Here is a 72,089-nt window from a genome sequence, read left to right as displayed (position 1 = left end):
ATCATTAACCAATGTTATTAATTTCATGAATTTAATAATTAATTTGATATGAAAACTAAATAACCTAAGCTATGTTAATAATTAAGCATTTTAAATAATTCATTAAATTCCTAATTTCAATATAATTAAATAAATATAATTCAAATATCCATGATAAATTCAATTAAAATAAAATAAAATTAGAGATTATTAACTTTAGTTTAAATAATAATTTTTAATATGTTTTAATAAAATTTATTTATAATTAATTAATAATTTATTTAAATTCTTTAAGAAATATTAATTAATTAAAAATCTTAAATAATCCAAAAAATAGATAATTATAATTAAATTTAAAATCTTTTAAACCAAATTAATTTGATTTTTTTTGTTAAAATTCATTTTAATCAAATGAATATGATAACAAATATTGATTAAATAAATAAATGCATTTATGCTTCATTCTTGACTCCATTTGGAAGGTATTTTAGCATTTGATTTGAAGGCCTCTAATGTATTTTAAATAACCAAAAGAACCCTATAAGGTATGTTCAAATCCTTTTGGTAAGACACAAATACATTGGATTGGGGGAGAATCTTCAAACCATTAATAAATTATTGACCTTATACATCATGTTTGACTCCACTTGGAGGCATGTGCATTCGATTAAAAGGTCCCTTCTTTTATCCCTCAATAAATGATCAACCAATCTTTAAAGGTTATATGTAATCTTTTATCCTAAATGTGGGATAATTGCATTGTGACTATAAATGATAGAAATTATAAGGAGCCCACAACACCATGGTGTTCGATGAAACAACGACGCAACGCCACAGTGAATACCATTGAGGTGACACAAATTGGACATTGCGACACTGTATTCTCTGTTTGCAAGCACTACGATGGTAACAAATCCAACACCACAGCATTACATGCATTACAACATTAATAATACACCTTAGTAGTTCCAGATTCACTATTGTAAAATGTTTTGGTGACATAATTTCTTGCACCTTGGCATCATTTTTTCTACTTTTGCATCGCAGCACTCGAATGTTAACATCATCACCGAATTACAGTTATGACTTTGAAGGCAATAGTCACTCAGTGAAAAATGCAACTATTTACTAAATCACTTATTCATGTCAACGAGCACTGTAATAGTGTAAATGCTTTAGGGCCAATGTGCTAGTTTACTTTAAAGTCAGCGCAGCATCATTATTTCAAGTGCCATAGTGCCAGATGCCTTTTTATGTTTTTCTATAAATAGTAGTGATGCAATATTTATAGGTTAGTTTAGTCACTTATGTAAAATTTAATATTTTTAGAGTACTTCTCTAGTTGCCTCTTAGAATAAAATCTAACAGAGGCTATGAAAATATAAGAAAAAATCATTTGGAGTTTTTTAGCCAATTTTTTTTAAAGAAACTCTATAAGATAAGGGAAAAGGTGTGTAAAGGAGAATTTGATCCTAATTGGTAATATCACTCTCTTGTATTATCATTCTTCCATGAGATTAATGAAAATGATTTTGCTTGTTATTCAGCTTATGTCTGGCAATTTTATTTTGGATTGATGATATAAAATGAATGTTGAAAACTAATGAAGTCTCTTTTTTTATAAAAGTTAAAAGATGTTTTTAATATTATCTTCCTCTTTATTTAAGACACATAGTAGCCATATTTCTAGTTAAAATTTAGTGTGATGTATAGCTTCGATGGAAGAATGCAAGAACAACTAGGAGTGTTGAGATAGGATGTTTGCATGCCTTAACATAAAATGTAAAATGTTATACTTAAGGAGATAGTATAACTATAGGAGGTCATTAGATAACATTTTTATTCCAATAAACTTTATAGAGATCTAGGGATGCATCTTTTTAAATTACATTACTATAAAGAGTCTCATTAAAAAAATATGCAATTTAAATTCATCAATCGAAAACACTTTAATTAAATATTGTATCTAGTATTTTTACTATTTTATTCAGTGATAAAATCTCCAAAAAGTACCATTTTTATTTTAGTAGGATAATTATTGTAATTAAAATAAAAAGTAGTTGTTTGTTACAAGCAAGAATATTTCATCATGGATTTTACACTTTACTATGTCACTTTATTACTTGATTTGGCATGTTTAATTATGTATATTAAGTGGGGTTTAGTTATTTTTATATAAAAAAAAACCTAAAAAATGACTTAGGGATAATAGAGCCCTAGATTTTTTATACAATTCAAAGGTTGACTCCACAGCCTCCATCAAGTTTTTGGCGCCATTACCGGAGAAGTATTTTTGTTTTGTGATTTAACTATATTATTGAATTAATTGCATAGTTAGATAAACTTATATCATTTCTTTTTATTTTAATTTATTTGTTGATTGTATATTGTCGCATGCTTTATAGACATAGAAATTAACCTTTATTATTTGATACTAAAATAGAAATAACCCTTTCAAAAAATAAAAAATAAAAAAGATTATAAAAAGGAAGTATTTCACACCTTTAAAAATTGCTAAGCTTAGAAATAATATCAATTCTTCATCAAGTTTGAAGGAGAATCAATTTATAAGAGTTGGGAGAAATTTAAGGAATTGCCCTCACCATGCTTTACTATTATGGCTGAAAAAGGAGCTTTGCTTTGCATTGGAAAAAAAAAATACAAAAACAAAGTTTGAATTAAATTTCATTGGGAAAAATTAAAATTGACTTTTGAATTTTAATTTTGAAATCAAACATACCATCAAAAATGATATACAACCTTAAGAGATTGAAATAAGATTTCTTAATCAGGATCAAATTTAAAATTACAAATTTTATCCTAAATATTATAGTCAAATTCATGGATGAACTACATATGACCCTGAAGGGTGGTCAAAATGATGTTCAAATAAGTATTTATCATTAATTTCATATTTGATGTCATAACAACAAATGATATATCTTCCCAAAGGAAGAAAATATCATTCCTCATTAATTATTCGAATATGATAATAATGGTTGTCATTGATTTTGATTTTTCCAAAGAGAGTTAATTGAGTTTTAAAAAATTAATCTAGGTTCTTTAAATCTCCTACGAGCACAAGCCTTTAAAGTTAATTACATCATACAAAACCTAAGTTTCCTACAAAAACTCTGTATTAAAATAACAGTAGAAATTTTATTTAGAGTTCTCAAGGATTGATATCATAGGAGTGAGACTTGAATCTCAACAGGGACTGGATCAAATTTTGAACAGCTATTTTTGGAGCTAGTGGAGGAGAAGTAGGATATATTTTGGGATTCTGAAAAAATTCAAAAATGCCTCTGTCTATCATATGTGTTAGTCTTTAAATTTTAGATTTGAGAGATTTTAAGTTGAGTTTAAGTATTAATAATTTAATGATAATTTTAAAATATGTTTTAAGTGTTAAGTGATTACTATCTTTATTTACACTAAGGTCGTGAAGTTTATTTTACCTTCCTTGAAGCTAAGTTAATAGCCTTGTTGGCCTAGGTTACCTATCAGTAGCCAATATGAATTAATTGATTAGATTGGTTAGAGCTTAAGGGTTGATGATTTTTAATTAAATTGTTTGATTACTAGTTTTAAGGATTATGTTTAATGTTTTCAAGAATTTAAAATTAAATATCAAATTTGGAATTTTTGTGAATAATTTAATGCATTAAATTAAAGGGGTCAAAATTTGACATTTTAAATTATATTAAATTATAGACTTTTAGTATTTTTCTTAAATATTAGACCTTAAGATGAGTAATTAGACACTAGGTTTGTTGGAATTGGATTTTTCTAGATTAAGTTATAATTTTTTTTATTTTTGACCTATTTTTGAACTATAATTGACCAAAATGTTGACTTTTTTTATTTATTTATGGTGATTTGACAATTTTAATAAATACTAGATCCTAATCTGAGTTTAATTCCTTTGAGTTTACTTAAATTTGAATTTTTGGGAATTAGTTATGTTTTTTTAAAGTTTGAGTATTTAATTAAATTTTTAAATTATTAATTAAAAGGGGTTTTATTAATTTTGATCCAAATTGATTCCAAACTTCTTAAGATCACTCCCAAAGGTCATGAATGACCCATGAAAGTGTTCTCAAGTGTTTGAGAATTATTTAAATTTTAAAATATTTTTAATTAATTAAATATTAATTTTTCAAATTAAATTAAGCTTAAATTAATGGTATAGTCAAGATGCTTTTAATTTTCTCAAGATAAGGGTTTAATTCTGGTTAATTTTCTATATTTTTTAGATTAAATTTGTCATTATTATGATTTTTTGAATTTTTAGGCTTAATTAAATAATTAATATTGTGTTTATTAAATTTCTAACATAATGACATTTAAAATCAGTGAGGATTCACCCTAAGGTAAAAGATGTCACTAAGTTCAAGTGCCTTGAATTTCTCCCCTTTTGAATGCTATCTTAATTTTCTATGATTTTCCTACATTTCTAAGACATGTCCTTAATTATTTTCCTTGGGTGTCACTAAGTCATGTCAGATCAGAATTAATGTTCTCTAACCCTTAAAATAAGCATAGTAAGCCACACCATATCAATCAATAGACCTAGAACTAGGTGCATGTGCATTCCTAAACATTAAGATTAAAGAGCAACTCAAATAATTGGAAAACATAATTAATGAGCAATTAGAGTATAATTGCTCATTGATCACTCCCCATTGAATCAATTCAACCATGATATATCTTGGTTTAAAATTCAAATCCTATGTAAGTACAATGCAAAAGGATTAAAAAAAAAAAAGAGAAATCAACATAAAATTAAAAGAAAATTAAAGGTTAAATTATAAATTTAAAATTTAAAATTTCAAAATAATATTAAAATAAAAGTTAAATAATTTTATAAAATTTATTGGAAGATAAGAATAGATTAAAAATAATTTTTCTCAAAATTTTTTAATGTTTTAGATTTATATTTAATTAAATATTAATTAAATATCAAGCAATTAATATTAAAAATGATTTAAAATTTTTTCTTGATTTTTATATAAATTAAAGTACTTAAAATTCTAAGCAAAATGGTATATAATACTTAATTTTTGGAAAAATTTTGATTTTATACATTTTTTTTTAAATATGCTAATGAAAAGGTTTAACATTAATTAAATTAACTAAATTTTAAATCGATAGTGACGGCGAGACACATGCCAGTGTCGGATTGGCGGATTCAAATTATAGCGGCTATGACAATCATTGGCATGATTATATAATCATTCCCAACGATTGGGTGGCAACGCGTCTTTGAACCACATGGCTACTTATCCACATCAACTGCATATCTCGGCCATTGATTCACGTATGATCATGATAGACGGTATTGAATTAGTTTAACAGGAAGAATAACTATGAGATCTGATCCATGAATTGAAGACTTAACTAGAGCGGTGAGATTTGAACCGTTGATTCAAAGATCAATGTCTCGAATAACACAATGCATGTAAAATTTTACTTAAACCTCAGTGATGAAAAAATGCTCAAAAATGAAAATAACTGAATCATTATATTCCTACTGATAACAATTTGAGGTAAAAAGGCTTTTTTATTACTTCTGAGTGCCAATGTTACTTTCATGTGAAATACATGCATCATGTTTTTTTAAGCTTTTCTTAGGTCTGATTGCTGTCAAAATTGGGTATTATTTTTATGACATTTTAAGTTAAATATTTTTAATACTAATATGTTTATCAATACTTTGTTGGACTCTTAGTTCATCAATTCTAAAGGGCATATCCGAAATGTTATTCCTTCTTTAATTGTGTGGTATTTGTGGATTACTAGAAATAATTTTATTTTTAATAATATTCATATGGATGCTAATTATATTATTCAAAATATCAGGGATAAAGTTTTTAAGCTTTTCACTACCAATCTTCTGACATCTAAGAATTTTAGGAATTATTCTTTTGTTGGCCATAATTTTGCCATTTTACTACAGACTAGTTGCTTTTTGGAGGATCCTAATCTAGTGAATTGGATCAAGCCTCCTATTCATACTTTTAAACTTAATGTGGATGGTTCTGTTAACAATGATGCTTTTGGGTGTGGTGGTATTATGAGGGATGATAATGGTAACATGATTATACCTTTTGCTAGCCCATTGGAAAAGTATTTTGTGGTTAGGGCTTAGCTTTCTGCTATTCTTAACTAGATGAAATTTTGTGTCTCGTTTGGTATTACCAATATTTATATTGAGGTAGATGCCAACTATACTATTCACTACCTTATGAATATAGCAAATAGAGTTTGCAATTCATATCTTTTTTACTTTCTTAGAGAAATCAATTAACTATTGATGTTTGTTAACTTTCTTATTTCTCTTGTTCATAAAGAAAGTAATGCTTGATGGTTAGCTAATTTGGGTTGTATATTGGACGGTCTTATTGATTTTTCTAATTCTAATTTACCTATATTACTTAAAGGCATTATTAGGTTGGATAAAATGGTGCTCCAGTATATCAGCATTTAGCCTTCTGTGAGCTTTGCATTTGGTCTGCCTTCTTTGTTGGATGGGTTGGTTTTCTTACTATGGTGTTTGCTTTTTTATTTCATTTGCTGTTGCTAGTTGGTTTTGGGTTATGTTTTTTTTTTCCTTTTATTTCCAATTGTTGGTTTCTCTGCTGTTGTCCACCATTTTCTTTAGTTCTTTGTTTCCTTATAACACTTTTGAGGGTATTGTGCTGGTGGGCTTGAGCTGTGATTTCATTATATGGAATACTGATGTTTTTCCTATTTGCATCTCTTCTTTTCATAGGGCATGTAGTGTTTCTTGCTACTGTCTGGGGGCTACATCTGTTGGCCTATTTGGGAGGAGTGATGGGAGTTTTATATGTGATCACTATTACGGTTTTGTTGTTATGCTATGTCTATCCTATCTTTGGGAATTTTGGTTTATAGAGTTCCTCACTTGCTTGAATTTAGTGTTTAGAACGTTTGGTATATGTATGTTCTGGAGATGGTTATTAATAAGGCCTTTTAGGGTTTATAGGGGGTCTACTAGTTGCCTTGGTTGCTAATGTAGGCTGCATTTGCATCCTTTTGCTGGGGTGATGTTGGTGCCTAGAAGTCTCCTTCCAGAGGCTTTGTGGATATGTGGCTCTATTCTCTGAATTTCTTTTTTTTAGTCATGTTATTGGCATTTTATTGGGTTTGAGAGTTTTTGGGTGTAGGATTGAGCGGCATTGGGGTTATCAATTAGATGACTGCTATGGTTGCCTCTTCCTGAGCTCTATTAGCCAGTATTTTATCCTGGTTTGTTCACTGCAGATTTTCTCATGTTTTCTCCATGGGCTGGATGTGGTCTTTCGTTGGTTGGTCTGTTTGCTTAATTTGCAATGCCGTGATTATCAACTACTTTATGGTTGTTTGATTGCTGAGTACTCTTCTAATAAATGTGGTTTTTGGGTAGTTTTTATTGCTATCTCAAACCTATGGAACCTATTTTTGCTGTTGTTATTAGTTATCTGGCATGACCTGTTATGGATTGTTTTCAATAATGGATGCTATATTTACCACATTTTATAGAATTTTGGGTTTAGTAATTCGTGGTTGGAGACTATCTTTTGCTACTTATGGGTTGCATCATTATTCTTCAATAGTGACTTCTTTATCTGCTATCTTAACTTTTTATTTATCCTGGATTCTATTTTGTAGTGCTATCCCGTTGATGTTGTTGATGATATCAAGAAGTTAACTGTAGCAATGGTGTTCTAATCTTTGATATTCCTTTATCCTTGATGCTACTATTGTTCAGTTTCTATTTTGATAAATGCAGAGCTTTGCTTAATATCATTTTATTTTGTTTTATTACTAATTTCCATAACCTTTTATTATGTTGCATATTGTATTATCTACTTATTATTTTTACTTCTTTTGCTCTCTCTTTCTTGTTACTTTTAATCATTTTAATCAGTGTCATTATGGGACTTGTTTACATATATTTGGAGACTTTTTTTTTATTTTTTATGTAGGGTCCCTTTTTTGTGGGAATGGCTAAGCTGAATGGATATTTTTTCTCACTTCACTTTTGGTGTTTTAGAATGTTACTAGGCTTCCTTGTATTTGTGCTTAGTGGGGAATTTCGGCTCTTAGGTTTTCTTTTTCTTTTGATTTAAACAATATTTTGAGCCATTTAACGGAAGGTTGAGCTTGTACATTATCCACGCTCAATCTTCCTAAAGAATTTGTGGTTTGAAATGCACTCTAATGCGAGCTTTATTCCTTGGACGAAGTTGAGGCTTGGGTGGCAGAGGTTTACCGCCAGTGAGATTTGACATGTTGGATTCGAGTTGGGAAATGTGAAGGGGACTGTTTGGAGCTCAAACAAAATTCAAATGGTTTTGACAAGCTGAGAGTACTGACAGAGTCTTGGTTGCATAAATGAGGCTCATTTTGTCTCACTTTCTCAATTCAAATTCCTTGAAGGTTTCAAACGGCCCTGATTATTTTGGCATCTTGCTAAGATGTTTGACACTTGTCCCCATGTGGTTAGAAAGTCAGGGAATAGAAAAAAGCAAGGAAAATGACCTGAAAAGTGTCATTTGTCCTCACATGAGAATTTGGGGTTATTAGACTTTGCTTAAACCTAATCCAAGGGTTAGAGCTAGTTTAAGAGGCTTTTAGAGAGTGTTTAGGCTACTGGAATCAAATGGATTTGGAATATAGTTGTTTAAATTTAATAATTTAACAATTTAATGGTCTCTTGACCATTTGTTGACTAGTATGACCAACCAACTGGTTAAACCAACTAAGGTGGTGTGAGAGTGTGTTTGCTTGTTGGTTGAAGTGGCTTGGAGGATGTTTAAGGATAGAAGATTTGAGTTTGAGTGCATATGGATGTATGAATGTAGGTATGACCAAGTCATTATGAGTGAAATTGGTCAAACTGACTATGACTTGGCTCAAGATGAGCTTAGACACATTTAAACTATGATATGAGGTTGGATTAAAAGCTTGATAGAAAATTGATTGGATAAATGCAATGATTTGACCAAAAATAGGAGAGTTTGACCAAGTTTGGTAAGTTGACTATGTCAAACCTCTTGGATTTGGATCATGAAACAGTTTACATATGTAAACCATGCAAGGGAAGGTTCTTTAGTATTTGAAGAGCTTAACTGGATTGTTGATGGTGATTTGACCTGAATAGGTAAAGTTTGATCAAACATGGACCCAGTTGACCAAGTCAACTACTAATTTGGTCAGGGTGATCAGTCAGGTCCATTTCACTAGGAAAAATGATCATAAGGTTTAAATGAAGTTCAAGTTTTTTTTTTAAACCCACCAGAGGGGCTTATGCGATAATAATTAAGAAAGTTTACAAGTCCTTAAGGGGATTACTAGCTTGCTATTGATCAGAAGAGCTACGAAAAAAGAAGGAAAAAAACCTGAGAACTGGTGATCCCCACTAAGTATGATTACATGAAAGCCTAATTATGGATATACAGCAATCTCATTTTATCCAACCTAACCATGCCTTTAAGTAACAATGGTAAATTAACATTAGAGAAATCAGTAAGGAAATCCAACGTGCAACACAAATTAGCTAACCAGTCGATGCATACATTGCCTACCCTATGAACATGAGAAATAAAAAAGTTATCAAACATCAACAACTGATTGATTTTTTAATAATATAGAAAAGATCAAGAGTGTAAACTTTATTTGACTAATTCATAAGGAAATGAATAGTAGAGGTGGCATCCACTTCAATCAAAATATTGATAATACCTAGCGATAAACATAATTTAATTCAATTGAGACTAATAGATAGGTCAGCACAAACCATCGAGCATTTCTCTAACAGGCTAGCAAACGCCATAATCATATTACCCTTATCATCCATGATAATACCACCACACCCAAAAGCATTCATTTTAATCTAACCATCCACATTAAGCTTGAATGAATTATGCTAAAAAATTTAAAAATTTTGTCCTTGATATTCTTAATAATATGATAGGAATCCATGAAAGTATTATTAAACATTGAATTATTTCTAGCAATCCACAAGTACCACAAATTCAAAGAAGAAATGACATTTCTATATACCCTTTAGAATTGTGAACCAAGACTCATGCAGAGTATTAATAGAATTGTTAACATTGAAAATATTTAAATTAAAAATGTCATTAAAATAACACCAAATTTTAACATCAATCGGACCAGAGATAAACACATGGTGCATGCTTTCCACATTATAATAGCATTGGCACTTAGAAGTAATAATAAATCCTTTTTTACTAAAATTGTCATGAGTGGGGATATTATCATGCAAAATTATCCACATAAAAATAGAAATGGTCTTAAAGATACTTTTGTGCCAAATCATAAAGAACAACTTCTTAACACATTTTTTTCCTAAACATGTGTCAAGAATCCATGTGAGGACTTAGTGGGGATTGCTGGTCTATTTTAATCTATTTTTTTTAATGTTCAATTGAAACCTCTCCTTCAATTTCACTAACAAAACTTCCATCTGCAAACTCTGAACTTGATAACTCAGCATCAAGTTTCTTATTAATACTTGGCAATCCATTAAAACTCAAAGTATGAGATAATTTGCACTCATTATCTTTTCAGTCACTGTGAAATATATCATTCCAAGGAGATTAAAGCCACCAAGAAGAGAGAACTTGGGAGAGACGCTGCTTCAGGTCTTCATGGATTCTAGCAGATTCCCTTGTTAGGGCAATCTTAATTAATTATGTAGGCTTGTTAATCTCAACATGTGAAGTACAAGATGTTCTTAAAACATCTACTTGTGAAGGAACTGTTGTAAAATGGCAATAATTGAAGTTTTAGTACTAAAGAATTTGAATATAAAAGTACGATTAGGCAAAATAGATCATAATTATGATCTTTTCTCACCATCAACTTTTGAGATTCTTGTAGGAACTGATTTGGTTACTATTTGAGATGATGTTGGCAGAATTGGTCTTCCTTCAAGATGGATCATGCTAATTTCCTTCAAGCCATGATTGGATTCAACATTGGATTCAACAAATGATTTATCACAAGAACCATCCTCATTATGTTGAATCAAAATAAAGAGAGAAAATATCACTTATTATCAAACATTCTCTCCTATCAAAGATTTGATAGGAGATAATTACATATGACTCCAAAGAATCAAAATAATAGTCAATCATATCTTTGTCTATGATAGTTAAAATGCACTATCATCAATTATTGTAATCAGATTGTCATAGGGAACTATATATGATCACAAAGGGTCAATATGACATTTGAATACTTTTCTAAATAAATATTTTATTAATTTCATATTCAACCATCTCGATAGTAAATGATATATTTTTCTAAAGAGAGAAAATATCACTTATTATTAGACATTTGAATATGACTATAATGATTGTCATTGATTTTAATTTTCTCAAAGAGAATGATTTTTTCCCATTCTATTTATGAGCTAAATAGAGTGGGGTTTGATTTATCTAGAGTCTTTGAATTTCCTACCAAAGCATACCTTCATATTTAATTACATTATAGAAAGTTAAAGCTTCCTTTGAATACTCTCGATTAAAATAATGGTAGAAATTGTATTTTGGATTTTAAAGGAGTGATATGAAGGGAATAAGGTTAGAATTTTCAAATGAAATTTGATTAATTTTTTAACATAAATTTTGGAGGCCAAAGGATGAGAATTAAGAGGTATTTTAAGATTCTGAAATAACTCAGAAACACCCCAATCTATCCTATATTAGGCTTTAAATTTTGGATGAGAGAAAGCTTTAGTTTAAGTTGGCATTTTATTAGAAGGTTGGGATTAAATTCCTGATGTTGGGGACCTATGAATTTGCATCCACCATGTATCCTAAATGTAATTTGGGCACCAAATAATTGTGAACCAAACCTAACTAATGAGATGAAAATTTGGGCTTACATTGGCCTGGATTGAAAAGCCAGCTAAACGACCTAGGCACTTCAAAACCATGAGTTCAATCTTATGTTAGATAAGTAGGGTTTATTATTTGAGTTTTTTTTTTAGGGAAATTAGGGATGACATCTATAAGGTCTTAAGGGACCCCTTTACTTATGTATGGTGGGATTATGCTCAATATAAATAAATTAGTCTTTTAGTTGGATGCTAATGTAATGTATACTAATCAACCTTGTATGCAAAAAAAATATATGATGAACTTTAAAAATTAGGCATAAAAGATAGGGTTTTCCTTAGAGAAGCACAATATCCCCTAGATAGAGCTGCACCCTAATAAGTTAGATGGTCTGTCATGACCCATATGCGCGACGATGCCTTACAAGGAGAGAAGGTAAATACGAGTTCATAAAAACCCCCAACAAGTCTGGCTTACTTCTTACTCACACTTATCTTTCTACGTCTGCCTAATGATTTTATTTAATAACAAGTAAAAAAAATTTCCTTAAAGAACCTAATCATATTTTAGGCTAAAGCAAAACATCATATGCAGGTAATAAACTTAAAAAATCAAGTAATTTATAAAGCATAAAATTTCAATAAAATCATCAAATATCAACATGTCAAATCAATTTGAATGGCCATGTGATAAATGCCACTTAATTACAAACTAGGGTCTATTGGAATTAAAAGTGGCTAGGCATCACTAACAACATCCTGGATTCTAATCCTATAAAATGATGTATGTTTTAAAGAAGGGTATTCTTTTGTTTTCATTTTTTCAACTTATTCCTTCAAGCTCGTCAAATCCACTATGTATGAATATCCAAATGAAAAAGAACTCCTCCCTGAGGGGGTGTTTCTTTTCTTTCTGGATATCTGACTTACCTAATTTTAAATCTTCAAGTGGAAAGAACTCTCCCTTAAGTGATGTTTCCTTTCTCCTTGAATCCCAAATTGGGTATCAAACAACCAACTTTAGATGACTTTCACAACTCTTTTGAATTTACTTTTAAAGAAAATCAAATGACTCTATATAACATGTATGTTATCCTAAGTATTTATATATCATTACTTGCATTTGAGCTAACAAATTTGCATGGCCATGCTTTTAAATTTTAGGGGGCTTAGCACTTTTAATACCTATAGAATTTTTTTTAATTAAATATTAACTTGCCTCCTTTAATAGCCCTACATAAGCATGGCCACTTGTAGAAAACTCTATGAGCATCTAGATTGTTCCTAACCTAAGAGAAAGCTAGTGCCCATCACATCATATAGCAAGTAATGCAGTAAAATCATCACATAACAAGCAATAAAAATCACATCATCCATGATAACCAGGATATAATGAAATTCGTGTCAAGACCATGTCACACAAAAGAACACATGTAAGAAAGAACAACAATATATCTATGGTATGTGTGTGGGGTTGGGTGGTTTGGATATTTCCTAGGCTTATTATTGTTTAGAATTTTTTAATGTTATACTGAAAGTTTGAGGAGGTTGTAAAACATCAATGAACTATCACTAAGGCACACTAAGACGAAATCAATACTATCACATTATACATAAGCTAATACACTTATCAAAAGTTACAAAGATGGTGATAATAGTCTAATTAATATAACATAATATCAATCTCATATTTTTAACTAAGTAGTTATAACAAAAAATAAAATGCAAGAAAATAAAGTGCATAAAGTAAAAATTAGAATAAGCACACCAAATTTACACTGGTTCGGTCAAACCATGACCTACATCTACTCCCCAGAGTCCTCCTCTCTGGGTATTACACTATCACTATAATGTCTCTCATTTAGCCCCTACAGCTAGGTAGAGAAGCCCTTACAAAATCTCTTCCATCGATCCGGTGCGGTAGAGGACCGTAATAATTTCACAGGTACAGAACCATGAATCATTTTTATTCCTCATAGAGATGGTAGAGAATTGAATCCTTTCACAGGAAGAGAACCTCAAATCCTTTTTCTCCATCTTGGAAGATAACCAGAATCCTTTTATAGGTAGAGAGCCTCAAATCCCTTTCACCCTTTTCAGTGCGGTGGAGTAACTGAGTCCTTTGACACCAAAGAGATCTTCCCAAAACTTCCCTCAAGAAAAACCTTGACATATGGAGCAACTCCGGTGCAAGTTCGTTGGAGAAACTGTTTGGAACTCTCTCACACACTCCCTTCAAACCCATAATGATCTTTTCTCTTTCTCACAAATCTCATCATTTCTCTCCCAAGCTCAAGGCTCCCTTTTCAAGCTTTCTCTATAAGATATTAACTCAATGAATGTCAAAATGACTCTTACAAAGTCTTATGAGAAATCTTAAATAAATCGGTTAAAAAATCCTAAAAATTTAATTCAACCATAAAAAATCAAACAATATGATCGCAAGATCATCTAATATGATATGCAGAATTTGACCTGTTAGTAATGTATGATCATTAGTAAGAATGACCAGTCATATAGTATGAACATTTTGATTTTGTTTGTTAGTAATATATGATAACAAGTATGAATGAACAGTTGTACATTGTGATTAGTTCAACAAAATTGTAATTCATTCAGGATGGATCCTAGGATGACTAAATATCATCTCTGTTGATTTTATAGTATGATCAAGTTTGTGCAGTATGATCAAAATAATAAAATTAAGTAGTTTTAATTGATTAATCACAGGATTAAATTAGGCAATATTTAAAATTTGTATATTATGATTAGGTTCATACAACTTGAATAGAATAATATTTCAAATTCAAATTTTTGCCTAATTTAATAAACGTTGGGGCTTCTAACAATAAAAGATCATCTAGTACGATGTGGTGTTTGTACTATATAAATAGGTATATTTAAAAAAAAAATTATAGTAAAAAATATTTAATTAATTTATGTAACACTAGATCGTTCAGTATGATCCATATTATATAATATGATATATATAAAAGTTAAAATATTTAAAACTAATATTTCTTCCCATATTGGTGTATACATGATCACCAGGCTAGCATACACCCTTTTAAGACTTGACTTAAGAAATTAAAAATAAATAACTGAAAATTATAGACTCTTTGAACATAACTTAGTCTAACGCATCTTGAGCCCTAAATCTTCAAATAACTGTGCATGTTATACCTAAAATGTTAGTTAAAACACAAACAAATATGAACTATAAATAATATGAGAAATAAAGAGGCAATCAATAAAATTTATTATTATCAAAATCTTAAGCTCGAGAGCCCGAGTTACAACATATACTTGGTTTGTTTTTAGGCTAAGGGAAATTTATATTTAGTGCAAACCTTATTATTTTAATTTTTATTTTAAGATGGTTCTTAATTATTAAAGTTTATTACACATTCAATTTTAAAATCATAAGTTTTAATTTGGTGTTTTTATCTTTAAGCCATAAAATTTAATACACTTATATTTTCCAAAAGAAATCTTACAAAAGGTACAAAGCCTCTGAGTTATTAATGATTTTTTTTAATTATTTGTGTTGAATAATAACTACCTTAATTTACAACAGGGCCGTGAGATTTATTTCACTCTTCTTAGGGCTAACTTAATAGCCTTGAAAGCCCGGGTTACCAGCAGTTATCTTTGAGTTTAGATTTGAATTTATTTAATGATTAAATTACCTTCTTATAATTATCTTATTAATGATTTATTAAGTTTGTAATTTATGATTTACATTATATCAAATTCATTGACGGTGTTATCACAATGAGGATGATGACCTAAGACCTCCTTTGGACACTAAGCCATGCAGCCAAAGGTAATCCATCCTAAAAACTTCATTAATGGAATGTTAGACATACATTTTAATATTATATTCTAGTTTTATTAATTAGACTAATGATTTATTAAAACTTTGGTTTTTAAATAGATTTTTGGATTTTATTAAATATTTTAATATATTTAATAAATGTTCATTTTTTTTACTTTTTTATTTACATTAGGCTTAAAGTTTAAAGTTTTTCATAAAAAATAGATCCTAAGATGAGTAAAGTGCCAAAGAGTTTGCTAGATTTGGATTTTTTTACAATTAGTTATGAATTTTAAAATTTTATGCATTTAATTATAATTTTAATTACATAATTAAAGGGATTTTCTTAATTTTCCACCAAACGGATTCCAAATCACTTGAAATCTTCCCCAAATGTCAAAAATGACTTATGTGGATGATTTCAAGTGTCTAAAATTTATTTTGTATTTTTATAATATTTAATTATATATTTTAATTAATTATTGAATTTCCTTAATTATTCAATTTTGATTAACTTTGAGGGTAGGTGATAAAGCTTTTATTTTTTCTCTGATTGGGTGTTTAGTAATGAGTAATTAGCATTTTAATTTACATTTTTGTAGTTTTAAATTTTGATTAATTTTTATTTAATTATAGTCTTGAGTCACTTATGTTGGCTAGTTTTGGGTTACATATGTAGTGGACAAAATGATGTCCAATTATAGTGAAATTTAAACCATAGGTTCTTCAAACCTCAAGGCACAAGCCCATTAAATTTGGTTCTATGGTGAACCCTCTAAAGTGATTTAATTAATTAGCTAAGGCAAATATCCATGAGTGCTTAGGGAATTAGTTTTGGCCATATAGTCTTAGGTGCAATGGAATCAATTGTTCTCTAAACTCTAAAATAAGCATAGGTAGCACACAAAATCACAAACCCTAATCCTCATTGGATAAGTAGTTAGGCTAATTTAAACTTAAGGGTCAATTAAGGACCTTAAAGACTAAATCACCCCAATTATGACCTTATACACATAAAAAAAAGGATGATTAATTTTGGACATATTAAAGGCAAGCCTGAGATTAGTCTCCCATAGTCTCATGCTATGGTGATATAATTTGAAGCCAACAACGCCAAAAATATCCCTTGGCAAAAACTTTAAATAACTTTAATTACATAAATGATCAAGGCCAAAAACTATAAGCATTTTATAGGTCTCCTCAAGACGTTTCCAATGAACATAAGAGCACCCTAATTAGATAATTTTGTGAGAAGTTGTGACTTTTTTGAATTTTCCTATTTTTTGTGAATTTTAATCCAAATTTATATAGTTAGCCATGCTTTGACACACGGTGCTATCTGATTGGCTAGCTAACTATTGGCGCTAAAAATATTAATGAAATTTAGTCGTATCCATCGAATCAGTGATGAAACGACTATAATTGGGGTGCTTTGGGATAACGGGATTTACTAAGAGTTGTTGATCAAAAGCAATAGCTCTATTTTTTTCTCCTACCTCCTACTTGAGTTCTCAATCATAAAACTCCTTTAGCTATAATTGAGAGATACCACTGATGAAGCTTCACCAAAATTCATAGTTAGAATTAGGAAGAGTTGCTCCATCAATACAATGGTCATATTTTGATGGGTTGATGGTTTGTTTCACACTTGACCACAACTTGAATCTAAATGCTTAGGATTAGCTTATTACCTCATAAAGAGCTCCAAATTTTGTACCTAAGTCTAGGAACATTCATCCAATGGTGGGGAAGCTTTCTTCTTTAGGGACCACGACCAGAGTAGCACTAAAGGTGAGACTTAGAGTGGAGGTAGAGGGATTTCACCAGAGTTTGCTTGAAATCACATCTAGATATGATTGGAGAGCTAGGGAATCTAAGGAGAGCTTTGTGTGGATGTTGGGAAATGATTTCAAAAAGTTAGGATAAAAAATGGGGTAGTATGAGTGAGGGTGCCCTATTTAAGAGATCTCCCATGGTTTGGATGGTCGGGATGGCTCAAGAGAGGCTATGGATGATCGCTAGTTAGAGGGGATAACTAGGGAAAGCTGATTGAGCAAAATGGAAGTGATCTTAGGCTATTGGGAGGCTTTATTCAGTTCATTTGATGAGGGTACAAAAGACATCGATTTAATGTGCTCTAGCCACCCCTTGGTTTCGGCTAAGGTGGAAAGATGTATGGAAGGTTGTTGAACTCAAAGGTGATCTTAATTAGGTCTAATTGAGCCTTGTTTTGGAAGGTGGCCCAGGTAGACCATTCATGGGCACTTTGGACTCGCCTTGGTCTTGACCCAAGTTAAGTTGAGGGGGTATGCTGACTATAAAAGGTGTATGAAACCTACATCAACCTAATGCAAGTGTTGTTCTGGCTTTGTGGTCCTGGGTTTGAAGATGATTTAGCCCAAAGTGACTTTGGGCACTTTAGGCTAGCCTAATTCCTAGCCTAAATGCACCCATGGGATGGGCTACCTAGGATAGGTGCAGTGGGTCATATGGACCCAACGTAGGCATTGGTTTGGTCTGATTTGAGTTAGGTTTGGTTTTGGCTCATGGAAAGCTCCTTTTGGGTTTGGGTTAGGCCATATGGCTAAACAAAGTGGGCCCAAGGGTTGGGTCGCATATGGGAAGTTCATAGGGACCCAAGGGGACACCCTAAGGTCTCAAAATGATTTGGTGATGCTCAAAGGATTAGGTTTAGGTTTATTGTTGATTTGGTCAACCATTGTCGACATGGTCAACCAAGTTTAACCAAAGGTTGGGTTTATGTCTATCAAGTTTGAATTAATGTTTTAAGACCAACGATGTTGATCCCATGCCTTGGGATGAATATCTGGATCAAAAAGCATGCTTGAAACCTTAAGGGGGGATTTGGTAAACTGTAATTTACTTGTTCAACCAAGCAATACCAAGGCTTGGATTTGAGTTCAACACATCCCATATAATATTTAGAGTGCATTGGAGGAGTTTTCAAGGATTGATGGGAATGAGTCATGTTGAGGTTTAAGGAAAAACTTAATCTCCCCATAAGAGATTTTGGGGTTTAATGGGCCTATGGTCAACCATGGTCAACCAAGGTCAACCAAAGTTTAGTTTTGTGCTTAACATGTCATAGAAAAAAAACATAGACATGTTAAAGGGTTTTGGGGAAGGTCGCAAGGTCAATTTCCATAAGATGCATAGGCTAATGTCATGGATTGTAAATATTTGAAGGTTTTGCAGTTTTTGAAATTCAATTTCATTTTTGGGGTTACAGAGCTTGGATTGCTTTAAAATTCGAACGATTTACCATAGGGACATACTTAATCAATATTCAACTGAAAAATCATGAATTCAAGGTCATTTGGTTTGGTTTTGAAGTGATTGAAAAATCACTCAAGAAGGGTTATAGGACATAGGCTTTTGGCCTTAACTTTTGATTTGAGAGTTTGGATTTGGTCTTAATTTTGAAATTTGTTGATGGAATTTGGTTCATCCGTATAAATGATAACCATTTAAGTGATTGTTAGTGATAGGTAGAAGGGGTCAAGTGGTATCCACTATATGATCACAAATTGAAAAGATTTGGATTTTATTTGAACTTGAGTGAATTTGAGTTTAGATTGAGACAATTTTGAGTTAAAATTGAGTTTTAATTTGGTTTTGATTTAGTTAATCTCATATAAAAATGAGATCAACAAATGTATGTTCATTTAAACTCTTATGCCCAACTTGGGCAAGGTAGAAGGGTCCTCATTGCGCTCAAAGGATGCTACATTGTTCTTATTAGTATAGTGTCATTATGCTTGCAAAATTACTTAAAAATTTAGGTTATTAGAAAATTTAGTTAGGATAATTGAATAAGATAAAATATAGAGTTTTTAGCGAGTCGTCTCACTACTGTCATTTAAACGTAAATTTAAAATTACTTATCTTGAGTCATTGATTCAGAGTCTAATTTATTCCTTTGATCTCTTATGATGGAGTTGACCTTATTATATACTACATCCAGATGATTTCTTATATATTAGTTTATTAGTTAGCAATTCATTCCAAGTAAGCATAATCCTAGAGGAATTTGTGTTGTGAATCTGTTTTCATGGATTATGATTTTGATGATAGCAAACACTCTTGTTTCTCTATGACTGCCTTACCTGCTAACATTTCTGGTCCACAAGATCAGACGACAATTGGAACCAGCTCAAGATTGGGTAGATTAGGTCTGAGTCACTTTGTACACTTTTCCTTTCCTTGAGTCTATTGTAAAAGATGTGGCTCCTAATGCTATGTAACCTTGCACACACACACACACCTTGAGAGAATTTCTGACTATTTCTTAGAGTTTAATGTTTTTGGTAACATCATCCGAGATGATATTTATATCAGCCTGGATGATCGGTTCAAAAATAGAAATCCTAGTCAGGGCATCATGGTTAAGGCAACTGTCATTAAGCCGATCGGCCTAGACGATATTGCATCGGCCAGGACGATAGGCTTAAATCAGAAAGAATCAGCCGCCAGATCTATTTAGGCATTAGTTATTTTTTGACATCATCCAAGATATTGGCCTAGATGATGCAGCACAATTATGCCTAAATTGATCAGGTGATTAAGGAAAGCAATTAAGGTTGATTGCACGATCTCATCGATCGGGCCGATCGTAGGATCGGCCAGGAAGATGTCTTGGATGATTGATATCGACCAGCTTCTATTCAAGGTGATGTTTAGGATGACGTTCCTCATATATGAACTTATCATCTATGACGATATCCTATCGTCCTGGATGATATGACCAAAAATTCTCTAATCATTCCAAATCGACTAGACTGATTGAACAAAATTTACACTGATCGGCCAGGCCGATACCCTATCGGCTTGGATGATAAAGTTGATTTATATAAAATAAGAGCTATTCCAAAGCTCTTCTATTTAAGATCTATTGCTCTACCTTAGAGGTAATCTTTTACTGCTATCTTGACCTGAGAAAGCCTAGAGGAGAGGAAGAGAGAGAGGGAGAGAGAGAGAGAGAGAGAGGATTTTGTGAGGGGGAGCTTGTGAGGGAGTTTCACAAGGGTTTCTCTAAGCATTATTCCACTTCTTCTTCTTCCACTATAGTCTCTTATCCTTTGAGGTTAAGAGAGGTCTTCTTTGATAATCGATCAAGGTTGTCTGCCTGCTTCAGGATGAAGCAAAAAGAGTTGGGTTATCTGCCTCGCCGACGTCGGTGGAAAGGAGTGTTGTGAGGGCTTCTCCTCCTTGTTGTGGGAGCAAAAGGAGAGTCACGGTGTTTAGTGCAATACTTGGAGGGCACCTCAGGGGAGTGGACGTAGGTCGAGTTGACCGAACCACTATAAATTTTTGCATCCTTTTACTACTGCTTTCCGCATTTATTTTTTCTCACTTTGATTTTTATTGTGGTGATTTTGGTTTAAGTTTTGTGATTGTGTTTTGATCAAAATAATTTTTAAAATACCAATTCACCCCTCCCTCCCCCTCTTGGTTAGCCTTGGGCTAGTTCATTAGGTCTTAACATTCCTAACGAACTTTTAAGTGGTATTAGAGCGGGATTCATAAAAACAAAGTTTGAAAACTTTTTAAATTTTGATCCATAGCTAACTCCGGTAATCGTAATACTATGGAAGGGTATTCCATTACCCGACCACCTTTGTTTGATAATATTCCAATTAATTTTTGGAAAACTCACATGTCTATATTTTTAAAATCGATTGACTATCGCATATGGATGCTTGTTAAGGATGGTTATACACCTAAAACTGGTAAACTAATGGCATTCTTGTTCCACTTCCTTTTACTGAATGGACTCTCGATGATAGGGATTTAGCACAACTTAATGCAAAATATTTGAATTATTTTTTCTGTGCTTTAAAGTCTGAATATTGTGTTTTAACTTGAACAACTGGTAAAGAAATTTGGGATAAATTGTGTATTACTTATGAAGAAACTAATGAAGTTAAGCAATCACATTTGAATATTCTTTTGTATAATTACAAACTTTTTCGTATGAAACCATATGAATCAATTTTTAAAATGTATACAAGGTTTACTCAAATTATAACTTCTTTGCATGCCTTAGGAAGAGAACTCACTAACTATGAAAAAATGAATAAAATTTTGAGATGCTTGCCTTCCTCTTTTGATGCTAAAATCACTACAATTACTAAATCCAAAGATTTGAATACTTATTCGATTGATAACTTACTTGGCTCACTTATTGCTTACGAGTAAGGGGTGAATCAAAGAAATCTTAACGCAGGTGAGAAAAAGAAAGAGAAAACTGTGGCATTGAAGGCCAATAACACGGACACTGAATCTTCTAGGTCTGAAGCGATGATGTTGCCTTAATCACTAGGCAATTTAAAAGCTTTCTAAGGAAGAAGCAAAAAATCCATCAAAAGTGGAATAAAGGTAAGGAAAACAAAAATTTTAAGAGTTTTAATGATATAATTTGTTTTAAATGCAGGAAGCCAAGACATGTTAAAGCTGATTACCCTACACTTAAGTCTCACCCAAGCAAAGAAAAGGGTGAGGAGAAACCCAAGTTCAAGAAGGACAAAAAGAGATTCCAAAAGGCGTTCTGGGCAGATTATGCATCAGACTCCTCTGAGACTGAACCTAAAGAGGAGACAACAAACTTGTGCTTAATGGCAGACGATAATCTTGGTCATGGTGACCAAGAAGAGGTATGTGAACTAACTTAAGAGCTACTACTTGAAGTTTCAGAACAAATTCATGCATCATACAGGAAACTTAAGAAAATATATGCCAACTTGAATTTGGAAAATTTCAATTTATAAAAAGAGCATGAAATTCTTCTTAAAGATCATTCTACAATTGATAGCAATCGCATGTCTTTACTTGATGAGTTTGATGCATTAAACAAAGCATACTAAATTATCTGATGCACGTGATTCTTTAAACTCATCTCATGTTGAGTTAAAAAAGAGTTTAAAAAGTTTGAAAATCTAAAAACTTTTGAAAATAAAAAACTATCATTGCATGCATCACATAAAAAGAAGCATCACCACATGAGAATATTAGTGTATCCTTTTCCTGGAGTTAGATATTTTTTATGTGGCATGCTAGGACACATAGTACACACTTACACCATTCACCATAGTTCTGGAGACCCAAGTTACATGATTCACAGTATGGATTGCATTCTACTTTCCATAATAAGGAACCCAAACATTTTTGTGTTCTTAAATCTGGCATTTGATAATTTTGTAGGCGAGCTCTTACAAAAGGCCTCGTGAGAGCATGTGGTACCTAGACAGCGGATGCTCTCGACATATGACTAGCGATGCAAATTAATTCATTTTACTGGAGACCAGGATAAGAGGCAAGGTTACTCTTGGAGACAACACCACCATGAAGGTGGTAGGCTCAAGTATAATTGGAAATTTCAAGAACCTTCTAATTGAAAAAGTTTTGCTTGTAGATGGACTGAAACACAACTTGCTCAGCATCAGTCAGCTTTACGATAAGGGCTTCATCATAAAATTTTTGGCAAATTCATGCATTATCAACTTAAATAATAGCACTATTTTGCAGGGAAAGCGGATCAATGTTCTTTATATGCTTGATTTAAATAATATTGAATGTGCTGCTTCATTTTTCTTAAAAGCTATTGTTGATGATTCATGCTTGTGGCACAGGAGATTATGTCATGCAAGTATGAAAACCCTTAGGAAAGTGACCCAGAAAGACCTAGTTAGAGGTGTCCCCAAACTGAAGTTTTCAAAAGACCACCTTTGTGATGCCTGCAAATTAAGAAAGCAAGTCCACTCCACTTTTCACTCCATTAAGGACATTATCACCTCAAGACCTTTAGAAGTTCTTCACTTGGATTTGTTTAGACCCATTAGCACTGCCAGGTTAGGAGGGAAAGTTTATGGTTTTGTGATTGTCGACGATTAATCGAGGTTCACTTGGATTAGATTTCTGTCACACAAGAATGAGTTTTTTTATTAGTTTAGAGCCTTCTTCAGTTGGATTCAAAAACATCTAGGATGTGAGATTTTAACTATCCATAGTGACCATGGGGGAGAGTTTGAAAATGAGAGATTTGAAGGCTTTTGTGAGGATATGGGGATTTGCCACAACTTCTCAGCTCCTAGGACCCCTCAGTTGAACAGGGTAGCTGAAAGGAAGAACCAGACCATAGTGGAAGCCGCTAGAGCCATGCTTGCTGAGTAGTCACTTCCAAAATACTTTTGAGCTAAAGAAGTTAACACAGCTTGTTATGTGTTGAATAGGATGAATGTTAGAGCCAAATTAGATAACACCCTATGAGATCCTTAAGGATAGAATACCAAATCTTTCCCTCCTTCATGTCTTTGTTTGTAAGGTTTTCATTCACAATAATGGGAATTCTCACTTAGGAAAATTTGATCAAAAATCTGATGAATGAGTGTTCTTAGGATATTCTAGTGTTGAGAAGTCTTTTAGGGTGTTTAATAAGAGGACATTGGTGGTGGAGGAGACTACTCATGTAGTGTTTGATGAATATGATCCTAGGAATCCTACAGTTGAGGATGATGATGTTGGAGAGATTACCCAAGGAGTAGAAAATGAAGATCTGGAGGAAAGGGTTGAACCTACACACACTTTACCTAGAGATTGGAGATACTCTTCAAGTCACACCAAAGAACTGATATTAGGAGACCCTTCTGAAAGAGTTAGGACTATGCATGGACTTAGGAAGGAAGTGAACCACTCTGCCTTTATCTTAATTTTTGAACCCACCAACATCAATCAAGCCCTTTCTGATGAGTTTTGGATCTAAGCCATGCAAGAGGAGTTGAACCAACTTGTTATGAATGATATTTGGGAGCTTGTAGAAAGACCAAAGGGAAAAAATATAGTTGGAACCAAATGGGTCTTTAAGAATAACATGAATTATTCTAAGGTGGTGGTTAGAAATAAGGCAAGATTATTGGCTAAGGGGTATAACCAAATAGAAGGGATAAATTTTGAGGAAACCTTAGCCCCTGTAGCTAGATTGGAAGCCATTTGAGTGCTATTAGCCTTTGCTTATAATAATTGATTTAAGCTTTTCCAAATGGACGTTAAGAGTGCCTTTTTAAATGGGATAATAAAAGAGGATGTGTTTGTGGAACAACCCCGAGGTTTTGATTGTTCCCAATTTCCAAATCATATTTTAAAATTTAAAAAAAAGCCTTATATGGATTAAAGCAGGCACCCAGAGCTTGGTATGAGAGGCTTAGCATATTTTTACTAGAGAGTGAGTTTGTTAAGGGGAGCATAGATACCACCCTTTTCTTAAGGAAAGTAGGAAATGATTTACGCATTGTTCAGATCTATTTTGATGATATACTTTTTGGATCTTCTGATAAAAGGCTATGTTATGAGTTTTCTAAAATAATGAGTAAGGAGTTTGAAATGAGTATGATGGGAGAGTTGTCCTACTTTTTGGGGTTTAGTATAAGAAAATTTGATAATGGAATCTTTCTGAATCAATCAAAGTACACAAAGGGCATCTTAATGAAATATGAAATGGACAAAGCCAAGCAAATTAATTCTCCCAAGACCTTAGGTGTTCAGTTGGATATGGACCCTAATGGAAAATCAATTAATCAAAATAAGTATAGAGGGATGATTGGATCTTTACTTTACCTGACTGCTAGTAAGCCTGATATTATGTTTAGCATTTTTCTTTGTGCTAGATTTCAAGCTGATCCTAAAGAATCTCACCTGACTGCAGTTAAGAGAATTCTTAGATATCTTTTAGGGACCCAAAACTTAAGAATCTGATACCCTAGGCACAACACTTCTTTTGAGATTATTTGATATTCTGATTCTGATTTTGGAAGATATTAGGTGGATAGAAAAAGCACTTCGGGGACTTGCCAATTTACAGGATAGTCTTTAGTCTCCTGGTCTAATAGAAAGCAAAACTCTGTTGCACTTTTCACTGTTGAAGCTGAGTACATTTCTTTAGGACATTGTGTGGCCCAGTCCTTTGGTTAAAATAGCAAGTTCTGGATTTAAGATTACCTGTAGGCACAATTCCAATTCTTTGTGACAACACTAATGTCATCTGCATTTCTAAGAATCCTGTCTAACATTCAAGGACCAAGCACATAGACATTAGATATCACTTGATTAGAGACTATGTAACCAAGTGAAATATTGAGTTACACCATATGGCAACTGAAAATCAACTAGCTGACATCTTTACTAAACCACTAGCATACGACACTTTTAGTACTTTAAGGACCAGATTGGGTGTGATTGACATAAATGCATGAACTTGATTCCTACTGATTTCTAATCTATTTTTTGTTGTTTATTTTTTGTTATTTTAACTTTTTTCTTGCTAATTTTACTACTTTTTCCTTGTTCTTGATTTAAAAATCATCGTTGAAAGTGATATTTTATGCCTTATTTTTTATTTTGAAATTTTGTGAGTCAATATTTTTACATCTCTTAATCTGTTAAAGGGTGAAAATATTGTTGATTGTGTCTCTTTCTCTAACCTCTTTTAGTGGTGTAATCTTCGTCTCTAAATAAAAATCTATTTCAAATTAACAGATGGTTTTTGAAACTGAGATCTTTTCAATCTTGCTACAGTAATCTATTTTATAAATATAATGTTCAAAGTATTTATTTTACTTTCAGATTTTTGTAATCTTATCATTGAAATTATCATATGATTTTTTATTCTGCTTTGTGATTCATTCTTCTCTATATTAGAGAATGAGTTTTTCTTCTCTAATATCTAGAAGATAAAATCACAACTAAGAATATTTAAGAATTTTTAAAAGGGATCTAGCTTGCATAAATGTTAATGAGAAAAAAAAGTGGTCAATGCTCCCAAAAACAAAATATGCGCAATGATGCCAAAATTGAAATATATATATATATATACACATAGTGTATCAAAAATTAAAAGATATGCAAAGCGCCAATCAAATTGGCAAGAGGCATAAAATGAGCCCACCAAAAGCAAGCTTCTTCTCATTTTAAAATTTTTTAAATATTAGAAGACTTCATGTGTCACTTAATATTTTTCAAAGACTTGATTTCAAATTTCTAATTGTAACTAATTACTTTGATATATTATTCTATAAAATATTTTTTTGGAAATAAGTTTTTGAATGAATCTCCTTTTCTAAACCAATTGGCTTTTCATATTTTGATTTTTTATTTTCAAAAGACGGTTTATCCTGAAGAAGACTGAGTTAGGGTTAATAGGATCAGTTGTTCTAACTATTTTTCAGATTTTGGTGATGTTAACTCAATGATCCTTACAAAATTTTAAAATCAATCACATGAAGACCATGTCATATTCATGCATTAAAAAAAAATCCTTGTTTTATTTGTGTTTATGTCTTTTTTGTATCATATTTTTTTCACTTTCACTTGATTTTGATGCTTTTGGTCCTTCTCTGATCATCTACATCTATCCTCTGATTATCAATTTTTTTTCACATCGCCCTGGCCGATACCCCTATCGGCTAGGACGATCCAATCAATTAACTCTGAAAACTCCCCGCTGCCGACTGATTTGATTTTCTGCTTCTGATCGTCCTAGACGATCCATTATCTGTTAGACAATCTGGTCGTTTTCTGCTTCAATCATTTTTTATCATCCTAGCCAATCCATTTTTTGGTCTGCATGATGTTATCCTCTCTTTTCCAAATTTATGGATAATCGGCCTGACCGATCTACGTGTTCATCCTGGACGATACACGTGGATATATGTTTAAAATCTTAAAAATTGGTTGGGAAGATCCATTTTTAGACAATCATCCTGGATGATCCACCTGTTTGGCCTGGATGATACACGTGGCACATGATTTAAACTTTTTAAATTCACCCGGTATGATCCCTTATTGGAAATCGTCCTAGACGATCCACGAAATCGGCCTTGACGATCTGCTTTTTCAACGGTCGTCCAGCTTGACTCCTCGGGATGATCGCCTTTGTCTAATCATCCCGGCCGATATCTGATTGGACCGAATGATTAGACCAACTTTTTGACAAATCGGCTAGTACACAATTATTGAACCAAATTGTCCGGGATGATATTAAGATCGGCCTAGCCGATCTAGTTGATTATTTATAAACTGAGCCCTTCCAACCATTTTCTTCACACCAACTTATTCTCTTTGCTTCATGTTCTCTATTTCCTTACTATTTCGTGCAAATGATTAGAGGAAAGCACTCTTGTCACCCATCTGGAAGTTCCTCAAGGGCCACTCTGGACCCTCATTTCTTGGAGGCGGATGATCAAGCTGCCTACCAGCGCTACAAGGAGGCCGGAATCACAGTCTTCCGGACTGTCAATCCAATTTTTCTCTCTTATATGGTACTAGACTTATTTGCCCATACCTCCTTGTGCTTTCTTCTAACTCTTGTTGTCCCATTCAATTCTAAATTTCTCTATAAGTTCTTTGCAAGTCTCCGCATTAGTTTTGCCTTTACCTCTATTGCCTCATATGTGAATCGACGTGTCGTCGAGATCACATATCAGGATTGTGTAGAGATTTTATAGCTTTCCACCACAGGGGATAAACTTCACACCCTGTGTTTTGATCCTGATTTTGATTGGGCTCTGACCAATCATTTTCTTCACAACTCTAATGCTCATTTTCATATGGGCGAGACTAGCACCTTACTCAAGGATGCTAGGACCGTCTAGCATGTCCTTCGCACTTTGATAATTCCTAAGGCTGGTGATCATGTTCACATCACTCCCCTTCTTTCACTCACCACCTTTTACATTTTAGCACATCGTGAATTCAATGCATCGACCTGATCATTTGCTACATCGACCATCGTACTACCATTCGGGATCCAGGTCATAGGAGGAAACAAAATCTAGCCCTAGGACATATCATTTCTTATGTCTTAAAATCAAAGTATAACATCCAATAACCTGCTCCAACCAAACCTCCAACCTGCTTTCTACTCTAACATTTCCTTTCAAACTCTTTATAGTACTTATCTCCACCTAGGGGATGGGGAAGCTAAGGCGGGGGAAGAGGAGGCTCCTACATCTGCTCCTGCACCTATTCTGCTCTACAAGCACTCAAAATTGGACTAGTTGGTGGATCTCTTTTACCAGTGGGAGGCCTGATTCGACACTTATGTTACTGCATAGGAGCAGCAACATGCTGAGGACATAGCCCATTATAGGCAGCACCGCGTGGAGTACTTAGCCTATTTTGATGCCTATGTTGTACACCAGCACAACAACATGACCAGGACATAGTCTGGTTTGGTGCACAGTTTGCTACACTGACTAGCTACTTTCAACAGCCTCCTCCACCACATCCTCCTTCAGATGATAAGGGCCCATCGTGTTACTAGTTTTCTTTTAGTTTGTTTCTATTTTCTGTTGATTAGTTTCTATTTTTTCTTCTGTTGTTTAGTGTATGCATTATTTTTGTTTGTCTCCTCCTCTTTGAGATATAAAAAGGGGGAGTAGTATATTTATACTTGTACTATTCTGTTCTGATATTTGATGTTATCTATGTTTGCATTATTTCCAGTATACTATTGTCTTAACTACTTAGAATTATTTGTTGTGTGTTTGCTACATCAAAAGGGGAGAAATTGTTATGAATCTGCTTTTATGGATTATGATTTTGATGATAGCAAACACTCTTATTTTTCTACGACTGCCTTGCCTACTAACATTTCAGGTCCATAAGATCAGACAACAATTGGAACTAGCTCAAGATTGGGTAGACTAGGTCTGAGTCACTTTGTACACTTTTTTTTTTAAGTCTATTGTAAAATATGTGGCTTTTAATGCTAAATAACCTTGCACACACATACCTTGGTAGACTTTCTGACTGTTTCTTAGAGTTTATTATTTTTTGTAACATCATCCGGAATGATATTTATATCGGCTAAGACTATCGGTTCAAAAATAAAAACCCTAATCAGGGCATCATAGTTAAGGCAGCCATCATTAAGCCGATTGGCTTGGACGATATTACATCAACCGAGACGATAGGTTTAAATCAGAAAGAATCAGCTACTAAATCTTTTTAGGCATTAGTTATTTTGGACATCGTCCAAGATATCGACCTGGATAATGCAGTACAATTATGCCTAAACTGATCAGGTGATTAAAGAAAGTAATTAAGGCTGATTGCACGATCACATCAATCGGTCCGATCGCATGATCAGCAGAAATGATGTCGTGGATGATTGACATCGGCCAGCTTCTATTCAGGGTGATGTTCAGGATGATTTTTTTAGGATTTGAACTAATCATCTAGGATGATATCCTATCGGCCTGAATAATATGACCAGAAATGATCTAATTATCCCAAACTAACCAGGCTGATTAAGTAAAATTTATGCTGATAGGCCAGGCCGATACCCCTATCGGTCTGGATGATAAAGTCAGTTTGTATAAAATAAGAGCTATTCCGAAGCCCTTCTATTTAATATTTCTTGCTCTACCTTAGAGGTAATCTTTTGTTGTTGTCTTGACTTGAGAAAGCCTAGAGGAGAGGGGGAGAGAGAGAGGATTTTGTGAGGGGGAGCTTGTGAGGGAGTTTTACAAGGGTTGCTCCAAGCATTGTTCCACTTCTTCTTCTTCCACTATAGTCTCTTGTCCTTGGAGGGTTGAGAGATGTCTTCTTCAGCAATCGATCAAGGTTCTCTGCCTGCTTCAGGAGGAAGCAAAAGGAGTTGGGTTCTCTGCCTCGCCGGGGTCAACGGAAAGGAGTTTCTGTGATGGCTTCTCTGCCTTACTGTTGGAGCAAATGGAGAGTCACGGTGTTTAGTGCAATACCCGAAGGTCGCCTCCGGGGAGTGGACATAGGTCGAGTTGACCGAACCATTATAAATTTCCATGTCCTTTTACCACTTCTTTCCGCATTTATTTTTTCACACTTTGATTTTCATTGTGGTGATTTTGGTTTGAGTTTTGTGATTGTGTTTTGACCAAAATAATTTTTAAAATACCCCCCCCCCCCCCCTTCCCCCCCCCCCCCCCTCTTAGTTAGCCTTGAGCTAGTTCATAAGGGCTTAACATCCCTAACAAACTTTCAATTTATACACCTCAAACTCTTTTTCATAAAAAGTATAAAAAATTCAAGGATATTTAATAAAATTTAAAGATATTTTTGAGGGAGTGACTCATATTTTCAAAATATGAAAGGCAACTAACTTATATTTTAAATCCAAAATGAGTGTAATCTCCACATTAATTGTAAGTTTTCTCTTTTTAGATTTAATTGATTATAGGGGCTTTCCTCTATAAAAAACCAATATCCCAGTATAAAATAAACCCTATCTTAATTTGTTAAGATAGAGGAAAAATCTTCATAACGTATACTAAAGCTAATCTTTGGTTGGTTTCATATTTGAAATGATAGGTGTATGTGAATATTATCCTTCAGGAAGAATTTCATATCCCCTATGCCAAATTTGAATACAAAAATAAATTGTTTCTTTTCTCAAGTTGATAATACGGTGTTCATTTATCTTTTGGGGTAATTAAAACTAAGTATGCAAATTTGATTATAGAAACACTAAATTCTAAATATTTGGTCTCCATAATTTAATTTGTTTACAACTTTTACATTCATGTCTTCTACATAAGTTTATGAGTGTTCTACATACATGATCTTGTCTAAATATATTCTAAAGCAGGTCCCTGGGGTTGGTTACATGGATGTAAAATTTGGAATTTTCCTCCTGGGAGCGACATGAAACTGGGTCGGTGGCACTATAACATTTATCTATCTAGTAGATTTTTGGAAAATGAATTAATGTTGTGGCTTTTGGGTTGTGTGCTACAATAATGTGTTCTTCAGTGAAGAGTACTACTACACTACAGGTTCAAGCACTATGTTGCTAGGTAAAAATTTTATAAAAATATTCAAATCTATTTTATTTCATTTTATCAAAATAATAAACTCATTTTCACAGGATATATAAGGAAAGTTAGGTTTTTTTTTTTAATTCTAGTCATTTTTTTACTATCTGTCAAATTCAGGAATTTATTCGGATCGAGACATATACATTTTACCTATCTTGAATTTCAAAATGCCAAAAATTTGGGATTTTATTAATTTAATTTATAATTTCATAGAGTAAAAATGAGAATAATTTTGTAGCCATAAAACTTTGATCATGTAACATTTTGTATGTCATAGAGGTAATTATTCTAGATATTATGTTTTTTTTAGAAATTTACACTGAGTAGTTTGCAAAATGTGTTATTTTATTTAGCTAAAAAATAATTCTGATTCCATAAAAATGTTCTAGAATAATAAAAATTTTAAAATAATGTTTTGAACAATCCCTAATAATCTGATAATATTTGAAATCTATAAAATTCTACGATGTAGTTAAGTTTGTTTCCTACCAATAAAGTATTATGTAAAATTCAAATTTTAGTTTATTTATATTTCTTTTACTATAATGTACTGATATATATACTTATCTTCTTGAAATATGTGATTCTAAGGAGATATGACATGTGATGGAAGTTCTAGCACTAAATGCATAGGGGTCATAAGGGCCTTAATTTTTAAATATTTGATATGTGCTAAGGATTGAGATGCATAGGAGCGTGTTTTTTGATATGGTAGCAATGTAAGCCATAAAGGCCTATTTTTTGTGTGAGGCACAAGGGCAAGAGAAAATCTATTATTTTAATTCTGATATATGAAATACTTATTTATTTATTTTCACGATATTATTATTTAAGTTTTTTATAAATACAAGCATTTGTGGTTAAGTATAGTAAATTATTATTAACTACTTTTAAAATCAAATTGAATGCATAATAAGTGAAATATTTGAACATTTAGATTGGTAGGTGTGCCATGCTGAGTTGTAATGGCTCAAACATATTCTATATTTTTAATTTTAGGTTAGAGAAAGGGGAAAGAGCCCTTTGAGTAGCTTTAGACCTAGGTTCTCATCTATCTGGGTTTCTTTATATAATGTTTATTTTTTTTACAATCATAACTAGATATTTAACTATTTTTTTTATCTATAGTCTGTAGTGTAAATAATGTATATATATATATATATATATATATATTAATGATGAATAAAAAAATAGATATTTGTGGATGAATTTTTTTTTCTACTTACTATATCTTAATTAGAAGCTATAAGGTCTTTTGAATGAAGGAAAATCTTAAAGGCCCCTGAAACTTTGATCTTGGTTTGGCATGTCTCAATTCAACACGATCTGACTTGTCCTATCTATGGGTTATTTAGGTTGGGTAATGATAGAGTTGGTACGAACCTCAAATTGATTATGTGAAGAAGAGGGTTATATTATTTTTGGGTAGCAAAAAGCTACTTATTTCAAGGAGTTATAAAAATTATTTTATGTCTGTTATCTACTATACATGTGTATATATTGAGGAAGGTTGTGTGTTATTTTTAGCATTTATTTGAGATAGAAGTGTTGCAAATTTAATCAAAGAACTATGATTTTGATGATAAGAAATATTATTGTATTTGTTATGATTTACTCCTATTTCTATGTTATTTTGTTTTATTGTGTGTGCTAATGTTTCAGAAATTCAATCCATCATTCACTTGTAATTCTAATCAGCTCAAGACTAGGTAAACTAGGTTTTAGACTATAATTTTCAATTTGTTATGTACTTTCTCCTTTCTTGAGTCCTATAACTTAATTAGGTGGATATATTTGCTAAACAACCTTATAGATACAAGCGTAGAGATGCAAAATGTTTTTAAAAGAGTTACTTATTTCAAGTACATCATACTGTATGATTATGTCTTCATACTATACGATCTTATTTCATAATGTATGATCTATTGAGCACTGTCAAAACCCTAGGTACCAGAGATTAAGGAAGATTCTTAATATATGCTATTGTACCGTATGATTTAGTTTGTGTTGTACGATCTAATTAAATTCTTTCTTAATTAATCCCTTAAAATTAGGTAATAAAATCATAGATAATTATTATGATTAATCATAAGGTACAATCTAGGTTGCACTATACGATTAGCCATATACAAAATTCATCATATCAAATGAAATCCATGATTTTTATACTGATCATACCGTATGAAGTCCAGAGTGCTAGATGATCACCTATGTATGAAATTGTCTATCCCAAGGATCGTCCCAAATGAACAAAAGGAATTTCCATAGTTCATACCGTACGATGTTTATATCGTACTGTATGATATGTTATAAAAGTTGAACATTTCATCTGAACAATCTTACTGGACGAGGCTAAATTACACTTATCGTACCATATGATATGAGTATTATATTGTATGAATAGAAGATGGCTTATTAAAAATTAGGCTTTAAGGCTCACTATTTAAGCAATTATATTTGTCCATGGGAAAATCTTTTGTTGCTAGTTTAACCCAAGAGAGCTTAGAGAAGGAGGAGAGTTTAGGAGAGAGAGAGAGATCCTTATGAGAGGGAGTTATGAGGGGATTAAGAAAGGTTGCTTCAAGCAAGGTTTCCATGAAAGTTTGAATAGGTTGTTAGACCTAATAGATTCATCCCAAGGCTAACCAAGAGGGGGGTGAATTGGTAATTTAGAAACTGATTTATGATTTTTAGCACAACCAATAAGTTTTCTTAAAGTAAATTTTCAACCACTATAAGTAAATGTAAAAAAATAAAAATGCAATAAAAATAAAGGAATAGAAGAACAAAAAAATTTATAGTGGTTGGGTCAAACTAGACCTAAATTCACTCCCTAAAGACTCCTTTTTCAAGTATTACACTATATCAAAGTGACTCTCTTTTTGCTTCCACATCAAGGCAGAGAAGCCCATACAACTTCCCTTCCACCAACCCTAGTGGTTGGGTACCATTATGCATTCTCACCCTCCTGATGATAGTAGAATACTAACATCCTTCCTTACCCTCCTGGTGATGGAAAAGTATCAATGTCCTTTCTCACCTTCCTAGTGATGGTAGAGTACCAACATCCTTTCTCACCCTCTTAGTGACGGTGGAGTACCAACATCCTTTCTCACCTTTCTAGAGATAGTAGAGTTCCAGATATCCTCCAAAGATCTTCTCTCAAGAGATTTTTTAGAAGTTGGGTAGAGATTTGAAGAACATACAAAAAGATCCTCACCTTTGGGCAACATTGTGAACCCTTCACAATTTCCACTTGAATGTTCTCTCAACCCTCAATCCCAAACACCCTCCCAAAACACTCTCTCTATCCCTCCCAAGAGAAAATTCATAGAAGAAGTAGGTTAGTCAGTTATTAGGACTCTTATATATGAAAATACTAGAAAATTCAACCAAAAATTGAAAAATTCACGTTGAACATACTTGGATCGTAAGTACGATCATACTTCATATATATGAATAGTTCAAAAAATCCATATACAATCCTATATGAACTGATTTTGTACTCTATCAGTCGTATCTACGAACTGACATTATACTGTATGAACAGTTCAAAACTGAATAGGTTTGTCCGATATGATTATGTGTGAACATATTTCATACTCTGGTCATCATCTGTACGAACCCTATATCGTACAATACAAACTTGTTAAATAAAATCATGCTTCATATAGTACAAATATGGACAAACCAATTTCATACTCTTGATGTTGTCGTACGAATCTAACTTTATAAAGTACAAATAGTTTAGAAAATTTACATGTTCATATGGGATGAACTGGTACGCACCCATTTCGTACTCTGGACACCGTCTATACAAACTCCACTTCATGTAATATGATCAATTCAAAAAATGGTGAGTTCATTCAGGACAAACTGGTATGTATTCATTTTATACTCTTGATGTCGTCTGTATAAATCCAACTTCATATAGTACGAACAGTTCAAAAGAAAAATTCCAAGGCATGATTCGATTAACTTTGTTCTGGAGGAACTTTCATGTAAAATCATCCAGTATGATTCAAGAATCATATAGTACGATTAGTTTCAAAAATAAAAGTTTTGACTCACTCTCCTAGTATGTGTATGCACGGTTATCTAATTACAATCACACTATCTCAAACTCAATAAAAATAGAAAAAGTATAGACTTAAATTATAAGAAACCCTAATCTAATCTGTTTTGAAGTCTTCGATAATCTAGAGTATGATTTTCCTGAAATGATAATACACATAAATAACACAAATAAAATATATCCAATATATATATTTGGAGAAATAGTAATCAACACAATAATATTTTGATATCATCAAAAACTTACATGATATAAAAACTAAGTTTTGAAATCTAAGATACAACAATCTCCCCCATTTTGATGATGGAAAAATAGTTATTATTTGAGTTAACAGTTAAGGAAATTTTTCTCTTAAGTGCCCCCTCAATGAGTGAACAATTTAAAACAAGGGGTTCCAATGAAAATCAAAACCACAAGAACAAATTAAAAAAAAAAAAAAACCTAAACAAAAACAACAGAACAAACATACATTAAACAAAAATAACACAAATAAACATACAATAACACAATACACACATCATAAAAATTACACAACAAATAATCATACATACATCAAACAACAAACCCAACATCCAATACAACCAATGCATCAAATAAATAAAACATTAAATAATAACTAATGACTCCCCCTTTTGACAACAAAAAAAAGGGAAGTACATCTTGAAAAGATAAGTTTCTATAAATATATCAAAATAGATGATGAAGAAGAAGATTTTAAACTAATTACAAATACAACATTAATGTCCTAATGCTAAAAAGAAATAGTCAAACTTTAAATCAAAGAACCACTAAGATAAGAAAAGTCAACCCAATTCATTATTCATTCTAGATATATCAAATAAAAATGATTATTATAAAAATGATGAAATAAAGATTAATTAGTTTCTAATTAAATAATGAATATTATTTATTATTTCCAATTATATGGATTTGTATAAGAGATAGAATGATAAAGGAAAGAACAATATGAATTTTTCAATTGACGACTTTGCTCATCTTTTCATTTATTTGTGACACACTTTGTACATCATTTTAGTTTGGGCTAATTTTATTCCTCTTTTCACTTTGGCAGACATTGCACATCTTTTCAAGTTTGGCACGCTTTGTGCATCTTTTTACATTTTTGGTCTTTTCTAATATCAATTAATCTCAAAACAAATTCCAATAATTAATAAAATAAAAACATTGAAAAAGAAATAAAATAAAATTAAGACACCATTTTACAACAATTATTGCTAAGTAATATTTTTCTATAAGAACATGAAATTGACCTTCTAATCTATATCCAGTCATAATTTAATTTAAAATTTTGAGAGATTAAGTTTTGCAAGGAAATTAATTTGTAGAGCAAAGTAATTCAAAATTCCATTCCAGAGATCAACTACAAATAATTTGTCTCTAAAACCTTAAATAATTCAAGAAGAGAGAATTCAACACAAGTCAAAATATCCAAGTTAAAACATCATTTCATTAACATTATAATACATACAACTAATACAATATACATGAAAAGAAAGAAACACAATATAAAGAAGCCAAACACATGAAATCATAAGAAAACTCTCAACAACAAGTACAACAACTCAATAACAACTACAGCACAAAAGTAACAACTAAAATTCTAAGGGGCCTTGGTCTAGAGCTGGTTAAGGGTTGAACTTCATAAAATATCTATTGATTGTAGCTACATTAGTGTTGACCGAGTCGAATTTCTCTCAGATCCACCCTATGTCTTCATTGCACCTCGCATTCTGCTGGTTTAGGTGATTCTCAATTTTATCAAAATGTTGATCAAAATGAAATTCCAGTCTTTTAAAATGCCGGAGTATTTCTTAATAGAAATTATAGCCGAGTCCAAGTGTTGGAGCAGACGCTCCTTCTTCTCCCTTAGATTCTTCTCCCTCATAACATTGACCCCGATTAAAAAGTGCACAAAAATAGGCATCAGTAAAGTAAATGAGAAGTTGAGTGGGAGGATCAGGATGGATTAAGTTGTACTTCTTTTCTAAAATATATGCAATTAAGTATCCTAAGGACACATTTTTCTTCCTCCTATTATGAGGAATTCTAACATCTAAAAGTTTATAAATATAGTCAATGATTAGTTGGACTTCATCAATAGGAGTATTAGTAATTATAAGGTATGTGATAGTAGACAAAAGAGGAGTAAAATTAATACGATGACCACCTTTAGCAATAATAGAAGTTCTCAAGACATGTTGGATGATCCTGGCATTTTGGTTAAGGGTATATACACGAGAAATATGGCTTACTTGTGCAACACCTCTAAGAGTTTAGTTTATTTCCAACCAATCAAAATCCACTCTAAAGTTCATGGTGTGTTCTCTAACCCCTTGAGTCATAAGGTGAAGGAAGTTGCCTAGTTCTTCCTTAGTTATTTCAACTCACTGCTTAAAGACATAATAGGTCATCCTAGTAATTGGTAGATGGTAATCATGGGTGGAGATGCTTGATTGTGGGCAGTGGTCTGTAGTGGGTGGCTTCCAACAAAATTTTGCTTATGTAATATATTTAGAATTCAGGCAAACAAGATGAACTCCAATTACACTAAAAATAAACTAAGTGATTTATTTCAAATACCTAAAAAAAATACTATGTATTAGCTTTACTTCCAACCAATTTTACTCTATGTTACTAACACTTCCAACCAAACATTGCCTTGGTAAACTTATCGTTAAACATAGATTTTGTGGGTGAAAGATAATATCTTCTTTATTACAAAGGTAAAAATATTTTACTTGTTCAAATCATGTATATGATGAAATTTGTCTACTAATTAATCATTGTGCCATGTTTTTGCACCGTTTACAAGCAAGAAACTCAATGTGAATATAATGAATGAACTAACTTTTTTCTCAATCTTCAAGTCATATTAAAAATAGCAAATTCATCAGTCTAATAAAGTATACAAGTGGGTTTACTATAAAAAAAAGAAAAGAAAAGAGTCAAAGAGATTAATAATCTTAAAAGATGATTTCAAATTAATATTAAAAGAATCACACATAGTAGTAGGATATGGGCATGCTCATGCATAGATTTGAATTCTATACGATTAACATGAAAACTACAATTACCAAATCCATCCATCAAATTCAAATTGGATAGCTGGTTTTGAAATTATATAAAAACTTCAAAATCAAACTCATGCTTTAAGTTTTTTTTTTTAAGTTGTTCAAAATCCACATCCAATTAAAAAGATGTTTTTGATGTGATAATATTACAAGATATAGGTGTCATACTAAATGTAAAGTAGAAGTCAGAGTGATAATGAAAAAATGAGGCACATGAGGTAGTTGTAATGATATGTTAAGAAATAGTGTCGAAGTTTCATTTGAGAAAGTAGAGTGAAAGACAAGAGGAATTAATTATGACTACTCCTAGTTAATAGAAAGGGTGAGGAAGATGATACTTTTTTTGCTATATAAAAATTTAACTGCAATGTAAATAACCATAAAATTTTGTATGTTATAAAAAATAAGATAATTTAAATATTAAGTAGGTAATTCTTCCTGTATTTGTTCTTTCAAAATTTTGTGTACTTTCTATTCACTAGAGCTCTTTAAGTAAAAGCATTTTCTCAAACGGATAAGCGTCTCGTTGCCCTCCCTCATCTCCTCTTCTCCTCTTCTCCTCTTCTGAGTGTCTCAAATGGCGATTTCATGTAATCTCCTTCGATTACCCTTCACAATGCATCCTAGCTTCTCTTCTTCACACTCTGCTCGCCCTTTCAACTACCCCATCCCATCTCGACGCTACTTTACCACTTACTCCGCCGGACCGCATACCTCGGGACCCCTACGACCGGCAACCGGCCGTCCGATCGATCCCTTAGCTGCGGTGGTGAACCCTGCTCTGAGACACGCGAACGTTTTGTTCTTTACCTCGTGCTACAACGTCCAGATATTAGTTGAGGAGAACGAGCCTGAGGAGGTGCTGCTCCGGCGATTTCGGCGGGAAGTCAGCAAAGCTGGCATCATCCCGGAATGCAAGCGGCGAAGGTTCTTTGAGAATCTTCAGGAGGAGAAGAAAAGGAAGGCGCGGGAAGCTGGGCGCCGAAATCGGCGAAGGTGAGTCACCGAAATCTCTCTAATTTCATCCTATGTTTCCTGCTTACTCATAGAATAAGATGTGTAGATTATAGTTTTGGTTGGAAATTATTGAATGATTGGACGTTGTTATTCAGTTATTGTAGATGAACTATTGAGGTTTGTTTAATTGCTTCTAGGATGTAATTCTATGGGGATTTTTGATAGAGGGTTTTAAGTAGGATTAATGCTAAATCCTGCCAAACATGCATAGTTGAGCAAATATTATTTAATTGACTTTGGTTATACTAATATTGATAAAATGATTGCACCATTTCGAAGATATCAATATCACTTGAGTGATTCTCGTGGAACTTTATCTAGAAGATTTATAGTTGAGCAAGAGTTATTTAATCACGGACATGCATAGTTGCGCAATGTAATTGAGATAACTTTTGAGATTTGTAAAGAATTTTAATTGTTATCTCACATGCGATAGTTTTTTCTTAGTGCTCAAACAGATATTGTGCTTGTATGTGCAATTTTACTAAACTTTATAAATCGATATCATAAGCACAATCTCTATTTCAATATATCGCAAACAGAAATACAACATGATACTCAGTACTGTGTATTGTGAGATTGAAATGTCTTCCTCATAACATCTCACAAAAATAGCAGAAAGAATTCAAGGGGAAGCGATAAGATATGCCATCGCCATGGATTAGTGGAATGCTCAGGTAAGAAATTTGATTACAGTAAAAATTTAATTCAAACATGAAATTTAATTAATTTTATGATTTTTTTATTTTAGTTGTCGAGTCAAAGACATCACTCATAAAGACTGAATTGTTCTACACTTGAAGATTTCATATCACCGTCAATATACAAGCATATTGAGTGTTTTGTTATCTACTAATTTTTACTATGTACTCTTTATTGATTTTATAATTTCTATCATATGAACTTAATTTCAATTTATTCTGTTATATAAACTTATGTTGAATTTAAAATTTTATTAATAATAAAATTCAGATATATCATTTAATTTTTTTTCAACTCTTGTTATGCATTATGAATATATTCATATTTAGGGGTTGTTGGCAATAAGCAAGATTTAACTCATATAAGATTAATAAATCCTATAAATTATGATTTATTAAATCCTGTAAATTCGAATTTTCTAAATTCTGTAAATTTGGATTTACTAAATCCTAAGGTATTAAATCTTGAAAAATTATTTGGCTACACATTCATGATTTATGGTGATTAAAAATTTAAATATGAATATATTCTTAATGCATATGCAAAAATTTAAAAACTTTTAAATGATTTTTCTGAATTACATCACTAACCAAATTATAAATTTAATATAAGTTTATAAAATAGAATTAATCTAATTTAAGTTCACACAGCAGAAATTGTAAAACCAATAAAGCGTATATAGTAGAAATTTTAAGAATGGACATAGTGTATAACAAAATACTCAACCTACTTGTATATTGATTTTGATATGATATTTTTAAGTGCAGAGCAGTTCAATCTTGATGAGCGGTGTCTTTCACTCGACATCATAAATAAAAAAATCATAAAATTAATAAAATTTCATGTTTAAATTGAAGTTTTTTAGTGTAATTAAAATTCATATTTGAGCCTTTCAGAAATCTATGACAATGACATTCCTTATCGCTTCCCCTTGAATTCTTTCCCCTATTTTTATGTGTAGTATAGAATCTTCATCAGAGATTTCAACCTCACCGTAGTGAGTATCAAATTGTATTTTTGATTGCAATATATTGAAAATAGAGATTGTTTTTATGATAACAATCTATGAAGTTGTGCAAAATTGCACATACGAGTACTATGTCAGCTTGAACACTAAGAGGAAGTTATCACATGTGAGACATTGCTAGAAATCATTTTTTCTAAATCCCAAAAGTTCTTCCAACTACATGCATAACTGTGTTTGTTAGTGATTTAATAACTCTTGCTCAATTATATAACTTCTAAATATAGTTTCACAATAATCACTCAAGTGATATCAATATTTTCGAAATGGTACAATGATTTTATCAATATTATCATTACCAGAGTCAGCTAAATAATAGTTGTGTGAGGTACTCTAAATTTTCCTTGCTTCACTTCCCATCTAACCACACGCATGTCTGCAACACCCTCTCACCCTGAGGCAATATATACAAACTGTCGGTTGAATGGCATTACAATCATTACATTTTAAGATGTAAACATCTTCTGATTACGATATTGATTTTGTAAATTACTATTGACTACTGCAGGAACATGGGTATCATCAATTTTACTAATTGTTTTTTTGAATTAAGGATAAAATTATATATTTGCATGTATAAAAGGATGACACTCTGTATCTGGTAGCAATAAATTAATAAACTTACTTAGCAATGACACAATAGTATGCAGTACCTGATTTAAGTACCTGTTCACACATTTTAATGAATGCTGGAAGAACTCACATATTACATGTAGCTATGCATATTTTCTATATTATTTAATAGGCCACGACTGACTAATAGGTTCCTCAGACACATAAAAGCCTCAGTTGGTAACCTGAAACATTGCTAAGCTCGTCTCAAATGACTAGCCAACACATCCTCCACATATTGATGACCCGTGTATGCTCTATCAAACATAGATCTTCTTAGCTGCAGTTCCTCCTCAAAGGAGCTACTGTCTTTTAAAACGTGGGGATTTAATTCAGCAATTACCTCATTTATTTATAATTGCAACTCAACCACATCACAAAATACATCAAGATGATCCCCACATTAATAATTCATCATAGCTGTATGAGATTAAACAAAATAAATGAAGTTCTTAAATAGTGGGTGATGTCATGAAATATATCAACTTATGAAACACAACAACTAACAAATATTGATAAAACATAATAACTAACAAAAAATAAGGCGGCCCACTATGATTTATTTGACAGCATTTGGTAGTGCCAACGGGCAATATTTCCTTCCAACCTCTTATAGATAGACTAGAAAATACAACTTCCAGGGTCTTTGCCAATACAAGCATGGTGAAAGCCACTCAACACAGTACTGGAGTAAGTCCATTGCTTATGATCATTGGTTTAGACAACTTGTCATGTTGGGGATCCAAGAAATGTGTGTGACAGCTCACAATATACTCAATCCAATTTTTACGAAGTTCGCCGTCCCATGTCATAAAGATGGCCTTGTACTCCATATTTTCTTTGAGTGCATTCTAGACTATAAAGATTGCTTGAATAGTCCTGTTTTTGATGTTGCCTAATTTAACCAAACATTCTGACATGGTGTAAGATCACTTTGTTCAACTTTTTTTTTAAATATTACCATATTCTTATTTAACTCAACTAATAGCTTGTTCAATGTATCTTTGCTTTCTTTCTACTTTGTGCACCTTATGATATGTACGGGTTCTTTACTAGACCTTTTCGAGCCTATCATGAGACTTGAATCTAGTTGGTTCTTTGGTTCCAAGTCTAACTTGACAACTAGTAGAGTGTTTGATAGGAAACACTTGTAGTTCTCAAGTATTTTCTATCAATCTTTGGAAAACAGCGAAAATCTTCACAAAAGTCCGCCCAAAAACCACAAAAACAGTAGATAACTTGTATGATTTGATGAAAGGAACATGGAAAATAGCAAGATACACTTGATCCTCAATTCGAGAGGAGGATCGATCTCTCCCAAATCTCTAGACGCCGCTAGAGCCCAAAGAAAACATAAATAGAAGAGATCTCAAATTTCAGCCAAATTCAAGATGCCCAAACACTAGGAAATCAAACTATTTAATGCATACAAATCAAAAGGAATTCCCTAAATAGTCCCTACATTCAAATTTCCTTCTCTAAACCCTAAAAAAAACTTCCTAAAAAGCTCCCGCACGGTGTGCCGCTCGCTCAGCATCCCAGCGGGCGGAGATTTCTCCTCCCAGTTCGCGCTGGGCCGGTCCCGCACGGACCGGCTGGACCGGTCTAACAATACTCCTCTTCCGAAGATCCACCTTGTCCGCATGGTGGAAAGACGACACCCTCCATTCCTTCTTCATCACAAACAGTAAGAACTTGAAGAGTTCGGTCCTTACACCTGTGCCCTGGTGTATACCTCTTGTCACATCTGAAACAAAGCCCTTTGCCCTCTTCTCCTGTAATTCTGTATTAGTGAGCTTTTTGAAGTTATCCCCACTCCCTCCTCCTACTGACTTCTCCTTGGTGGTCTCATTAATGTTGACTGATGCAGGCCCCTTGGGTGCTAAAAGAGTGGTCGTAGTCTTATAAGAGCCTCCTGTGCTGCTGCTCCTGGCTCCCTTCTTCAGATTATTCTGATTTTCTACCAGCTGTACCATCTTCATTGCCTCCTCTAAGTCACTAGGCATCATAACTTTCACTGCCGCTCGGATCTCTGCCTTCAACCCCTTCATGAAGTTTCCCTACAATACGATATCTGATAATCGCTCCACCCTACTACCCAGGTGCTCAAACTGCTCACGGTAGTCTGCTACTGATCCCTCCTGCACCAGAGCAAAGAACTGCTCATAGAAATTTCCTCCCCGGTCGGTTTGGAAATGTTCTATTATGCAGTTTTTGAATTCCCTCCAGTTCCTGTTGACCTTTGTATGAAATCCAGAAGAAAAAAAAAACAAAGATGAAAAATCCCGCAGACAAACCTCTAACCCGTCGGATCCTCAAAACCATGCTGAAATCCCGCCGATTCGACGCCGTTCGCGTCGCTTCCCCGCAAATCCCGCAACGATGGCCTCGATCACTGGTTTTTGACGCCTTTAAAAGCCAACCGAGAGGAACCCCTTCGCAGCTCTTCTCTCGTTCGTGAATCCCATGAGAAAGCCACGATCCCATCTTCCGATCTCCGAAGCCATTCGGCCCAGTCCCGCCGACGATCTCCCGACATCTCTCTTACCTCTCGATCCCAAGCAGCCGCTGAGTTCCCACCTCATCTCCCTCTCAATTCCCGAACTAAGTCCAGCAAGCCTCCGCCGATTTCCCTCCATCCCGATCCTCCCGATCTCACCAAGTCGAGAAAGAGAGAGAGAGAGAGGGGAGAGAGCACTGACCTCTTGAAGCCCTAATCCCGACCGAACACCTCCCCGCCGTCCGACTCCATACCCGACGCTTCCTTTCCTGTTGGGATCAAAAGTTACAGCATCTTGATCGAAAGCAACAAGAAGAGCTTGTTGTGAAGGTAATTTGCTACCTTTCACGGGCTTCTTGCGGCCAAATCCCATCCCAAACAGCCCTTTTGGGCATTTTTTTATATATTATTATTATTATTTCCGACTCCATACCCGACGCTTCCTTTCCTGTTGGGATCAAAAGTTACAGCATCTTGATCGAAAGCAACAAGAAGAGCTTGTTGTGAAGGTAATTTGCTACCTTTCACGGGCTTCTTGCGGCCAAATCCCATCCCAAACAGCCCTTTTGGGCATTTTTTTATATATTATTATTATTATTTATTTATTTTTAATTATAACTAATTAGTTTAAATTACAAATTAGTGATAATTAGTTATTAATTATAATTAAAATTTGATTAATCATAATTAGCTAGCTAAGGCTAATTATGTTTAATTAGTATTAATTATAATTACTAATTAATTAATTGTAGATTAACTTTTAATTAATTATTTATAATGAATAATTAATATTTAAATATAATATTAATCATATTTAATTAAATTTTTATTATGTTTAATTATTTTAATATAATTAATTATTAATTAAATATTATATTAATTAATAATTAATTAAATTCTAATTCAAATTTATTCTAATTAATTATGATTATTAATAAATTAATTATAATAAAATATGTATATGATATATAAATGCTCCCCCCTACTCTACTACCTCGATGTTCATTGTCCGGACCGATAGACCACCTAAGCCACGCCTTTGGTGAGCGTGGTAGAAGGGAACCTGGTGCGACACCTACGACGAGGTAGGCAAGTGTACCCATCGATCCACGTGTCAACCACGACAACTCGTGGAGGTATGAATCTTTCTAAACCCAAGACTCTATTTCAAATGTTCCGCGGCGAATCGAAAAACCGCCCCAAGCACGCCTTTGGTGCGCGTGGGTGGATGGGACCCGGTGCGGCAACCTACGGCGGGGCGGGGTCGCTCATAAGTACCTCCGAGCGGGGGAAATGTCAAAAATTGCTTTTCAAATAAAAAATGCTTTTTTAAAACCCAAGCACACCTTTGGTGCGCGTGATGGGAAAGAAAAATAATACAACGCCGCGGTGTCTCCAGCAAACACCAACCGTGCACGCGCTTTGGTGACATGGATGGTAGGCGGCCTCTTGGTTTTTTCTCCTTAACGGGGGAGGACGCTGGGAGGCTGCCAATATTTTGTCTGAAATAACAGACAAGGACTTGGAGGCAAATGGGACTTGTGGACTTGATTCAATCTACTTAACTGAACTCAAACCTAAATGAATCATAACTTAAGCATAATGAACATGAACTTGGTTTGAACCAAGTGAAGACTTAGACTTTCCATATGAACGAACAGGAGGATTTGTGTAAGACTTGAGTTGGACTCAAGCTGAATCTGAACTCATCTGAAACTTGCAAATGAATCTACATAAGAAGACTTGAACTCAAAAGCAAGAACTTGTGAACATTGAATTTGAGTTGAGCAATCAAGTAGAACTTGAAAATTGAACTTGAGATGGATATATTAATGAATAAACACTAAGGAACCAAACTTGAGACATGTGCAAGAGAACTTGAATTCAGGTTTTTGAACTAAAGTGCAGTTGAAGGGAACTTGAACTCGATATAATGTGGACAAATTGGACTAGTTCAAAATGAACAGATACATGTTTCGGACATTGAACATGAATACAAACAAAGAACTTGCATATTTAATTTGTTTGCAAGTGATAAGAAGATGGTGGAAAGTACAAAACAATCATGCTTGAGGAAGGGAAAGGGATGATTAGTAATGAACATCCGACATATTCATGAAGAAAATATAAGAGACTACACAATGAATGCAATCGATCCATAAGCAAAATTGATTGGAGAGTACAATAAATATGGTTGCAATCAAAACATGAGATTTTCATTGAGATATCAATATGTCATCACATTAATTGGATGAACATGATATTAAACAAGTTTTGCTACACAACATTTGAACCATCTTCCGATGACAGTGGAAGATGTATGATGTTCAACAAGGCTCATCCATCATTAACAAATCACAATGGTTGTAAAGAATACGATGACCACTTGCGGACAATAATAATTAGCATACGATGAGTATAGTATTTTTCCAACACTTAATAATCAGCTAACCCAACAAAACAAAAGGTTGACGAAAAACAAGAAAAAAACAAATTTGATTCACACCGAAGAATGAAGGAGTTTTAGATGAATATACCACACATAAGTTTTAAAGTGACACATAATCCTTTCCACAATCGATATCAGTCAGTATGTAAGTAAATATTCGGTCTCTAACAAAATTGGGAGGACTGGTGTGCAGCAAACAAACATATGTAACGATAGTGATAATACAATAGTAGCTAATAATGTTGCAACATGGATGCAGTCAATAATCAATCAATGGTTGAAAGATACATTGATCCACTGTGAGCAAAGATGAAAGATATGTAGTGAATGTCGACTCCTATGAGTCATCGTAGAAGATCATGTCGTACACCCGATGTGAATGTTACAAACAAATGACAAAAGATTCAAAAAATAACAAATATGCAATAACCTACGAGTAAGGCAGGAGATTTGTTAGTGCACTATGATCCACCGCATAAAGCAACGAGTAGTGCACGACAGTCTACCTGTACGAAGCATGTGAATAACTCTTATCAGAAGCTGCTACGCACGCCACCGGATCTGCACCTCTTACAAGCAGACATAAGGTGTCAACAAAGTCTGAAATAAAATACCCTGCACTTGCACTAAAGGTATACACATATGTACACTAAAGGGGAAAGTACAATCTCAACCCGTATGAGCCCCAACGAGCGTGTTATTGGTACACACATGACGCTCTTTAGGAGATTGCTGCAGCGGAGTTACTTAAATTTGAATCCCGGATCCTCCTAAGAAGATAAAATGGAGTTGCAGGGTTCAATTACGAAAATGCCCAAAACACCCTGCAGATAGAGCTCCGAGCGCAGCGTATTGGTACACCACATGACGTCTAGGGATGCTGCGCGGGAGTCAATAAGTGAATTCAGGGTTCGAACACGCCGATCCTTTATATCACAGAAATCGAATATGAGTCGACTAAGGTTCGAACCACTGACAAACTATATACAGAGTTGTGGGTCTCGACGTTCATATTTTCTTAATACAATCAATATTAGGCCTTCAAAGGTCGGTTAACAGATATGATTCGACTAATATGGGCATAAAATATATCGAGATTCGATTCCTCTATCGATTAATCGAAGTGATCGACAAGATTCAATCAAATAAAAGGAAATGACCCCGAGAACACCCGAATGATGGCGTGTTAACTGCAGATCTCAACCCAGAGGGGTTTCCAATATTTCAAATGTCTCATAAATATCCATAGTTTATTTCATTTCAAGCCCCCAAATACCATATATACTATCAAATCCTCCCTTTTTTGAATTACCCTGAACCTTGCAAAATCCATCCATCCTCCGAACAGTTTGTTTGTTGGGTGACAAATGAATTTACTTCAGCTCACAAAGAGCCAAATGCCTAGTCGAAAATATTACTAGGATCCATTCTCAAACAATCTCTTGCCAGTAAGGACGTGGTACGTGTCCTCTAACCGGCAGTTTCGCCGCCAAATGGCACTGCAGGTAAACGGTTATGACCCGGGGCCCTCTGAACCGAGTGGTTTTGCCGCCAAATGGCACTATAGATAGCGGTTATGGCCAGAGCCAATATGCTCCTTAATGGCGTTAAATCCTTGAGATATGAATCAATAGGATATGATCGATAGGGCACAAAGCCCTCTGTCAGCTAAGGTGGATTTAAATTTGTCCCCTTAGACAAACATTCAACCCAAGTCTACAAGGTCCCCTTGGACGAAGCAACCCATGGCTGCTGACAAGGATCCTTCTGTCAGGTTGGGTCGACTACCTCCTCTGACTAAGTAGACCAGGGACCACGATGGTCCGAGACGACGGAACCATGGGATCTTGATCGGGCCCATCATCCATTCCCCCACCATCCGCTTTAAGTGCTAGGTGGTGAAATTTCCTATTTTTAAATATCAAACTTTTCAAACCTTTTCAAATACTCAAATCCAAACACAATTTCCAAATCAATACCCATTGCTGCTACTATATGCCAGATAACACGTATTATATACGTATCTGATCGACGACTAGCCTTAATCGAAAGTTCTCTCTCGTGATCGAGAGGGGTAATTAACTATAGGGGCTTGCGCCTATAGGAAACCAGAACTCAGATCATAAAGTCCTCACAAAATGAGGGCGAAATCTCTGGGTAGTGTCTTATCTACAAACCCATCTGCCTTCCAAAATTTACCCCGGAACTTATGCGTTAAAACTCTCCTCGTTGAATAAAAAGAAAAAGCGCAGCGGGCGGGAGCCTGGGGCCGAATTTTCGGAGCCCACAGTTCCTGATAGGCCTCCTCTGATCTCTCCACTGATACCACGACATGGCTTTTCCTTCCAAGCACAATCCTTCTGTGGTCAGCTTCTCCTCCACCGCCAGTCCATTGATGGCGAAGTATCGCTCTACCTTGTAAATCCACCCATACGCATCTTCTCATTCGAATATGGGCATCTTCAACTTCCTCACCATTTAGTCGCCCCCATTGCCCCGGATTCTTCCATAGTTTCCCCTCTCCCAAGTGCTTGGTGCTCCCCATGTTTCCCGGTCTTCCCTTGCTCTACCATAGCCCAAACCCCCTTTGAAATCCCCCTTCTATCTTCAAAATCAGCACCTCGACAACCATATTATCCCTCATGGCTTTTTTCATATCCTCCTCTTTCTTCCCTCTGGACAGGCTCCAGATGGGGTCTTCTTCCTTCTCCTTCCACGATCTCCACCTCCTCTTCCTCCCTATGAATTTCAGAATTTGTACTTTTTCCTTCCATTCTTTTCGCCACAGAAGCTGATGTTTGGTTCTGGATTTCTAACATCTTTTTCATCATGTCTCGTTGATCGGCAACTTGCCCTTCCATGGTGGAAATCCTATCCTCCACCGTTGTTTTAATTTGATTCATCTTCTCTTCAAGTCTTTCCTCCAGAGCATCCATCTTTTTGGCCGCCATCACAATCTTGAGTTTGTAAAATCACAAATTCTGGATTTGGAACTTCAAAAACATCAATTCCCCTTCCTTCCAGGCAATTAATCACCGCTGAAAATTGCCGAAATCAGTCTCCACCGGTCCCACGACTTGTTTTGATACCAATTTGATAGGAAACACTTGTAGTTTTCAAGTATTTCCTATCAATCTTTGGAAAACGGCGAAAATCTTCACAAAAGTCCGCACAAAAACCACAATAACTTGTATGATTTGATGAAAGGAACACGGAAAATAGCTTGATACACTTGATCCTCAATTCGAGAGGAGGATCGATCCCTCCCAAATCTCTAGACGCCGCTAGAGCCCAAAGAAGACCTAAATCTAAGAGATCTCAAATTTCAGCCAAATTCAAGATACCCAAACCCTAGGAAATCAAACTATTTAATGCATATAAATCAAAAGGAAATCCCTAAACAGTCCCTACATTCAAATTTCCCTCTCAAACCCCTCAAAAAAGCTTCCTAAAAAGCTCCCGCATGGTGTGCGGCTCGCACAGCATCCCAGCGGGCAGAGATTTCTCCGCCCAGTTCACGCTTGGCCGGTCACGCACGGACCGGCTGGACCGGTCCACTTGACCAGTCTAACAGTGTTATTAATGTGCCACTCATCCTCATATATAACGCTATGGGACATCATGAAATCATCTGCAGTGTTTGGACTTCTCCCTCTTAAGTTTTTTGCAGGTTGTGCTATCTTAGTTGAGTGTGCTCCAGTCCGAAGTGCAATATTTTCATTGTAGATCTTCTCAAATATTTCATATTAATGGAAAGGATGTTTGTGAAAACGGCCTAACTTCAGATTCTCCTATCATTCAAAATATTTAATTAATTATTCATCTAATTATTATTGCATATAGATGTTTAATCAGAGGAAGAGGTTCCTGATTGATCTCCTCTCACAGCTTATTAGTTGGGACTGGTATATGAAATTCTTCATTCCATCCTCAATTGTTTTGATTTGTTAGTTAATATAGTATTCAAAACTCTGCTTTCATACTTTTGAACATTATCATGACATTTTGGCGTATTTGATACATAGACATTTATTTATTACTTCTACGAGGTTCGTCCATTGTTCCTTGTTCAAAATGCAATTACAAAAGTTCTCATATACGAACTGTTCATGTAGGAGCTCCCTTATATTATGTTATGCTCTTCCAGCCATTTTGATCATAGTGTCAAGTTTTTTGGTTGGCCGGTGTGGATGGACATATCATCATTTGTACTTGGGTTAGCGCTTGAACTGCCTTGGACAATAGCCTTCACTTTTAAAAATTTCTGTATTTCTCTTACACAAGAGCTAAGGTATGATTAGTACATGTTGTCTATAGCACAACAGGCCCTAGCAATGAATTCAAAAATAAACAGGAGTTATACTAGATTTCTTTTTATATTTCTCACAGCCAAGTTCAAACCAGATAGTACATCAATACATGGTGTTTGACAACTTGTGGTCTTTCAAGGACACTAAAAGTTCATGATCAAATTCATTATAACTAAATTATTTATCCGATGTAGGTCGCTTCAATCTGAAATTTTTTTTTAGTTTCCCATATTCGGATGACATGTTAGTGGTTGATGTAGATCCTAGTTTATGCATATTCGACGTGAACTAAATTGTAAAATTAGGTTACTAGGAAAAATTGGTTCAAGCAATTTTATCTTCTTTAAATGACTAATAACATATTATTATTATTATTATACAAATATATAAAATGTCCTAAGTATTATGTATTGATTTGCTTATAATGTCATTCTGCAAATGCTATTTTGTGTTTCAAAATATTAATTTAATATAAATGGCTTTCCAATATTCATAAAATTATTTTGAAGACTAACAAATTGTTCATCTTCTAATCACTCTTCTAATTATTAATATATAATAAAATTATTATTTTTAGAATTCAATAATCCACTTTAATAAAAATGATTATCTCTTCTATTAATAAATTATTTTAATGCAACTAAATAACTCACTTCTAAATAATTATTTTATATTGAATAAACATCAATTGAATATCAAATAAAATAAATGGTGTTGTATTCAATATCAATTAAATTAGACCTTTCTTCATTTTATAAGTATCCATTGGATTCTATGCAACTGCAATTTGAAAAAGGTAAAATAAAACTCACAAATAAGTGAAAATTCATGCATGCCACAAATATTTACAATGTTTATATTGAATATTTAATTTTGACGAATAAAAACAGGTTGCTACAGCAAGCTAAGAAGCAATGAATAATTTTAAGAAAAATATAATTCATTAGGAACAACATTTGGAAACTTTATGTTATATAAATTTTATGTTTCAAATTAAAGTATATCTAGATGATAGCCGTCAAACACTAGACGCATCCTATTCGTCGATGTTATATAAACTTAAATAAAGGGGACGATCACACATCTAAGCCAGAGAGTCTGTGGGAATAAGAGGCTGCTATTCGACAACCTCTCCCTAGTAGCCGTTTATTAAACAAAACTCACTAGTACTAACTTTAATAGATCAAACTAGGATGTTTCTCCAGTGAAGAGAAATTTGAAAAAAGGGTTTGCAACAATATGATCTTCACTGGTGTCGATAGATGATTAATAGGAAGCGGATGTCAGGAATGGAGAAAGATGGCGGGAGCTTGCAATGTTTTGTGAGAAGGTGCAAACCCAATCATTGTAAATAAAGGGATTTCAAGAACTCCTTGACAAGGATGCTCCGAGAGAATTATTCGCAAATCCGTAAATCCCGTTAAATTCACCGAAGTATGGGATATAAAAAATCTGAAATTAATGGCAAAACAATGATAAATCATAATTTATGATGAGTATGGATTTGTAGTGCCCATTTTTTCCATTTGGCATGATTTAGCATAAATTCTTCTTAAAACCATGCTATTACATAGGCCCTTAAATCCTTAATCATCATGAATCTTGAAATATGTATCTAAATAGCTTCTCTAGATTTAATATATGTGATGTCACATAGTTATTCGGATTTAACACCCTCTGGATTTAGTAGATTTGGATTTACAGGATTTACTAAATTCTACTTGTTGCCCAACAACCCTATGAGTTTAGTTGTCAAATATTAGATATCATGGATTTGAATGGTTGGCATTGACCTCTCTCATACTTCATTTTTATCTTGGATATTCTATCATAGTGTTCATAACAATATCCAAAAGCTTAAATTAATTGAAAATTGACTTATTAAAACTTGAATGTCTTTATTTTTGCGAATCACTGGCTAGATCTTAAATTCAATGCTAATTTAAAGTCAAGTTCATGCCTAATCTATCATGATTGAAATTATTTAAGCTTATGATGTCGAGATTAGAGTTTTGTACAATTTCAACTTGAAGAGGTATTTTGGTAGGTTAGTAAACAAACTTAAAATATATAGGATTTATTAATCTTATATGAGTTAAATCTTGCTTATTGCCAACAACCCCTAAATATGAATATATTCATAATGCATAACAAGAGTTGAAAAAAATTTAAATGATATATCTGAATTTTATTATTAATAAAATTTTAAATTCAACATAAGTTTATATAACAGAATAAATCGAAATTAAGTTCATATGATAGAAATTATAAAATCAATAAAGAGTACATAATAAAAATTAGTAGATAACAAAACACTCAATATGCTTGTATATTGACGGTGATATGAAATTTTCAAGTGTAGAACAATTCAGTCTTTATGAGCGATGTCTTTGACTCGACGACTAAAATAAAAAAAATCATAAAATTAATTAAATTTCATGTTTGAATTAAATTTTTACTGTAATCAAATTTCTTACCTGAGCATTCCACTAATCCATGGCGATGGCATATCTTATCGCTTCCCCTTGAATTCTTTCCCCTATTTTTGTGAGATGTTATGAGGAAGACATTTCAATCTCACAATACACAGTACTGAGTATCATGTTGCATTTCTGTTTGCGATATATTGAAATAGAGATTGTGCTTATGATATCGATCTATAAAGTTTAGTAAAATTGCACATACAAGCACAATATCTGTTTGAAGACTAAGAAAAAACTATCGCATGTGAGATAACACTTAAAATTCTTTACAAATCTCAAAAGTGATCTCAATTACATTGCGCAACTATGCATGTCCGTGATTAAATAACTTTTGCTCAACTATAAATCTTCTAGATAAAGTTCCACAAGAATCACTCAAGTGATATTGATATCTTCAAAATGGTGCAATCATTTTATCAATATTAGTATAACAAAAGTCAATTAAATAATAGTTGCTCAACTATGCATGTTTGGCAGGATTTAGCATTAATCCTACTTAAAACCCTCTATCAAAAATCCCCATAGAATTACATCGTAGAAGCAATTAAACAAACCTCAATAGTTCATCTACAATAACTGAATAACAACGTCCAATCATTCAATATATAAGAGAACAAACAAAATTATAGTTAGAGAAGCACATCAATGGAACAATCCTAGAAAGGAAAATATTTTTTTTTTCTTTTTAATTTACTTTATGGATCGACTCACATTAGAAGCATTTTGGCTATTTGTGTTTCTCAACTGTTCTCTATTCTCAGAGTTTATCAGAGTTCTTTGGAGACCAAAATCCTTATTGTATTGTTATTGGAGTACTTATATAGATCATTGGAGGTGTATGAGCATGAATGGTTTTCCCTATAACCATTTGGTTAATCCACCTTCATGTTAAGTGTAGATTACAAAAGATAGAGAGGCATGCCTACTTTCTTGCCCATTGGCTATTGTTGGTCGTTAAGGAGGAATGTCCATGTTGTTGGAGCAGAGAAGCAAGAAGAGTGTACTAAATATTCCTTAGCCACTTTCATAATGGTAAAGGGGATAGGAATGTTCATTGCGCTTGCCATTGCATTAGCTCCAGAGAGAAGTGACTTTGTAGCTTTTAGGAGGTTAGTAGAGACTCATCAAGCTGAGTTCCATTAAGAACTGCCAGTGAGCTAACTAGAGGTTTTCAGGTGCAGACAAGGCATTAAAAAATAGTTGATTTCCACTTGCTAATTGAGGTAGGTCATTATTCTCCTACATATAGTTGTCGGCCGTGAACCTACATTATTCCTAGGTCTTTAGCAGCTTGGCAGTCTCAACATTGAATGCTAAGGGTTGTCAGGTCCCACTTGGAAGGACCAATTGGTTTACTCAAAACCAACTTGATCGCATTTAATGTTGTTATGAAGTCTTGGAAAGCAGGCCAAATGTGCTACTGCATTTATTTAAAGATTTGTGGTAACACATAAGTGGCTTAATAATTAAAATTTTTAGGGTGTCTTTGAGGAAAGCTGATCGATTGATATCCCATGCTAAAAAAAAAAAACAATACATCAGATGGTGGTGGGGTGGTAATGTTAGTGCAGGTGATAATATGAGGATCTTCTAATTTGAGCAAGATTCAATCGGATTAAACATATGTTACCCATATAGCCATCATGATGGAGGATAAAGACAATCTAGTATATGATGAATGTAATTAGATGATTACACTAATAATTCTTAAAGTTAGTACCAACGAATAATGATAAACACTACTATTACCGAGCACAACACAATAATAAAACTTAGTGGAGACGAAGTGATTTAAGTTATTGTTATGTTAACCGTTCTAGATGTTTAATTTAAAGAAAAAAAAGAGATAAAAGCTATAAGTAATCTAACCTGTGATGGATTTAAAGTAATTAGTGATGAATCAGGGATAAGTTAAAGTCGACCTCTGTGAATAGCCTGTTGTTATGAAGATTACATTCCTAAGAAGTCCTTCTCTAAAGGAAGTGAACTTATATACTCAATTAGTCCTTCACTTAGGAGTAGAAGTATATAATAAGAGAAATAACTCAAGAAAAAATTTTCACTCTAAAATCAAATGCTTCTTTGACAAGAGACCCCCTATTTATAGAAATGAGAGGGATAGAATAAAATACATAAACTTACCTACAATTTTAAACCTACCACAATTTTTTTCATACTCACCACTATTATCATGCCTATTACCATCACCATTCCCAATAACATAAACAACCTTCAGGGGTTATGACATAAGAAAATGTCTAATATAATATCATAACACAAAAGCCCAATAACATAGACTTACAATATAATATCATGATAAGAAGGCCTAAAATATAATGGTCTAAAATTTAGACACACATGCTAGACTTTAGAACAATGACGATGATGATGGTGATGATGATGCCTTGCATCAGATCCCCCTACTAGGCAATGCAGCCTAAAGCCATTTTAAAATGGCAATTTGAAGTTGATGATCACCCTCATGCAAGTGCCCGTGCTTTTGTTAAAGTGTGATAGAGAATTTGATTTAGTTCTATATTAGACGAGTGAAATTTATGTTGGTATAGAAGTTCCAAGCGCCTCATTGAGGGAATTTTTATATGAAAAAAGGCCGAAGGGCACAAATCATGAAGCTTGACTTAGATGTAAAATTTCATTAGTTGAAAAATAGTATAAAGAGGTTGTTCACCACTTAAAGGGGCATCGATATAATTTGGCTCTTAGACAATTATTATTATTGGTCGATGAGAAGGAGATTGGAGATTTGGCCAATCTAAAGAAAATAGGTTATTTACTTCATAAATTTGATAATGTTAATATTACAGACTTAATGCTAGATTGATACCCTATTAATAGCATCAGATCCAAACTCAATTTGATGACGTTAGCACTAGGCTTCCAGGAATTATAGAGAACTATGTTTCAAATTTCTTGATGTGATATGTAGATAAATATGTATAAAATATTTCATGTGCATATTTTAGGTCTCCCTTATTAATATGAGACACAAAGACATTGAATTTTCCTAAAGAAAAAAATTGGTCAAGAATGCTACTCGTATTTATTATTTCCAGCTTTTTGTTTCTTATATGGTTTCTACATGTATTATGTGGTCTTCTTTAGGTAATCCTATTGATGGAAAAATCTTTCGACTGTTGAAATTTTGTTTTCTGTTCTGTAGTATGTCTGAGTGGTTGCAATTTTTGATTGGCCTACTCTGGTTATTTTTTATGCACGTACATTTGAAATATTATAGCAAAGTTGGTATTAGTGGCATTTTTGTACAACAAAATTACTCAAGTTGTCTTCGCTTCACAAATGTAATACAAAGCTTGAACCAAATGCATGGAAAAAAATGGCTCATGATATTCTAATCAAATTTTTATTCATGATTGATCTAATAACTGTTGAATTTATTATGTATTGAGAGTTCAATACAAAATTTTGATTTTTTATTTATTGTACTTATCTCAAAATAAATCTGATGATTTTGATACCTATCTTGAGCAACATTTGGCACGATATACCAGTCAAAAAATTTTACCCTTTTACATTGATTCAACTGATGAAGCATTTTGTAGTTTATTTGTGCAAAATATACTACTTTTTACCTGCGATGTTTTCCTAGACTTTATAATGCCTAGATTCCCTCATTTGGTTGGATGAAGTTTTAAATTTCAAATCTACAAACATCTTCAAAATTCTTCAAAAGTAAAATTTATATTTTTCACATTCAGAATGGGTGAAAATAAAATCAAATTTTAAAACATATTTCTGCCGCAGATGGACCACTTTAGTGTGCTGAACTATATAGTATTCTTAGATGCAATAAATCCATGCAGTTTTTACCTAAAATTCTTTAGGTTGCTTTAATATTTTCAGATGTTTAGTTTGCTATTGTTTTGTGTTGAAAAATTGCTTGCCTGGCTATAATTTTAATTTTTCGTACATCTTGATAAACTTAATTATGTTTATTTGAATTTAATGTTTTCCTTCTTTATGCCACAATATTTGTGATCTTTTTCTATGCATTTTTCTAGATTCTTGATTGAAAACTAACTCTCGGATAGTGCTAGACTCACATTACTCATAGAAAATTTCTGGTTTTGGTTAGTTGTATATGGAATCAATAAAAAATTTATATTACACTCCTAAAGTAAATTTTTTAGACCCATTCTACTCAAAACTGTAATCAGGATATCTTGAACTAATTTTTTCCATTACTAATTGTCTTTACAACTGCTTTCAAAATTTTATAATATGTACAACAATTATTCCTCTGCTTACCTCTCTACTCAATCTTTTGATTTTTTATAATTTTGCTCTTCAATATATTTTGTCCCCCAGACGGTTTTCAGCGCAAAGATTCGGCTCAGCATCACAAGAAGAAAATAGTCCAAACAAGAAGGCCAGTGATGACATGGATGATAATTGGGATCTGCCTGAAGGAGGCATCCCTAGCTGAAATCTGTAAGCATCTTAATGATTATTCATTTTATTCGAAGTTATTTTATGCGATATATGATACTAAATTCAGCTTAATGAACAAGAAGAGCGAGAGAGTCTATCCTTGCCAATTCTATCCTATTGTAGACACTAATGGAATTATTGTATGGTGCAAATTGTTATTCTGATATAATATCTACTTTCCAAGTGATGCTACAGTTCAGTTACCATTGTAATTTTTTTTTTTTAGTTCTTGAAAGAAGCTTCCTTGTAGCTGGAACTTGTCTTGTTTCTATTGAGTAGGGATATAGTAATAATAATCTAAAGAGCAGAATAGCATTATGGAATGGAAACATGAACATGTGTGATGAATTAGAAGTCTAACCCAAAATACTCTTGCGATTAAATAGCTTAGCTTATTAGCAAACTCGTTTGTCTCTTATCTCATGCACAGCATTTTGCGAACAGTAAAAATGTGTTTTTCCCCCGAATATCTTGGTATTTTAATGTCAATTTGAGAAGTAAATTATCGAAGTTAAATTGTGAAATTCTCAGTAGTAAATGTTATTTATGCAGAAGAAATAAGTACATCCTGGAAGTACTAGTTTTTTATCATTCGCATGCCGATTTTTATTTTAATGTCTTCTATTTGTGATCTCCTATCATCTATCATGGTACAAAAATGCATCAGGGTATTATATAGACTTCTGCCAGTATGATAGTTACAAGAAAAGTTATGTTTATTTTTTTATTTGAAAGAAAATATATAATTAACTCAATAACATCTAAGAAAATATTTTTTTATAATTGAATTTACAAGTAGTTGCAGTCATCCAAATTCTCATCTAAATTTAATAAAGAAAAATCACTTCTAATATTTTCTAACCAAGTCTTTTTATTGGACAACATTATGCACCATAAAACATTGTAGGTCTCACTACCATCTTATAGAATTTTCCCTTAAGCTTGAAACGGACTTTTCTATCACATAATAAGTCCGATGCATTCTTCCACTTCAACCATCGAACTTGAATTTTACTAATAACATCCCAATCTATTTCACCATCACTCTAAACAATAGACACAAGATATCTAAAACATGTGCTCTTATTAATGACTTGATTGCCCAAAGTCACAATCCTCCCACTAGATTTATTATTACTAAAATTAGATTCTATATATTTAGTTTTAAATCTACTCAAGCAAAAGCCTTTAGACTTTAAGATCGACCTCCATAATTCAAGTTTACCTTCAATACTCTCTCAAATCTTATCAACTAGAATAATATTATCAATAAAAATCATACACCAAGGTACAGCCTCTTGCAAATGTCTAGTGAGAACATTCATGACTAAAGCAAAAAGATATAAGCTTAAGATTGAGCCTGAATGTAAACCAACTAAAATAGAAAAATACTTGGCCAAACTACCTTGTGTTTGAACACAAGCAACAATTCCTGCATACATATCCTTAATGATTTGAATAGAAGCGTTATTAACTCCTTTCGTGTATAGAACTCTCCATAGCAACTTTTTTGGAACTTTATCATATGTTTTCTCTAAATCAATAAAAATCATATATATACCATCCTTATTCTCTCTATACTTCTTCATCAAACCTCTCAATAATTATGGCTTCCGTAGTAGACCTACCTGGCATGAAATTAAATTGATTTTGAGAAACATTAGTGTCACGCAGGATCCTATGGTACATAACTCTCTCCAATAGTTTTAAAGTATGGCACATTAACTTAATTACTTTATAATTCGAACAATCTTTTGCATCACCGTTATTCTTAAAAATAGGAATCAGTACACTCATTATCTACTCATCTGGCATCTTTTTAGTCTTCAAAATAATATTAAAAAAGTTTAATAAACCAATAGATTCCTTCATCTCCTAAGCAATTCTACACCTCTATTAGAATATCATCAAATCTAATAGCTTTTCCATACTTCTTTTTCTTTAAAGCCTCTTTAACTTTAACTTTACTAATACGCCAATAAAAAAGCAAAAATCTTTATTTTCATTCAGGATGCGAAGGTCACTAAAGTCAATTGTATTCTCATAATCTTCATTAAAAAGTTTAACAAAATATCTTATCCACTGTTGTTGAATATCCTTTTTTTAATAAAAGCACCTTTATTCTTCATCCTAGATACACTTTACTTAAATTAAATCTTTACTATTCCTATCTCTTTATTTAGCTAACTTATACTTATATATTTCATCCTCCTTAGCATCTAATCTATTATATAATTCATTAAAAGCTAAAATATTTGCATTGCAAATTATTTTCTTAGACTTTTTACGGGTAACTTTATATCTTTTCTAATTATCAAAATTTTTATAACTAAACAAATATTTATAATAAATCTTCTTATTTTTTTATATTTTCTTGCACATTTTGATTCCACCAACAATTATTTTTATTATTAGTAGCTTTTCCTTTAATATTTCAAGCATGACTTTTGCAACATCACTAGTTACTTTTTCTCATATAACATTACTTTCCTTATACACTGACAAAATCATAAGATTTAAAATATTACATTAAAAAATATTTATTATTGATATTCTTTAAATATTTCCATCTAATCCTAGAACAATGATTTACTTTATTTTTTTATTTTTTGCCCCTCCATCTTATAGTCTAAAACTAATAAGCGGTTTTGGGTACATAAATTTTCACTCGAAATAATTTTAAAATCTTTGCAATCTAAATGATTTATTTTTTAATAAGAAAATAATCAATTTGAGTTTTACTATAACCATTCTTATAAGTAATGATATGCTCTTCTCATTTTTTTAAATAATCTATTAACAATTACAAAATTATTAGTTAAAAGAAAATCTAATATGATATTACCACCTTAGTTGCTCCAAAGTCTTAGTCACCATGAAAGTTTTTAAAATTCACCTCTCTTCCAGCAAGATCGTTTAAATCTCCTCTAATAAGAACTCTTTCTTCAAAATGTATCATTTGTATAAATTCGTTTTAGGTCATTCTAAAATTTTAATTATGAACACATATTCAAACTTATTTAAAGAGCATAAGCGCTTATAATATTAATAATCTTAACATCAATAATAATACTTAAAGTTATAATTATATATACAATTTTATTAATTTTTATAACATTATCTTTCAAATTCTTATCTATAATCACACCTACGTCATTTTAGTACAACTCCTACTAAAATACTATTATTTAAATTCTAAACTATTAATCTTATTAGCATTCTCTTTAATCCATTTAGTTTCCTGAATGTAAAGTATATTTATCTTCATATGAATCATAATATCTATTAATTTCATTAATTTGCTGGTAAATGAACCTATATTTCACGTTCTTATTCTAATTTTAATTTTATCGACTAGCTTCTTTGTCCACATTCATCCATGATATGAGAACCCTTGCCTTTTTAAGATTGCACCTGGGCATCGGTGCAGCGGCTCTTGCTCACTTGTCACTATATTCAAGCCTTATAACGCGTCGCTTGTAGAAAATGCCCAAGCATTAACACAATGTATTAAATGATTCTTGTTATTCAACAAGTTGGTTGTCGACTACCTAACATAACCTTCTATTTTTATGATCCAGAATTTGAAACCTAACAACGATAGTGTTACAATTTATGAAATATAATTTAAAATTAATTATTTTGTATTAAAATAAAGAAAAAAATGAAATATAATTTTAAAAAAATGCCAATCTTATTTTTACTCATTTTATTTATGAAAATAAATTTAGAAATTTTGAGGCTTTTAGAAGATACTTGTAATTATGATTTTCTCATATGTGCAATGGCCTTAAACAATTTTAGCAAGGGTTACTTGTTTTATTGAAAATGGGGTTTGATAAGCACTCATTTGGGCAGAGTTAAAGAAGAAACAAAAGATGACTGCAAGAAACAATATTTGTGATTTTTGTTTTTAATTTTGTGTAAGAGGGGTATGTGCTACCATCATGCATCTTATAATTAATAAATTTGGCAATGGTGCTGTAGATCACCCTAAGTACTTAAGTTGAATTTGAGAGGTGAGGAGATAAACCTTTTTCTACAAGAGGTTTTTCTTGAGCCATGTTAAAACAATCTCTTAAAAGCCTATATATAATAGTGGTAGAATTCGAGACTGAACAGCAGTCTCTCCATATAATACATAACATATCTTCTTGCTGATTGAGCGAGCAACAGCCATAACTATCATTGCATTTACCACCATATCTCCAGGAATCTGATTTTTTACCATATTTAACCATTAAAGACTGTTTTACTATGAAAAAGCTTTTGTAAAGCGTAATATAACATAATGTGATTAAATATTTATTTCTAGTCATGGCTTATCATAAAATTGAGGCAAAATAATATCTTTAGACATTTTTTTTACTAAAATTATCAAAAAAAAAAATAATAATTATAATAATTGCCACTATTGCACTTGTAACTCGAAGATTTTAGCCACAATTTTTCATAACAGTATGGCTATTATACAGAAATACGAAAAAAACAATGACTTTTAGAGATAGAAGCATTGGTCATATATAGTTTTTAAAAAACGACGCTCAAGATAAATAAGATAAAAAATTATGACAAAAAAATTAATTTAGTCAGATTTCATAAATATGGCTAATCCTAAATATTTAATTAAAACATTTAAAGTTCTACTATGGAAAAATTCAGTGTTAAAAGAGAAATTGTTTTTCTTTATCTTTTATATAAACAAGTTTTTCACAGTTCATGAAACTTCGAAATGTGACACATTTAAACACCAGCCCATACACCTTATCTTATCCTATGAAATTACAACCTTAAATTATTTTCTGTATAATAATGTTGACCTATGTATAAAAGAACAAAAAGAGAGAAGAAAGCAAAACAAAAATCCTGCATACATACCTTATACCCGTTGAGTCTCAAAATCCTGCCGATTTTCTCTTGAAATCGTGCTCAAATCCTGCTGAATTCGATGCCACTTGGGTCATCTCCCAAAATTTATGTGTAAATCTTGCGACGACAGCCTCGACTGCGCTCCTCTCCACTTCAATAAAATGAGGATGAGGCTTCGACTTTGTTTTCTCTACACACACGTGAAACTTCCCTCCTCTTCTAACCTGCCAACCAAGACCTCCTGTCTGTCACCTATACTCTGCAAGCTAGCATCCTTGTCTGAATTTCCATCACAAACTACAATCTTCATGCGAGACCTGACCTAGTCGAAGAACTCCACTCATGAGTTAGTCCAAATCCCGCCGACCTCCACTGCATTCGACCTACCTCAACCAATCTAACCCCTACCTTGCCGATTTCCTCCTCCATGCCGCTCGTCCTTCTCACAATAGTAGGAAGACCCGACCGAACTCTTGCTGCACCTACCCCATCACCACAACCTCTCTCGATCTCTCTGAAGCCCGATTCTCTTGATCTGATGCCCTCATCCAGTCAGAGACCCCCTAGGCTCCTGTAACCCTATCCGACCAAATCCTCTGACCAAACCCCATTTGGCACCTCTTACTCAACCTTCTGTAGATAATTAGCACACCAAAAAACCAACCCATGCATGCTTTTATCTAGTATGGTGGGAAGGGAACCTAGTGCGACGCCTATGGCGAGTTGGGTAAAATATCATTTTCAGCATTAGCAGCGCACCAGAAAACCAACAAATGCACGCTTTTCTCTAACGTGGTGGGAGGAGAAGACTCCTAAAATTTTTCTTAACTGGGGGAGATGCCGGGATGCTACCGAAATTGGGACTGAAACGCACAAGGACTTGAACAAAAAATGTGGGACTTTTACTTGAGCTTAAAGATGAACATAACTTAAATGACTAATAACAAAGGCTTGAATTTAAATAAATGAAATTGAAATATGAACTTGAGCTTGAATCTTTACTTGAATGAAAAGAAAGAACATTAGCTTGGATCTAATTTGAACATTACATGAACTGGACTTGAACTGAACAAGGACTTAAAGTTGACTTGGACTGTAGAGGACTGGAATTTAAACCAAATGCAAGAGTTCTTGAGCTTGCATGGACCACATGAAACATAATTCAAAATAACAAACAAGGAACCAGGCTCTAAAGTTTAAAATGTGGAATCATAACATAAGCATTAAATGAGGACTTTGATTATCAAATGTGAATATACAAGGAGGGGGCTTATGTTGAATAAAGTTTTAGCATATGGTGAGCGAAGCCTTGATATCAAATAAGAGTAAATTATATTCTAACTACAAGCAAAGACATAATACAAATCATATAAGGATAAGGATGATTAATTATTGTGGGCTCCAAAAATTCAGCCCCGGCCTCCCCCGCTGCTTTTCTTTAGGGGACTTTTAACAGAATTAAGTTTCGGGGTAAATTTTGGAAGGCTTATGATTTTTCAGATAAGACATTACCTAGAGATTTCGCACTCAGTTTACGAGGACTATATGATCTGAGTTCTGGTTTCCTATAGGCGTAAGCCTCTATTGTTAATTACCCATCTCAGTAATGAGAGAGAACATTTGATTAAGGCTAGTCATCAATTAGATATGTAGAGAATACATATATTTGGCATATAGTAATAGCATGGGTTTGGGAAGTTTGAAAACTTGAAGATTTGATACTTAAAATAGATTTTTCACCACCTTGCACTTAAAGCAGATGTTGGGGGAATGGATGATGGACATGATCAAGATCCCATGGTTCTGTCATCCTGGGCCATCGTGGTCCCTGGTCTACTTAGTCATAGGAGGTAGTCGACCTAACCTGATAGAATGATCCTTATCAGCAGCCATGGGTTGCTTCGTCCAAGGGTACCTTGTAGACCTAGGATGGATGTTTGTCTAAGGGGACAAATTTAAATCCACCTTAGTTAACAAAAGGCTTTGTGCCCTATCGATCATATTCTATTGATTCATATCTCAAAGATTTGATGCCCTTAAGGAGCATATTAGCTTTGGCCATAACCGTGATTTAGTGGTATCATTTAGTGGTAAAACCACTCAATTCAAAGGGCCCCGGGTCATAACTATTTACTTGTAGTGCCATTTGGAGGCGAAACTACCAGTTAAAAGACACATACCACATCCTTGTTGGCAAAAAATTATTTGAGAATGGATCATTGTAATATTTTCGACTAGGCATTAGCCCTATATGAGCTGAAGTAAATTTCAATTTATCCACCCTTGTAAACTATTACGGAGGGTGGATAGATTTTACTTTATATATTTAATGGTTTAATTTTAATTTTAAATATCTTAAATTTTTTTGGATATAGGATGGCATTTGAAGTATTTGAAGACCCCTTCAATTGAGATAAACATTCAATATGGCCATCATTAGGATAATGCGGTCATTCGTTGACTAAACCTTATCGACCTTATTGACTTATCAATAAGGGATCAGGTTCGTTGTTTGCTTTGTGCTTTTGTTGATGAATTTTCTTTATTAGAGGACTTGAAGGGCTTTTATGAACACATAAAATGGATATTCTGGTCAACATCTTGACCTTATATCGACTTGATAATTCGAGCCGTGTCGACTTCTATCTATTCATATAAAAGGATCGGGCTCAAATTACATTAATTTATTGACTCACGAAGCATCCCTAGATGTTACGTGTGTACCCTTAACATGCTCGTCTGGGTCTATACGGATTGTATAATTATACTTGCCCTCTTATTATGTACCTATATGTATACATATTACAATGCATGTGCGGAGGTATTTTTGGATATTTGACAAGTCTTCTATGAGAGCTCGTAGAAGTTTGTATTTATCGTAGCACTTCAATACTTATTTGTAGGAGGTATATTGGATACAAAACCATTGTTCATCAAGAAACTTACAAGTCTCAATAATCTCATCCAACTCAATATTCATAACCTGGTTGAATTGAGACTCACTATATAACAATTTGATCTAGCTTTCTATTCCTATAACTTGCATTGAGATCAATAGGAAACTCCTAGGTTATGCCATCGTTATCATTTTATGTTGTTGGCTTTAATAAAGAATCAATCATTTCAACCTTGGATGATTTTGCCCTTGTTGACGTCCTATACATCAAAATATATAGTTACTACCTTGAGCGGGCATTATAGTGATTGAAAGCACTTCGAGTTGTATAGGGGAAATATATAGGATGTTCACTACTAAAATGATTGTTGCAACCCTTGATGTAGTTGGACTAGCGGGTGTACTTTCTGCTTGTAGTTATGAGTTTAGATCACCAAGATTTGCATTGATTTTTAACAACATATTTGTCAAACATTAATCATTAATTCTGGTAGGTGCAATATAGTGTATTGACACTCACTTGAATGCATTCATTTGTCATTCGTAGGGTATTGCCTCATTTGCTACACACATTCTATATTTACTTTTGGACAGTATGCTGTATATATGATGAGCTTTTACAGTAGCCCATAAGAGCTTGGATCTGCTGCCTATTCTCCACCTTTCCTTGTAGGAGGGAAACGAGCATGTTTGAATGATAGATAAATCTATCATAATCCCTCATTATTGTTTCCATATGGTTTGCAACATTTATCTATATTTAATTATGATCAAACTATACATGACAGCTTGATCATTGCTTGGAAATGAATTAAATATAATGTTGCTAATCCGTTATCAAGCAACAAAGAATTCATGCTATGACTTTGTGACCAAATCCTAACCTCCACAATCTACTCATTGTTTATAAACAAGTTCCACTTGAAAACTAATTATCTTCAAAGGGGATTTTCCTTATGCATGATGGGCTTGATATCATGTTCCTCAATACTTTCATTCCAATTGAGATATTTATTACAAGTTAATGGTTTTTGTTAATCATAATCATGTTGTTACATATTTCACTTGATCCTCCTTTGCATGTTGATTATCTCCATGAGTCCCCTACTGTCTTGTAAAGTTCAAGTTCGAGTTCAAATTGAGTTCATGTCCACTGCACTTAATTCATTTGAGTTTGAGTTCCCTTGCATTTGATTCAAGTTTAGCTCAATCAATTTTATTCATCATATCCAATTTGAGATTAGGTTCATGTTTTTTGCAGTTCATGTCTCATTCGAGTCCAAGTCTTTCATTTGGTTCAAGCTCACTTAAGTCTTCTATCATTCAAATCAAGTTCAAATCATGCTTGATTAGTGTTCAAATTAGGTTCTAGAGCGAACTCTTTTATTTAGGTTCAAATTTTGATTAGTCATTTAAATTCCAATAGGTTCCATGTTGTCCAAAATCAAGTCCTCTATAAGTGTTCATTCAAGTTTGAATTCAATCTCCTTTGTGTCCTTTTGATAAGTCCATTTGAGTTCAATGCGGATTTGAGTTCAAATTCAATGTGCTCAATCAATTTCCATAAAAGTCCTTTATCAATGTCCAAGTCTCTTATATATTTAGTTGAAATTTCAACAGCCTCCCAGCGTCTCCATTGTTTAGGAAAAACTACATGAAATTGAGCCTTCCCACCACATGCAATAAATGCGTGTATGATACGTATCCTCAGACATCGCGGTTGTAATCTTTATTCCCACTATGCGTAATAAAGGTGTGTATGGGATCTTTGAATGTACCTGTTTTAAAACACAGTTGGCTTTCCCCATACTCGATGGTACTTATAAGTAACCCTGCCTCGCCGTAGGCATCACACCGGGTTTCCATCCCACCTTGCATAATAAAGGTGTGCATATGTAGTTTTTTGGTGCGCCACTAATGCTGAAATGATATTTTCAGATCACCCGCTTCGTTGCTAGCACTTTGACGTACTTCCTCCCACTACGCTAACAAAAGCATGTATAGGTGGTTATTTTGTTGTGCTGCAAGCTTTGAGGTGGGCTCTCAAAGTTGCAAGATTTATTGGGGTTATATCTTGGCGACCGACGATGGTGTTGTCATGTAGATCTAGGTGAGAGAAGATTGATTTTCTCTCTTATTTTCTTAATATAATTAATTATACTTAATAATAATATATTATAATTTAAAAAAAATTAATTATTATTAATACTTAATCATAATTAATAATTATTAATAATAAATAATTTAAATTAAAGTAATTAATTATAATCAATTATAGGTAATTATAATAAATTATTAATAATAATAATTAATTATAATAATAATAAAAATTAATTATAATTTATTTTAATTAAAACTAATCATTATTAATAATAATCAAATATAATTAAATATTTAATTATAACTAATTTTAATTAAATATAATTAATTATTATTATTATTAATTAATTATAATAAAAATTTTAATTTTGAAGAGATTAAGCTTGATTTGATAAAGATTTGTGTAGGATTAGAACAAGATTTATTCAACACTTGTTAAACAAGATTAAGGGAACCATTAATCTGATAGAGCAATAAATCCTTCATTTCCCTTCCTTGCGGTTTAGTTGGTTTACAGGATTTGGTCGAAGAAGCTTGCGAAAGGTAGATGGTTACCTTCGCAAGTGAGCGAGTTCTCGTCCTCACTCCCAATCAAAATGTCGTAACTTCCAACCTGACAAGAAAGGGCATCGTTGAAGGAGCAAATGGCTAGGGCAAGGGTTGGTCGGGCTTAGAGATTGGAAGAGGCAATGGGGGTCTTTGGAGCTTTGCGGCCGTATGGGTTGGACAGGGAGTGAATTTCGGCTGGCTCTATGCAGGTTGGATGTGGTTTTGAGGTCGAGTATGGCTGTTGGGGTTGAACGCTTCCGGTAGGAGCAATAGTTGGATAAGGTAAGAGGAAGTAGTCGGGAGCAGTGGAGCTTCTTGCGAGCGGACGGCTTGGTGAAGGGAAATCGGGAGCTCCGTGCGAGACGGATCCGAAGTCCTCATCATCTCTTCCTTTTATAACACGAATGTGACTCGTTCGAGGAGGCTTAAGCAAGAATCCCACTACGAAATGCGAACAGCCTTGAGTGTACAGTGTTTTCAGAGCGATTTCTTATGAAATTTGAGGATTTGAGCGGGATTTGCAGAGGTATGTAGGATTTTTACCTTTTTTTTTCATTTTTTTTCTTTATATAGAGGTCAACAATTGTCACACTTGCCAACCATGCAAACAAATGCAACCACTTGCCAACCTATATGCTTGAAAAAATTAGTGCAACCTATTCGACAGTTAATGAGCGGCATGCAGTTGAAATGCAAGCATATGTTGAGGACTTTTGGTGGACAAAATAATGCACCTACAAGCATGAATATGAATCTATTGCACACACAATGGTCCACTTACAAGCAACTGCAAGAGACTTATGAATGTATGTGAACGACAATGAGACATATACAAGTGAATGTAATAATGTTCTACGATCGACATCAAGAAAAATAAAAGCATTTAAACCGGCAGGCAATGGAGGTTGAAATTGATGGCAGTCTTCATGTCAATCTTATAAGAAGACATAGTATTCCTTACTAACAATGAAGTTTCTTGCTAGCATACAAATGAACTCAAGGGATATGCAATGAATATAATGGCATCCCTCAAATCAATATTAACTGGCTTGTTGATATATGGAACAACCTCTCCCAAAAATAAAACCAATATACAAACATATGATAAGGTTTCATGGTGGAATACTTTTACACATAGGCAATATACAAGCAAACATGTTGGATTCCTTCATAAACATTGAAAATCAATGTGCAATGAACAAGATGATCTAACATATATAAGATGCATGCGAAATACTACCTACAAGCAGTAGTGGATGACTTATAATATGCATAACAATTTGCATACAAAGTGAAACAACAAATCCATGATGAATTTAAACTCCTACTAATCACCAAGGAAGCTAACTCTTTTATGAAGTATAGGGCTTACAGGTAACAAAAAAAGATCTGCAATACATATAGGTTCTCTACAAATACATATACACACACCACATATCATCTGCTGGTAGATGCATAAAGACTTCAGTGAATGCAGTATCATATAGTCAATTTCTGCCTGTGAATAAATACATCTACCTGCCTATAGGCAGTAGTAGCAGATGTATTGAAAAGACCAAAGACCATAGAATATGCATAAGGAATGGAGCTAACGCAAGCCTACCTACAAGCTATCGTATCAATTGTTAAAGACCGTCATATACAACAAATGTCTCTCAAGAGCAAAGTGCTAAATGACCATAGCAAATGCAAATGTTTATGAGCTACTAAAGGAAACTTGTTGTACATACAATAGGCTATATGTGAGTGAGTACAAGAGAGCTGAAGCAAACGCAATTACCTACGGCTAAAAGCAGTACATTCATTAGTGCACAATAAATCAAAAAAGAGAAAAGTAGTGCACGACAGTATACCTATACAAAGAAGCGAACAACTTAATCCACAAGCTGCTATAACATACCACCAGATTTACAACATTTATGCAAGCGGACAGAAGACGTTTATAAATATCCAAAATTGCCTCCACGCATACACCATAATTTGTATACATATAAGTACACAAAATGGGTAAGTGCAATCACAAAACCCATTTGGACCAACGAGCGTGTTATGGGTACACACGTGACCTTTAGGGATGATGTGCGAGTCAATAAATGAACCATAATTTGAGCCCTATCATTCTATATGTATAGATAAGAGTCAACACAACTCGAATTATTAAACAGATATACAATCAAGGCCTCGACTAGAATATCTATTATCTATATTCATATAAGACATTCAAGGTTGATGATAAAAAAAATTCATCGATAAAGTCATAAAGTCTACAAAATTCGATCATCTGTTAACAGCTTGACAGAGTCGACAATGTTCAATCCACAAATGGAAATGACGTTAAAACACCCTGATGATGGCCGTGTTGAATGTTGATCTTAACCAGAGTGTTCAATTTCAAGTATTTCAAAATGGCCACAAATATCCATAAAATCCAAATATTTTCAAGTAATCCCAAATACTCCGATGATGGCCGTGCTAAATAGAAAACCTCAACATAGTGGTTCATTTCAAATTCTCAAAATGCCACCCAAATACCTATAAAATTCAAAGCTCCAAAGAATCCAAAAATCATTTCAAAATCCCAATATTTAAAATTAAAATCAACCATTAATCACTTAAAGTAAAAATTCATCCACCCTCCACAACAGTTTGCCGAGGTTGACAAAATTGAAATTTACTTTAGCTCACATAGAGCTAATGCCTAATTTGTTTTTAACCAAAACTAAATTTTATTAAAAAAAATCTGATATAACACATGACCAAAGTACAAACACAGGCTAATGAAGGAAAAAAATACAACCATAGGACTACAATTCTCAAAAGGGTCAAAGTCTGATCATGGGTATGCCAGATGGACTCAGACTGCCACCTGGTTGCTAGGCATGGACCATCCGAGGAGGAATAAATGAAAGCATCCAAAAAACTAACAACCAACAAAACTGAAACCTCCACCAAGGTAGCCCACCAAGCCCAGGCCATCAAAGGCACAAGCAGGAAACTTGCTTCATCATTGTTTGGATCCCAATTGTGCCACACTGAAAGCAATTCCAAAATAACCAACAAAGCCAAAGCCAGTCAAAGACCAAAAGGAACAATCATTTCTTTTTGTCTTTATGATTTCTAGACTTATCATTCTTTTTAAGAAAATAATTATCTGCAATTAGAAGAGCACTCATAGTTAACTCATTCGACTCCTCCCCACCATCTGAATAAAAACCTTCTTTAAGATCCAACCAATCACATTGATCCAAATTGCTACCACCTGCAAGATGTGCTAATAAGCTAGTACTAGAAATCACAATTAATGGAACACCCACCAAATGTCCCCTAACACCATCAGACTCCTTCCCAATACACACAGCATTAGAAGAAATCAAACCCTCTAAAAAACAATCACCCCTTGACCC

General features: G+C 33.2%; 1 protein-coding gene across 1 annotated transcript; it reads left to right on the top strand.

Moving 5' to 3' along the window:
• Nucleotides 1–39,188: 39,188 nt before the first annotated feature.
• Nucleotides 39,189–58,594, top strand: LOC110100263 (30S ribosomal protein S21, chloroplastic). The gene is made up of 2 exons (XM_020827696.2): nucleotides 39,189–39,700; nucleotides 58,149–58,594. The coding sequence occupies exons 1-2, from the start codon at nucleotides 39,282–39,284 to the stop codon at nucleotides 58,264–58,266; spliced, it is 537 nt and encodes a 178-aa protein (XP_020683355.1). The 5' UTR covers nucleotides 39,189–39,281; the 3' UTR covers nucleotides 58,267–58,594.
• The last annotated feature ends 13,495 nt before the right edge of the window (nucleotides 58,595–72,089 follow it).

Source organism: Dendrobium catenatum, unplaced genomic scaffold, assembly GCF_001605985.2.
Source record: "Dendrobium catenatum unplaced genomic scaffold, ASM160598v2 original_scaffold_238182, whole genome shotgun sequence".
Classification (NCBI taxonomy): domain Eukaryota; kingdom Viridiplantae; phylum Streptophyta; class Magnoliopsida; order Asparagales; family Orchidaceae; genus Dendrobium; species Dendrobium catenatum.
The sequence above is the reverse complement of the archived record's forward strand: the minus strand, read 5'-3'. Positions and strand labels throughout refer to the sequence as shown.

Bases quoted from the DNA above. Each gene is read 5' to 3' on its own strand.
- LOC110100263 (XM_020827696.2), top strand. From the start codon at position 39,282: ATGGCGATTTCATGTAATCTCCTTCGATTACCCTTCACAATGCATCCT. The intron at 39,701-58,148 runs GTGAGTCACCGA...TTTGTCCCCCAG, and splicing joins GGGCGCCGAAATCGGCGAAG to ACGGTTTTCAGCGCAAAGAT.